The sequence below is a fragment of the Pristis pectinata genome, chromosome 42 (assembly GCF_009764475.1).
Source record: "Pristis pectinata isolate sPriPec2 chromosome 42, sPriPec2.1.pri, whole genome shotgun sequence".
Classification (NCBI taxonomy): domain Eukaryota; kingdom Metazoa; phylum Chordata; class Chondrichthyes; order Rhinopristiformes; family Pristidae; genus Pristis; species Pristis pectinata.
In genome coordinates, this window is record NC_067445.1 from 3,845,465 (window position 1) to 3,917,402 (window position 71,938).

The 71,938-nt window shown below is 50.2% G+C and overlaps 1 protein-coding gene and 1 long non-coding RNA gene across 2 annotated transcripts; both read right to left on the reverse strand.

Annotated features, from left to right (window-relative positions):
* Nucleotides 1-17,604: 17,604 nt before the first annotated feature.
* LOC127566488 (uncharacterized) lies at nucleotides 17,605-25,407 on the reverse strand. The gene is made up of 3 exons (XR_007955736.1): nucleotides 25,274-25,407; nucleotides 20,817-20,922; nucleotides 17,605-18,637 (listed from the first exon to the last, which is right to left on the reverse strand). It is a non-coding gene; the product is annotated as an uncharacterized LOC127566488 (long non-coding RNA).
* An 87-nt stretch (nucleotides 25,408-25,494) lies between these two features.
* On the reverse strand, nucleotides 25,495-58,262 carry LOC127566480 (sialoadhesin-like). The gene is made up of 8 exons (XM_052008912.1): nucleotides 58,089-58,262; nucleotides 49,502-49,629; nucleotides 42,289-42,370; nucleotides 40,177-40,530; nucleotides 33,962-34,252; nucleotides 32,151-32,411; nucleotides 29,385-29,696; nucleotides 25,495-25,571 (listed from the first exon to the last, which is right to left on the reverse strand). The coding sequence occupies exons 3-8, from the start codon at nucleotides 42,326-42,328 to the stop codon at nucleotides 25,495-25,497; spliced, it is 1,335 nt and encodes a 444-aa protein (XP_051864872.1). The 5' UTR covers nucleotides 42,329-42,370; nucleotides 49,502-49,629; nucleotides 58,089-58,262.
* Nucleotides 58,263-71,938: the final 13,676 nt, after the last annotated feature.

Genomic DNA, 71,938 nt, shown 5'->3' on the forward strand with positions numbered 1-71,938 from the left:
TTTCTAACATTGTATCATGACACCCCCCCCCCCCCCCACCAACCCGGTTCTTATATCCTCTGCCCCGGCTGATGATGCGAAGTGCCCTCTCTCCATTTATCAACACCCAATCACAATTTACCACAAACAGCCTTGGCTTTCTGGTAATAAGCCAAGAAGAGAAGCTTGGCTGATTATCCCAACGAATCAAGTTTACTGGGAAATGATGGAAGCAGGAACATGGGGTGATTCCTTGCGCACTGACCCGAGTGCCTGAGGAAATATCAGGAGCAGAAACCTGGGCAGATCTACCACAACCCTACCCCGACTTACTAGGAAACCACAAATAAGGGAAACTTACCATGAAAACACTGGTTTACTGGGCAATGATCCAACCTCGGGCTAGTTAATCTACCCTGACTTGGGTCACTGGGTGGTGCTCAGGAGCAGGGACGTGGGATATGTGTCACCGCACATTCTAACAGACTTCTGCAGGTGTACCGTTGAAAGTATCCTGACTGGTTGCATCAGGGTCTGGGACGGCAATTCCAATGCGCAGGAGCGTTAAGAAGCTGCAGAGAGTAGTAGACTCAGCCCAGTACATCACGAGCACATCCCTCCCCACCAGCGGTAGGCCACATCTCCAGAATTGCGCTGGCTCAAGAAGGCGGCGTCTATTACCAAAGATCCCCACAAATGCAAAAGTCCATGTGTGCACAGGTGCAATGAAAAACTTACTTGCAGCTGTATCACAGGCACAGAGCATCAGATACACAACATTCACAAGAAAAACATAAAGTAAACATAAACTATGCACGGTTTTTACAAGAAAGAGAACTAGAGCAAAAGAAAGTCAATTTTAGTGGGAAGTAATCGAAGTAGTCCCAGTGTTGCTAAACTGTAGTGATTAGGGTTGTGCCAGTGGGTTCAAGAACAGAATGGTTGAAGGGAAGTCGCTGTTTCTGAACCTGGTGGTGTGGGGACTTCAGGCTTCTGTACCTCCTGCCGGTTGATAGCTGCGAGAAGATGGCACGACCCGGGTGGTGGGGATCTTTGACCAATAGATGTTGCCTTCTTGAGGCAGCGCCTCCTGTAGATGCCACCGATGTCGGGGAGGGATGTGCCCGTGATGTATTGGGCTGAGTCCATGACTCTCTGCAGCTTCGTACATTCTTGCGCATTATAATTGCAGTGCCCGACCGTGATGCAACAAAACTGAGCCCTCCAAAATGCATCACGTTACATGACGTGCTATTTGCGAATTATAACTGAACAATTTTCTGTCACTTTATTTCTGTTTTCTACGCTTGATTTAATAATTCAATGTAACTTTTACCCCTGTATTAATTACCGTCCAATTTAAGTGCTCCCAATAACTTCACCTCTCTCTCTCTATTGTTTACAGACCCAGTAACCAGCTGGCTCCAGTGTTACCCGTTGATGAGCAAACCTATCTCATCAATCTGTTGATGACACAGTTTGGGTCTCTCAGTGTAGAGCAACAGCTGAGGCAAGGGGTAAATTCAGGTTGCTGAATTTGCAAGTAGGTCGTGATATTCTGCACTCTTGTGATTGGTTTCGATGAATATTGTTTAAACCCAATGATTAAATCGCGAAGGTGAAGACGATGAGATTGTATGGAATTGAAGTAAGTCACATCGCCTTTAAACTTTCCCCTTTTCCCCTTAAATCTACGTCCCCCAGTACTTGACAATCTGTCAGGATACTTTCAACAGTACATTACGTTACTAGATTAGGAGAGATAAGTACGAGAGGACATGGCTTTAAGGTGAAAGGGGAACGGTTTAGGAGAACTTCTTCACTCAGAGAGCTGTGGGAGTGTGCAATGGGCTGCCATCTGATGTGGTAAATGCGGGCTCGCTCTTAACTTTTAAGAGTAAATTGGATAGATACATGGACGAGAGAGGTCTGGAGGGTATGGGCTGGGGGCAGGTAAATGGGACTGGCGGAATAATGCTTCGGCACAGACTAGAAGGGCCGAATGGCCTGTTTTCTGTGCTGTAGTTTTCTATGGTTCTATGGTTCTACATCCGTAGAAGTTTGTTGGAGCGTTTGGCGAACCTCCTTAACCTCCTAAGAAAGTGAAGACGCTGGTGCGCCTGCCTTGTGATTGCATCTATGTGCTGGGCCCAAGATAGGTCATCCGATATGTTAACACCCAGGGATTTAAAGCTGCAGACCCTCTCCACCGCCGATCCCCCAATGTAGACTGGCGCATGTTCCTGAAGTCATCAAACAAGCATCGCAACTTTGAATAGACCGCCCGACTGCTGAAGGTTCGAGTCCCTGAGTCATTGAAATGCTCGTTCGGCGAAGTAAAACTACAGATGCCGAAAACACTCAACAAGTCAGGCAGCATCTGTGGTGGGAGAATCAGAGTTAACCGTTTAGGTCAGAAGCTCTTCTTCAGAACGAGGAAAGGAAGACAGATAAGGGGAGAGGTAATGAGGGGAGAGGGGGAAGAAGGTTGGGAGGGAGAGGACAAAGCGGAGTGTCTCTGACAGACTGGGGCCAAGGTCGTCGGGGGGTAAGGAAAGAGATGATGTTGTCGGACACGCTGCCGAGAAAGGGTTGGACCGTTTCTAGAATCTTCAGTTTGTCAGTGTTTTCCAGTTCTGTTGAGTTCACCGCCTCTTCTCTTGCAAGCAGCCCAACGCTGGAGAAAGTCTGTTACTTATTTGGACCAAACTTCCGTTGGTTTGGCCTCGTTCAACCTCACTTCTTCCTGTTTTCCTTCCTCTTTCAGGTAAACCGTTGAACTTAACTTGGTCCCACAGCCACATCTCTTCCCTTATCACCATGGCAACCGATCCGAAATATTCCATCCCTCCCCCACTCACACTGCCACCTGAAACCTGTATTCCCTCCACTGAGATTTGAAGAAGGTTATGGAGTCATAGAGCAATACAGCTCGAAAGCAGACCAGTCGGCCCAACTCGTCCGTGCCAGTCATAGTGCCCACCAACCTAGTCCCATTTGCCCGCGTTTGGCCCATGTCCCTCCAAACGTTTCCTATCTGTCTATCTGTCCAAGTGTCTTTTAAATGTTCTTAATCCACTTCCTCTGTCAGCTCGTTCCATACACCCACCACCCTCTGTGTGAAGAAGTTGTTGCTTTCAAATCTTTCCCTTGTCACCTTAAACCTATGCCCTCTAGTTTTTGGTGCCCTTTCCCTGTGGAAAACGGCTGTGTGTATTAACTTTATCTATGCCCCTCGTGATTTTATATACCCTTCTATCTCCGACATTCCAAGAAATGAAGACCTAGCCTGTCCAACTTCTCCCTAGAACTCAGTCCCTCGAGTCCTGGCAACATTCTCGTAGATCTTTGTACTCTTTCCAGTTTAACGATGTCTTTCCCGGGCGACCAAAACTGAGCACAGTGCTCCAAGTGAGGCCTCACCAACATCCTGTACAACTGCAACAGAACGTCTCAACTCCTGTACTGCTGCAAGTAGATGGGTTGGTTGCCTTCATCAGCTGTGGCGCAGAACTTAAGAGCAAAGACGCCCTTATAGAGCACTGCTGGAGAACTGTTCTGGTCACCACACTATAGGAAGGAGGTGAGTTCACTGGAGAGGGTGCAGAGGGGATTCCCCAGGACAGTGTCTGGATGGAGCGTTCCACTTACGAGGACAGACCGGAGAGGTTGGACCTGTTCTCCCTGGAGCGGAGGAGACTTGAGGGGTGGGGGGTGATGTTGGGGAAAGATAAAGGTATACAAAACGGAGACAGATTGGACTGAGAGTAAGAATCTTGCCCCCAGCGCTGGGGTGGCTCAGGTATAACGTGTTGGGTCGGAGGTTCAGAAGGCATCTGATGAAGATTTATTGCCACAGAAACATTACAACAGAGATGCGGAGAAATTTCTTTAGTTAGAGGGTCGTGGATTTATGGAATTCGTTGTCACGTACAGCTGTGGAGGGCCGATCACTGAGGGTGGTTAAGGAGGAGATAGGTATCTAATTAGTCAGGGTATCAGGGGATATGGGGAAAAGGCCGGGAATTGGGGCTAGATGGGGAAATAATGTAGCTCATGGTGAAGTGGCGGAGTAGCCTCGATGGACCGAATGGCCTACTACGGCTCCTTTGTCTTGTGACCTTGTGAGAAAAGAATCTGGAGGGGCTGGTGGAGGCAAATACTCTCACAGCCTTTAAGAAGGACCCAGTGACACGCTTGAATCGGCGTCAGAGAAGGCTAGAGGCCAAGAACTGGGATAAGTGCTGACAAGCACTATGACTTCTAAGTGGGATTAGTGCAGATGAATACAGCAGGCAGCATGGGAATAATGGGCCAAAGCGTCCTTTTGCCTGTTCTACAACTCTACCACTCTGGGAAGTCATCCCAGACCTGATAAACAAGACCATAGTAAATTTGGCCCTGCGCTTCGACATATCCACGGGTGATCCACGCAAAGCCCCAACCCTTCCGTGCCAGTATCCCGTAACCTTCAATTCCCCGATCTTTAAGATACTGGTTTTGCTTCAGAACATGTAACAGTCCAGCACAGGAACAGGCCCGTCGGCCCACGATCGGGTAGTGTAGCTGTTAGCGTAACGCTGTTACAGAGCCATCGACCCGGGTTCATTGTAGGCCGAAGGGCCTGCTCCTGTGTTATACTGGGCTGTGTTCTATGTTCCATGATGATGAGATATATCCCAGGATGTTATGGGATGAAGGGAAGGAGATTCCTGGAGCCCTGACGGATAGAATTAAATCTTCACTGGCCGCTGTTGAGGTGCCACCTGACCGGAGGACAACAAATGCAGGATGCTTATGCAAGAAACACAGCAGGAATAAACTAGAGAATTACAGTCCAGTGGGTCTAATGGCGGCGGTTGGGAAATTAGTCGAGAGACTTCTGAGGAAGAGGATTAATCTGTACTTGGATCGATCAGGATTAATCAAACACGGACTTCTGCCCAACGTGAAGAGAGACTTCCGCCTTTCTGTCTCGGCTCCCATATCTTTGGAAAGACAAACCAAGGGTAGGACTTTCACAGTGAACGGTGTGCTTCTGCAGAGTGTTGCAGAACAGAGGGACCGAGGAGTACAAACACACGGTTCCCTGAAAGCGGCCTCACAGGTAGACAGGGCGGTGAAGGAAGTGTTCGTTACGCAGGCCTTCATCAGTCAGGGAACTGAGTACAGATGTTGGGCGATTATGTTGCAGTTGTACAGGACGTTGGTGAGGTTGCACTTGGAGTGCCGTGTTCCCTCTTGGTCACCCTGTTGTAGGGAAGATGCCATTAAGCTGGAAAGAGTGCAGAGGAGATCTACGAGGATGTTACCTGGACTCGAGGGACTAACACATAGAGGGAAGTTGAGGAGGCGAGGACTTTAATTCATTGGAACTCCATAGACATCGGGATGATCTTTATGGAGGTGTATAAAACCATGAGGGGCATAGATAGCATGCACTCTTTTTCTCAGGGTTGAGGAATAAAAATCTAGAGGGCACAGGTTTAAGGTGAGAAAAGACAGGGGCAATTTTTTCACCCAGAGGGTGGAGGGTGTATGGAAGGAGCTGCCAGAGGAGGTGGGTGAGGCAGGTACATTAACAACATGTGAATGGTACTTGGACAGGTACATGGGCAGGAAAGGTTTGGAGGGATAAGGGCAAACACGGGCAACTCGGACTAGCTCAGATGGGGATTTGGATGAGAATGGCTGAGTTGGGCCGAAGGGCCAATTTCCGTGCTGTATGATTCTACGACGCTATAACCCTGATCTGCCACGACAACCCCATCTCTGGAAGAACCGAGGGATCCCACACCGGGTCCTTCACCCACCTCAAAACCAACAAAGCACCAAGTCACTCTGGATCGCCGAGGGGCAGTCGGAGATGAAGAATATTGGAGACAGCGCGGAGAGTTTGGTGCATATTGTGGAACAGGGGGATGTGGGGAGAGTGCAGGGAAGTGGTGCTGAGGTCAAAAACGAGGCAGGATGTTACTGAAGAGCAGAGCAGGAAGGTGGGTCACATGATTTCCTGCTGATTCTGTCGGGTCTTTTGCTGACTGCCAGGATTGTTGCCGAGCTGTGAGCCCGCGCCTGTGTTTTATTCTGGTCCGAACAGATCTCTCAGAAACACAGAGAGACACGGGGACACACACACACACACACACACACACACACACACACACACACACACACACACACACACACACACACACAAACACACACACAGACAGGCGCACACATGCACACACACACAGACGCATACACACACATAGACACACATGGACACAAACATGCACACACACACAGGCACACACACAGAGGTACAGGCACACACACAGGCACACACACGCAGAAACACACAGACGCACACACAGGCACATACACACAGAGACACAAACACACACACAGACGCATACACACACATAGACATACATAGACACAAACATGCACACACAGAGGCACACACACAGAGGTACAGGCACACACACAGGCACACACACGCAGACACACACAGGCACACACACAGGCACATACACACAGAGACACAAACACACACACAGACGCATACACACTCATAGACACACATAGACACAAACATGCACACACACACACAGGCACACACACAGACGTACAGGCACACAGGCGCACACACAGACACATACACAGACACACACACACACACATGCACAGACACGAACGAACACGCACACACACGCACACAACCTCATAGGTCAGGATCGAATCGAACCTGGGTCTGTCTCTGGAACTGTGAGGTTGCGTCTCTACCCGCTGCGCCACTCTGCGACTACGCCCCTCAGTCCATGGGACAGACCCTGAGTCAGAGATCGCTGTCTTACTGCACTTATCTCCCTGTCTCAATCTCCTCAGATTTAAAGTCAAAGTCGAGTTTATTGTCATATGCACAAGTACTTGTGTTCGCAGTTGCAACGAAAGACTTATTTGTAGCAGCATCACAGGCACAGAGGAACAAACAAATCATGATTCAGAAGAGAAGTATAAATTAGACATAAATTACACACAACCTTCACAAGAAAGAACACAATTCGAACAAAGAAAAGACACAGAGGAGATTCTGTAGCTGCTGGAAGCTGGGCCAACACACACAAAGTGCTAAGGAACAACGGGTCAGGCAGTATCTATGGAGGGAAATGAACAGTCGATGTTTCGGGTCGTGACCCTTCATCAGGACTGGAAAGGAAGAGGACAGAAGCCAGAATAAAAAGGTCAGGGGAGGGGGAGGAGCACCAGCCAGCAGGTGGTAGGCGAGTCCAGGTGAGAAGGGGAAAGTGGGTGGGTGGGGGATGTGAGGTGAGAAGGCGAGAGGTGAGAGGAGGAAGGGGCAAAGAGCTGAAGACGGAATCCGGTAGCAGGGGGGCAGTAGGCCGTGTAATAAAGCGAAGGAGGTGGGAAACTGGAGGGAGGTGATGGGTAGGTCGTTGGGGGCGGGAGAGGGGAAAATGAAGGGGTGAGGGGGCCACAAGAATGAGGGAAAACAAAACGCGGGACAAACAGAGGGGAGTATTTACCGGAAGTTAGAGAAATTGATGGTAATGCTAAGAAAAATGTCCATTTTAGTGCAAAACGATCAAAGTGGCCACAGTGTGATGAACTGTAGTGATTAGGGTTGTGCGAACGGTTGAAGGGAAGTCACTGTTCCTGAACCTGGTGGTGTGGGGACTTCAGGCTTCTGTACCTCCTGCCCGCTGGAAGCTGCGAGAAGACGGCACGGCCCCGGATAGTGGAGTGTTTAATGACGGATGTGACCAGAACTCGAGAGCTTGAGGTATAGGGTGAGGTTGGACAGGCTAAGAATTTATTCCCTGGAGCGTAGGAGACTGAGGAGTGACCTTATAGAGGTGTATCAAATCATGAAGGGCATAGACAAGGTTAATGCGCATAGTCTGTTTCCGAGAGAAAGGGAACCAAAAACAAGTCGCCATGGGCTTAAGGTGAGAAGGGAAAGATTTAAAGGGTACCTGAGGGGTAACTTAGAACTAGAGAACTAGAGAAAACTACAGCACAGAAAACAGGGCATTTTGCCCTTCTAGTCTGTGCCGAAACATTATTCTGCTAATCCCATTTACCTGCCCCCCAGCCCATACCCCTCCAGACCTCTGTCGTCCATGTATCTATCCAATTTACTCTTAAAAGTTAAGAGCGAGCCCGCATTTACCATATCAGATGGCAGTTCATTCCACACTCCCACCACTCTTTGAGTGAAGAAATTCCCCCTAATGTTTCCCCTAAACCTTTCCCCTTTCCCCCTAAAGCCACGTCCTCTCGTACTTATCTCTCCTAATCTAGGTGGAAAGAGCCTACTTGCATTAACTCTGTCTATGCGTCTCATCATTTTGTAAACCTCTATCACATCTCCCCTCATTCTTCTGCGCTCCAAGGAATGAAGTCCTAACATATTCAATCTTTCCCTGTAACTCAACTCCTGAAGACCCGGGATTTTCTAGTAAATCTCCTCTGCACTCTTTCAATCTTACTGACATCATTACTGTAGTTCGGCGACCAGAACTGCACATAATATTCCAAATTTGGTCTCACCAATGACTTATACAACCTCGCCAAAACATTCCAACTCCTATACTTCTTTACACAGAGGGTGGTGGGTAACTAGAACGAGCTCCCAGAGAAAGTGGGTGAGGCAGGTACATTAACAACATTTAAAATACACTTGGACAGGTACATGGATAGGTAAGATTTAGAGGGATATGGTCAGAACGTGGGCAATGTGGCTTGATAGAGGTGTACAAGAGGCATAGATCGAGTGGACAGTGAGAGACTTTTCCCCAGGGGGACAATGGCTAACACGAGGGGACATAATTTTAAGGTGATTGGAGGAAGGTATAAGGGGGATGTCAGGGGTAAGTTTTTTACACAGAGAGTGGTGGGTGTGTGGAACGCACTGCCGGCAGAGGTGGTGGGGGCAGTTACATTAGGGACATTTAAGAGACTGTTAGATAGACACATGAATGATAGAGAAATCGAGGGCTATGTGGGAGGGAAGGGTTAGATAGATGTTAGAGCAGGATAAAATGTTGGCACAACATTGTGAGCCGAAGGGCCTGTACTGTGCTGTAGTGTTCTATATGCTCTATGTTCTTAGATGGCAGTCTTGGTAGGCATGGACCAGTTGGGCCGAAGGGTCTTTCTCCGTGCTGGGTAACTCTGTGACTCTATGATTCTATGTCATGCCTCGCCACTGAGTGTCTTCCCATTCCAGGGCCTGTCGTGGGAAGGCAAACCCAATTCAAATGTGAAGCGACTCAGACCACAGGGTGAGGAGATGTCTTCGACAGTGTGCTGCAGGTGGTGCATCTGTATGCCGGGGTTTGGGGTGGAGAGATCCTGTCAGCACTTGGGACAAAGGTTGAAGCTGGGTGGAGAGGTTTGGGAAGAGGGGCGCTGCAGCTGCACACGGAGGACGGCGGGTGGAGCCGCTGCCTCAAAATTCCCGAGACCCGGGTTCGATCCCGACCACCGGCGCTGTCTGTCCGTGGGGAGTTTGTGCATTACCCCAGGGGGTTCCGGTGTCCTCCCACATTGAGCACAGAAACAGGCCCTTCGGCCCAACGTCCCTGCCGACCAATTGCCGACCCGATCTAGTCCCATTTTCCCGCGTTGGGCCCATTTCCCTCTAAATCTTTCCTACTCATGTACCTGTCCAAGTGTCTTTTAAACGCTGTAATTGTACCCGTCTCTACCACTTCCTCTGGCAGCCCGTTCCGTATACCCACTACCCCCGTATGAAAAACTTGCCCCTCAGGTCCCCTTTAAATCTTTTTCCCCTCACTTTAAATCTGTGCCCTCTAGTTGTAGACTCCCCGACCCTGGGGTGGTGGGGGGAACTACGACCATCCAGCTTATCGGTGCCCCTGGTGATGTTATAAACATCTCTGAGGACACCCCTCAGCCTCCTCCGCTCCAGTGGGAAAAAGCCCCTGCCTATCCCGTTTCCCCTCATAACAGTCCCGGCAACATCCTTGTCCATATTTTCTGCACCCTCTCGGCCTGTGGTTCCATCATTCTAGTGTTTATTTCAGTGGGACATTACCCTTTGTTCACGAATAGCCTGTCCTGGTCCAACCAGTTAGACGTCACGGCCAAGAAAGCTCACCAGTGCCTCTACTTCTTCAGCAGACTGAAAAAATTTGGCATGTTCCTCGTCTACCCCCACCCATTTTTATCGATGCGCCACGATAAGCATCCTATCTGTATGCATCACGGCAACTGCTCTGCTCGGGACCGCATAAACCGCAGAGAGTTGTAGACACAGCCCAGGGCATCACGGAAACCAGCCACCCTTCCATGGACTCTGCCTACACTACACTACCGCTGCCTCGGTAAAGCAGACGGCATAATCAAAGACCCCACCCACCCCGGACATTCTCGCTTCTCCCCTCTCCCATCAGGCAGAAGATACAAAAGCCTGAAAGCACGTACCACCAGGCTCAAGGACAGCTTCTACAATAAGATGGACTCTTGGCCTCACAATCTACCTCGTTGAGACCTTGGACCTTATTGTCCACCTGCACTGCATTTCCTCTGTAACTGTGACACTTTAACAGAAAGCATTCTGTTATTGTTTTCCCTTGTACTACATCAACGCACTGTTGTAATGAGATCTGTATGGATGGATACAACGTTTTCCACTGTACCTCGGTACATGTGATAATAATAGAACCGATTTAACAATTCACTCAAATCCTCCTGCAATAAAGACCAACAGACCATTTGCTCTCCTCCTCCCTTGCTGCACCTGTGTGTTGGCTTTCAGTGCCGGGTGTACAATGGACGCCCAGCTCCATTTGAACCTACACTCTGCTACCATTTAAAATATGCTTGGGCCTATGTGTATTTTCTTCCGAAGTGGATAACCTGACCAGTTAATACTCTAGCCAAAAAAACTCGCTGCAGGAACACGGCGGGTCAGGCAGCATCTGTTGGTGGGGTGGGGAGATGGGCAGTCGACGTCTCGGGTCGAGACCCTTCATCCGAACCTCAAGAGTAGAGGGGAGGTGGTCAGTATAAAGGGGTGAGGGGGGTAGGGGTGGGGCAGGAGCCGGCAGGTGATAGGTGGATCCAGGTGAGGAGTGGCGACAGGTCGATGGAGGAGGGGAGGGTGGGGATGGCGACATCCGGGAGGCCGGGAGGTGATAGGTGGAGGCGGGTACAATTACACTTAATAAACACTTCGACCGGTGCATGGACGGGAAAGGTTCAGAGAGATATAGGCCATACGTGGGCAGTCGAAAAATTGGGCCGAAGGGCCTGTTTCTTTGAGCATGGCCTTGATTCTAGGAATCAGATTTATTATCACTGATTTGTACGACGTGAAATTTGTTGTTTTGCGGCACAAATACAGTGCAAAGATATAAAATTGCTGTAAAATATTTTTTAAAATAAATAAATAATGCGAAAAATTAGAATAACGAGGTCGTGTTCATGGATTCGTGGACCGTTCAGATATCTGATGGTGGAGGGGAAGAAGCTGTTCCTGAATCGTTGAGTGTGGGTCTTCAGGCTCCTGTACCTCATCCCCGATTGTAGTAACGAGAAGAGGGCGTGTCCTGGGGTGGTGAGGGTCCTCAGTGACGGACGCCGCCTTCTTGAGACACCGCCTCAAGATGTCCTCGATGGCGGGGAGGGTTGAGCACGTCATGGAGCTGGCTGAGTCTGCAACCCTCCGCAGCCTCTTGCAACCCCGTGCACTGTGCATTCGATGAAACCCAGCAAGTCAGTCAGCGTCTGCGGAGTGACAAACGGTTAACATTTCAGGTCCAAGGAAGAGAACGTTCAGTGAGCAACAAGATAGGGGAAGACAAAGATAAAACATAGGAAATACCTCTGATAGAGGGAGACCAAATGTGGCACTGTGGTCGTTTGAAGCAGGTTACTGTGCAGTGTGCTGCTAACGGCGGGGCTGTGGGACATGGCCAGACTGCACTAACGGACAGAGAGATGCTGAGTCACCATCACGTAGATTACTAGCAGAAAAGCCAGTCAACTAAAATTGGGAAATTGGACACCAAGTCCCGCAGGCTGTAACACGCCCAGACACCGGAGGCGCTGCTCTTCCTCGAACTCAAATTGGCTCTCACTGTAGCACTACAGGAGGCTTCAGGAACAGAGGTCAGGATGGCAATGGGTTGCTGAATTAAAGGGGAGGTGACGGTGACTTGAGGGTCACTCCTGTGTACTCGAGTCAAGTCGAGTTTATTGTCATGTGCACAAGTATGGCGAGGTACAGTTACAATGAAAAACTTGCTTGCAAACGTATCGGGGCACATATGTTCAGACAACACACAGAACATAAATTGTACATAAATCGGTGACAAAATACAAAGGCACAATCAGAGACAAGTCCACGCAGTGCAAGAGGTGGACCGTAGTGTTCCGTTGTTGAGGGAGGGTTAGGGTTATGCAGTTCTGTTCAAGAACCGAATGGTTGAAGGGAAGTAGCTGTTCCTGAACCTGATGGTATGGGGACTTCAGGCTTCTGTACCTCCTGGCTGATGGTAGCAGCGAGAAGAGGGCACGGCCCGGATGGTGAGCATCCTCTATGACAGATGCCGCCTTCTTGAGGCATCTCCTCCTGTAGACGCTGTCAGCGATGGGGAAGGATGTGCCCCTGTCTGACCGGGGCTGCGTCCACTGCTCTCTGCAGCCTCCTGCATTCCTGTGCGTTGGAATCGCCGTACCAGATGGTGATGCAACCAGTCAGTGTACTTCCAACGGTGTATCTGTAGAAGTTTGCTGGAGTGTTGGGCGACAAGCTGAACCTCCTTAAGCTTCTAAGAAAATGAACACAGTTACTGCTCCACAACGCAGTGGCCCAGTCCACATCTCTATGGAGAGGTTGTGTCGAGCCTTGGTGAGATCACACCTGGACTGCGGTGGTGGAATTTGATCCTCTTTTCAAAAGAGGATGTGAGCTATTGTGGCAAAGACATACCATGCACGGTGGGTCAGTCATAGGAGGAAGTGTAGAGACAAACAACCCTCTGGAGTACACACGAAGCGATAACCTCACAGAAAATTACCACAATCGTAACTAGCGTAAGGGGAAGCATAACCAGGTTGTTCCTTGGCTAAAATTGGCTCTCCCCCAGTCCGCTACATCCCCTTTCTGTTGCCAGCTACGACCTCCACGGCAGCAGCTCCTGGTTCCTCGGAGTTTGATTCCGAAGTCCCTCTTTTCGCTGGACTTGGCAATTCCCGGCTTCGTTACCAGGCCTGGAGACCCCTTTCCTCTCTGGCGCGTGTCGGTATTGAATCCAGCCCTACATCTTCCCCCGAGGAAATTGTTTAACCCGTCAGAGTGGGATTCTCCCCTTTGCCCTAAACAAGGTCTACGAAAGTCCTCACCACCAAGAAAGGTCCCACCAAGAGAGAAAGGTCCCGCCCATTGAGGAAGGTTCCACCCAGAGAGAAAGGTCCTACCCATTGAGGAAGGTCTCACCCAGAGGGAATGGTCCAACCCATTGAGAAAGGTCCCACTCATTGAGAAAGGTCCCATCCATTGAAAAACGTCCAGCCCAGTGAGGAAGGTTCTACCCACTGAGGAAGGTCCCACCCAGAGAGAAAGGTCCCAGCCAGTGAGGAAGGTCTCACTCAGAGAGAAAGGTCTCACCCATTGAGAAAGGTTCCGCCTAAAAAGAAAGGTCCCACCCTATGATAAAGGTCCCACCCGGTGATGAAGGTCCCACCCAGAGAGAAAGGTCCTACGTAGTGAGGAAGGTTCCAACCATGGAGAAAGGTCCGGCCCGAGAGAATGGCTCAACGCGGAGAGAAAGGTCCCACCCGGAGAGAAAGGTCCCACCCAGTGAAGAAGGTCCCACCCAGTGAAGAAGGTCACACACAGCGAGTAAGATCCCACCCCGAAAGGTAGGTCGCACCCATTAAGAGGGGTCCCACCAAGAGAGAAAGGTCCCACCCAATGAGAAACGTCCCACCCAGAGAGAAAGATCCCGCCCATTCAGAAAGGTCCCACCCATAGAGAAAAGTCCCACCCATTGAGAAAGTTCCCAGCCAGTAGGGAAGGTCCAATCCATAGAAGAATGCCCTTTCCATTCGGAAGGGCCCCACGCCCTTGTAAGACCTCACCTACTGGGAAAAAGTTTATCCATTTGGAAAGTCTCCACCCAATGAGAAAACCCACTCCCATTGGGTTAGGCCTGACCCATTTAGAAGTGCGCGACCATTGGGAAGATCCCACCCAAACAGAGAGACCCCAATCCTTGCAAAAGGAAGGAAGATCCCAGCTCCGGACAAAAGCCCATCCATTGACAAAGACACCACCTATTTCGAAGGCTCCACCCTATCCACCCACCAATGTTGCTGTCTCCTTCAATGATCCCTGGGGCAGTACCATTCATGAATACATCCTACCCCTATTAGCCCTCTTAAAATGCAGCATCTCACACTTATTGGTAGTCTATTCTATCTGCCAATTCTCTACCCTTCTCTCCAACTGATAAATATTATTCTGTAACCTCAGATAATCAACGGCACCTTTGGGATGCTTTGATATAAACCAAAGTCGCCCTGGTCCTCAGGATTTCCTTGGATCCTACCAATCCAAGCAAGTGTTGGGAGGGCAAATGAAAGGGGAAAGTACGCAGTTAATGGCAGGATCTTTAACAGCGTTGATGTACAGAGGGATCTTGTGCCCAAGTCCATATCTCCCTGAAAGCGGCAACACAAGTAGATAGGATGGTAAAGAAGGTAAGGCATGTTTGCCTTTATTAGTTGAGGCATAGAGTACAAGACTCGGGAGGTTAAGTTGCAGCTGTATAAAACTTTGGTTAGGCTGCATTTGGAGTATTGTGTGCAGTTCTGGTCTCCCCGTTACAGGAAGGATGTGGAGGCTTTGGAGAGGGTGCAGAAGAGGTTCACCGGGATGCTGCCTGGATTAGAGGGCGTGAGCTATAAGGAGAGGTTGCACAAACTTGGGTTGTTTTCTCTGGAGTATTGGGGGCTGAGGGGAGACCTGATAGCTTATAAGATAATGAGAGTCATAGATAGAGTGGATAGTCAGTCTTTTACCCAGGTTAGAAATGTCATATATTGGAGGACATAGCTTTAAAGTAGGCGCGAAAGTTTAAAGGAGATGTGCGGGATAAGTATTTTTACACAGAGTGCGGTGGGTGCCTGGAATGTGCTGCCAGGGGTGGGGGTGGAAGCAGATACGACAGAGGGGTTTCAGATGCTGTCAGATGGACACATGAACATTCAGGGAATGGAGGGATAGGGTCCATGTGCAGGCAGAAGAGATTTAATTTAATTTGGCATCGTGTTCAGCACAGACATGGTGGCCAAAAGGCCTGCTCCCGCGCTCTACTGTTCTATGTTCTATTCATTCAAGGGTTACAGAACAGCACCTTGGACTCTCCCACAATGTGATATATGCGGGCTTTGCTCCGTGGGCCTTGCCCTGTGTTGGAGCACAATCCACTGTCAGATGGGAATCAGCTGGAGATTTTGGGCATGTGCAACTTGCCCGTGTTTCTCTGGCCGTCCGCAAACCATCTCCCACATCCACGCACCCTGCAGTCAACACGGGTCGGTCGTTATACCTCGGTAACTCCTTATTGCTGATCAGACCACTTGATTTGCCATGCACTCACCAGAGTCGACACTGATCCCTGTTGCAATTAATGAGTAACTGAAGCTACTTCTTATGCAGACTTTCCTCCATACATATAAAAAAAGTACCAAAATGACATTGGAGAAAATTACAAGCAACATTTACATCAAAATTCAAAAGCTCCCTGAAAGCGGCAACACAAATATATCGGGTGGTACGGCATGCTTGTTTTCATTAGTCCAGGTGTTGAGTTCAAAAGTCGGGAAGTCATGTTGTAGCTGTATAAAACTTTGGTCAGGCCACACTTGGAGAACTGTGTGCAGTTCTGGTCACCCCATTACAGGAAGGATGTGGAGGCTTTGGAGAGGGTGCAGAAGGGGTTCACCAGGATGCTGCCTGGATAAGAGGGCATGAGCTACAAGGAGAGGTCGGACAAACTTGGGTTGTTTTCTCTGTGGAGCGTCGGAGTCTAAGGGGAGATCTGACAGAAGGTTATAAACTTACGAGCTGTTTCTCTTATACATTGATGATTTGGATGAGGATGTAGATGGCATGATTACTAAGTTTGCATATGACCCCAAAACTGGTGCTACAGTGGACAACGAAGAAAGTTATCTTAGGTTTCAACGGGATCTAAATCAACTGAGAAAGTGGGCCAAGGTTTGGCAGACGGAGTTTAACTGGGACGTGCAAGATGTTGCATTTTGGGAAGTTAAACCAGGTCAGGACTTACATGGTGAATGATAGGGCCATGGGGAGCGCTGTAGAACAGAGAGACCTAGGGGTACAGGTAAGTTTCCCTGAAAGTGGGGACACAGGTAGACAGGGTGATGAAGAAGGGGTTCAGCCCGCTGTCCTTCATCGTTCAGGGCACTGAGTGCAATAGTGGCGACGTCATGTTACAGTTGTTCAAACTACTGGTTAGACCACACTTGGAGTACTGCGTGCAGTTGTGGTCACCACACTATAGGAAGGACAGTCATTAAGCTAGAGGGGGTGCAGAAGAGATTCATAGGGGTGTTACCTGGATTTGGAGGGATTGAGTTACCAGGATATTGGATAGGCTGGGTCTGTATTCCCTGGAGCGAAGGAGGCTGGGGGTGGGTGGGGGGGGGGGTGACATGATATAAAATTCTGAGAGGCATAGATAGGGTAGACAGTCATAATCTGTTTCCCATAGTAGGGGTGTCTAAAACTAGGGATCAGAAGTTTAAGGTGAGAGGAACGAGGTTTAAAAGAGATCTGAGAGTTCAGATTTTCACACAAGGAGTAGTTGGCACCTGGATTGAGCTTAGCACTGAACAAAGAATAACATGTGCACCTGTAGCCTTCTCTACCACTGATGTTGGTGAGGTCACACTTGGAGTATTGCGTTCAGTTTAGTCACCCTGCAAGAGGAAAGATGTCATTAAGCTGGAAAGAGTGCAGAGGAGATTTACGGGGGTGTTGCCGGAATTCGAGGGATTGATGGAGAGAGGTTGAGCCGGATGGGACTTTATTTATTGGTGCTCAGGAGACTAAAGGAGACCTTATAGAGGTGTATAAAGTCATGAGAGGCTTTATCGTAGAATCGTAGAATTATACAGGGCAATACAGGCCCTTCGGCCTACAATGTTGTTCCGACCTTTAAATCTCGCCTATCTAACCACTTCCTCTCACATATCCCTCTATTTTAAATTCCTCCATATGCTTATTCAGCAATCTCTTGAATTTGACCAATGTACCTGCCTTCAACACCACCCCAGGCATGGAATGCGCCAACCACTCTCAGGGTAAAAAACCTTCCTCTGATATCCCCCCGCCCATTACTTTAAAGCCATGTCCTCTTGTATTGAGAATTGGTGCCCTGGAAAAGAGGCACTGTCTGTCCACTCTATCTAAGTATTCCTCTTAATATTTTGTGCACCTCTATCATGTCTCCCCTCACCCTCCTTCTCTCCAAAGAGTAAAGCCCTAGCTCCCTTAGTCTCTCCTCATAAAGCATACTCTCTAAACCAGGCAGCATCCTGGTAAATCTCTTCTGCACCCTCTCCAACGCTTCCACATCATTCCTATAATGAGGAGACCAGAACTGGACACAAGTGTGGTCTAACCAGAGTTTTGTAGAGCTGCATATAGGCTCTTCTCCCCAGCGTTGGGAATAAAGAACTAGAGGGCACAGGTTTGAGGTGAGAGGCGATTTAACAGGAACCCGAAGGGCAACTTTTCCACCCAGAGGGTGGTCCGTATATGGAAAGAGCTGCCAGAGGAAGTGGTTGAGGCAGGTACATTAACGATATTTAAAATGCACTCGGGCAGGTAGGAAAGGGTTAGAGGGATATGGGCCAATAGCGAGCAAATGGGACGAGCTTAGATGGGAATCTTGGTCGACATAGACCGGCTGGGCCAAAAGGCCTGTTTCTGTTCAGCTCTATGACTCTATGCCCCTCTCCATGGGGAAAGGATTATCATTACCCACCTGATCTATCCTCTTTGTGATGTTGCATACATCTATCAGGTCACCCCCTCAGTCTCCTATGCTCCAAGGAATAAAGTCCTAGCCTGCACAACCTCCACTTCGAGTCCCAGCCACATCCTCGTAAATCTTCCTCAGCGTCCTACGCCCAAGGTAGAACAGACCCAGCCGCTCCGGTATCTCCTCGGAACTGGAACACTCCAAACCAGGCACCTGCCTGGGGAATCCTAACCCTTCCGATAGTGTGGTGACCAGAACTGTACACAGTACCGCGCTATGATCTCAGACAGACTACTACGTCGGGTAGAGACAGCTCCGAGATCCTGTGAAGAGCTCGCTGGTGGGAAACTGGTTTACGTAGCGTTGAATCGGACCCTTATCCAGGTGCGGGTGCTGATTCGCTGCAGTTTTATCCGGAGTAAATTTGAATTCCCGAGCTCTCCTCTCCTCCTCCACTCTTCCCAGCTTCTGGTCCCAGTTCTCAATCAGTCCACATTTGCGTACACATTATCCCGATCCATATTGTAATTTTCATAAATATCATGGCGCTGATTCTGGAGATGGTGTGATCGGTCTTCGGGGTCTTTCATCTTTCTATCCTGGGATATAAATAGGAATAAATAGAGCCACAACTGCTCGATTGAACCCAGTAAATTCAATACTAACCATCCCACCCACATTCCCTTCTGAATGATTCATCTATATTACAAAAACATCATTTTATAGACTTCCATCAGCTCGTACGTCAGCCTCCCATGCTCCATGGTAAACGTTAGGTCCTGGGGAATGTGGTAGAACAGATAGACCCAGGGGTACAACTACATCAAGTGGCAACACGGGTAGACAGGGCGGTGAAGAAGGCGTTCGGCACGCTGGCCTTCATGGGTCAGGGCATTGAGTGCTGGAGTCGGGACGTCCCGTTACAGCTGTACAGGAGACCGTACTTGGAGTGTTGTGTGCAGTTCAGGACGCCCAGCTATAGGAAGGACGTCACCGAGCCGGAGAGGGTGCGGGAAAGATTCACCATGATGTCACCGGGACTGGAGGGCTCGAGTTATAAGCCGAGGCTGGACAGGCTGAGACTGTTTTCCCTGGAGCGAAGGAGGCTGAGGGGTATATTCATAGAGGTTTATAAAATCCTGAGTGGCAGAAATAAGGTGAATAGCCAAAATCTTTTCCCCAGAGTCGGGGAGTACAAAACAAGAGGGCACAGGTTTGAGGGGAAAGATTTAAAAGGGACCTGAAGGGGTATCTTTTCCGCACAGAGTGTGGTGGGTGTGTGGAACGAACTGTCAGAAGAAGTGGTTGAGGCGAGTACAATAATTACATTTACAATACACTTGGACAGGTACATGGATGGAAAGGTTTAGAGGGATATGGTCCATGGGACCAGCTCAAGTAGGTAAATTACACAGCATTGTCGAGATGTACCAAAGGACCCGTTTCTGGTCTTTGTAATTCTATGACTCTATCTCTCGATCGCGGGGCCAGGTCTATGCATTAGCTTTCACTGAATTGTGAACAAGACCACCAGGTCCTTTGTAATGAGGGGTGGGGATTGCCATTTACGACCGAGATCAGGAGATCTTTCTTCGCACAGACTGCAGTGAGCCCGTGGGATCCTCGCACACAGACGGTGCTGGAGGCCAAGTACATCACATGTACTCAGGGAGGTCCATGAGGTCCTTCAGGATAAAGGGATATGAGGAAAAGGCGGGAACAGGGCCTGAAATAGATCATCGCCAATTTTTTTTCTCTATTTCAGCATTTTCCAAGCTCTCAGCGCTTTTCAAAACACAACATTTTGTCCTCTCCCTGTCAACGTCCTTTTGAGAGGGGGGTGGGTCAAACGAAAGGGAACAGTACACAGTAAATGGCAGGACGCTTAACACCACTGATGTACAGGGGAGGGGATATTGGGGTCCAAGTCCATTCCTCCCTGTAAGTGGCCACACAAGTAGATAGGGTGGTAAAGAAGGCGTACGACATGCTTGCCTTCATTGGTCACAACATTGAGGATAAGAGTCAGGAAGTCATGATGTAACTGTATAAAACGTTGGTCAGGCCACACTTGTGTTCAGTTCTGACCACCCCGTTACAGGAAGGATGTGAACGCTTTGGAGAGGGTGCAGAAGAGGTTCACCAGGATGCCGCCTGCATTAGAGAGCATGAACTATAAGGAGAGGTTGGACAAACTTGGATTGTTTTCTCTGGAGGCTGAGGCTAGATAGAAGCTTACAAAATTATGAGAGGCATAGATAGGGTAGACAGTCAGTCTGTTTCCCAGGGTACAAATGTTAAATACTAGAGGGCATGTATATAAGGTGAGAGGGGGTAAGTTTAAAGGACATGTGCGGGGCAAGTTAATTTTTTACAGAGAGAGTGGTGGGTGCCTGGAACCTGCTGCCCGGGGTGGGGGTGGAGGCAGATACGATAGAGTGGTTTAAGAGGCTCTTGGACTGACACATGAATGTTCAGAGAATGAAGGGATTGGGACCATGTGCAGGCAGAAGGGACTATCTTCATCAGGAGTCATTACTTTAATGAGTTCAGCACAACATCGTGGGCTGAAGGGCCTGTTCCTGTCCTGTATTGTTCTATGTTGAGCAATTTCCTGGAGAATTTGTTTAATTCTTAAAATTTAATGTCGTTGGATTGTAAAGTGGTTGCCGGAGCAGTCCAGAGGGTGTGGGGCTGCAATTAAACACCCTTCCTTGATTGGTCGTGTGACCAAGGAACACTCGGACGCGGACATCTCTCGGGGGCGACAACGATTACCTTGGCGCTAGCCGTCTGGGCGAGGTACACCGATTGACATTTCTTGACCTTCATGGTCTCCTTCCTCGCCCCCATCTCAGTCGTGTCCTCTGCTTCTGGTGAAGATCTGGAACAAGGTTTAAGAATTAATTCTTCTCACAGAGTCGGGCAGAGAGGCACGTACTTAGTTGATGGTCACAGTACAGTGAGTGTGCATCTGGGAAATAACACGAAAATCCCGATAATCCGCCATCCAACAATTCTAAAATCCCAGCAGTTGGACACCTTACTCGCCCGGTGATGTTCACTGTGCTCCTTCCCATCACCGGGGCCCCAATTCCCACATTCCCTTTAAACCGGAACCCCGTTTCCCGCTCCCTTTAACCCCACCGGAGCCCCGTTTCCCGCTCCCTTTAAATCCACCAGAGCCCGGTTTCCCGTTCCCGTTAAATCCACCGGAGCCCGGTTTCCCTCGCCTTTTAACCCTACCGGAGCCCCGTTTCCGATGCTCATGCGCAGGCAGAAGGGATTAGTTTAATTTAGCATCATGCTCGGCACAGAAATGATGGGCCGAAGGGCCAGGTTCCTTTCTTGTAATGGTTGCCAACTCTCCAGGAATCAGGAGAGAGCCATCATTCCTGGAGAAGGATCTTACGGGCGGCAGAAATTGATTGGTTGACAGTTTGGCTCGTCCAATGAGATTCTGGATTGGCATTGAAACGCGGGGCTTTGTGACAACTTTTTATTCCCGCCCACCCCCCACCCCCGAACTCTTCCCCTCACACTGGGGAGCCGATTACCCCACGGGTCACAGGGAGAAGGTGCAGACTCCAAACACAGACACAGACACAGACACACAGACACACACACACACACACACACACACACACACACACACACACACACACACACACACACACCACACACACACAGCAGCAGAGATGTCCGGAGATGAGAAGCAGTGACACCACCCACTGCACCACTGTGCCGTTCCGCAAGTACAGGGGTTGAGATACAAAGTAGTAAGGTACTGTCCGGCTGAACAGGACAAAAGACGACCAGAATACAGAGTGAGTCTATGGTACAGGATCGGATTTTGAATCCCACCAGGTCAGCTAGGGGGTTTAAATTCAACCACCGAAATAAATATCATCAGTCGAAAGCTGACGGTGAAATGGCAAGGTTAACCAAAAAAAATTACATCTAGATTCCAGACAGCCTGCAGGGAAGGAAAGCCGCTGTCTCAACAGGTCTGGTCAATATGCAACCCCTGACACACAACTGAAATAGCCTGAACATAGGAGAAAGGGGCAGTCAATGTCGACATATGTCCCAACGTCCACAGCTCCCTGAAAGTGGCCACAAAGGTAGATAGGGTGGTAGAGAAGGCGTACGGCATGCTTGCCTTCATCGGTCGGGGTCATCGAATATAAGAGTCTGTTGAAGCTGTATAAAACTTTGGTTGGGCCGCACTTGGAATATTGTGTGCAGTTCTGATCGCCTCGTTACAGGAAGGATGTGGAGGCTTTGGAGAGTGTGCAGAAGGGGTTCACCGGGATGCTGCCTGGAATAGAGAGCATGAGCTATAAGGAGAGGTTGGACAAACCTGGGCTGTTTTCTCGGGAGCGGCGGCGGCTGAGGGGAGACCTGATAGAAGTTTATAGAATTATGAGAGGCAGGCATAGGGTAGACAGACAGAGTCTTTCTCCCAGGGTAGGAATGTCAAGTACTAGAGGACATAGGTTTACGATGAGAGAGATAAAGAGAGGGAGATCTGCGGGGCACGTTTTTACACAGAGAGCGGTGGGTGCCTGAAATGTGCTGCCAGGGGTGGTGGCGGCGGCAGATACGATAGAGGGGTTTAAGAAACTGTTAGACAGACACATGAATGTGCGGGGAATGGAGGGAGATGGATTATGTTCAGGCAGAAGGGGCTAGTTTAATTTGGCATCATGGTCAGCAGAAGTATCGTGGGCCGAAGGGCCTGTTCTTGTGCTGTACTGTTCTGCGTTCTGTGCCCATAGCTAGTGAAATAATGTTGTAGTTGTAGAGACCTGCAGACATATAGCTCTTTAAATTTGCGCTCGGAACTGTGTGCAGGAAGTGTGTTTCAATAATCACACGACGGCTGCTCTCCATCCCCCTCCCCTGCCTTTTCCTGTCCATTTCCAGCCTCCATACCCCAACTTCCTCCCCTAATGCTCTGTAACCACGGAAGGTAAACATACCTCAATCCCTCTCTGCTGCTCAAACTCCTAGAGAGGGTACGGAAAAGATGTCGACGGGACTGGAGGGCTCGAGTTATAAGGAGAGGCCGGCCAGGCTGGGACTGTTTCCCCTGGAGCGGAGGAGGCTAAGGGGCGACCTTATGGAGGTTTATAACATCGTGAGGGGCGTAGATAAGGTGGGCGGTCACCGTCTATATCCCCCCCCCCCCCCAGGGTCGGGGAGTCTAAAACAAGAGGACACAGGTTTAAGGTGGGGGGGAGAGATATAAAGGGGCAAGTTTTTCACGCAGAGGGTGATCAGTATATCGAACAAGCTGCCAGAGGAAGTGAGTGGGGTAGGTACATTAACAACGTTTAAAAGACACTCAGACAGGTACATGGACGGGAAAAATGTAGAAGGATGTGGGCTAAATGCGGGCAAACGGGAAGAGCTCGGGTAGACAACTTGGTCGGCATAGACCAGATGGGCCGAAGGGCCTGTTTCCGTGCTGTATGGCTCTGTGAATCATTCACTCTGTTCAGCAGTGGGAGGCTGAGAGATAATCGGAGGAAGATCTTCCCCAGAAGAGGGGTTCGGAAGTTGGGACGCCCTGCCTGAGGGGGTGGTGGAGGAAGAGACTCCCACAACATCGAAGAAGTATCCGGACGGGCACTTGAAAGGGTGAGGCAGAGAGGGGGACACAACCAGTGCTGGGGGCCGGGCCTGGTGTAGATGGTTTCTGGATGGTCAGCATTGACTTGCTGGAAGGTCCTGTTTCTGCACTGTGTAGCTTTATAACGAAAGGAAAGAGTGTCTGGTTAGAAGTTCGCTCATTATTACTGGACAGTAATACAGAATAATATTGTCCAAGTCTAGACTCTTACTGTTGGGTGTGGAAGCTGTAGAGAGGGGCGTAGTCGCAGAGTGGCGCAGCGGGTAGAGACGCAACGTCACAGTTCCAGAGACAGACCCAGGTTCGATTCGATCCTGACCTATGAGGTTTTGTGTGTGTGTGTGTGTGTGTGTGTGTGTGTGTGTGTGTGTGTGTGTGTGTGTGTGTGTATCTGAGTGTCTGTCAGTGAATCTGTGTGTGTGTGTCTCTGTTCATCTGTATGTGTGCCTGTGTGTGTATCTGTACGTGTATGCCTGTGTGTCTGAGTGTGTGTGACTGTGTCTCTGTGCGTTTGTGTGTGTTTATGTGTGTGTGTGCGTTTGCGTGTGTGTCTGTGTCTGTGTCTGTGTGGAGACTCCACGCTCTCCCTGTGACCCTGCGGGTTCCCACCGTCCCAATGAACGTGCTAGGTCGGTTGTGAATCGTGAGTGAGTGGGAGGATCTGGGGGGTGGGGGTTGATGGGAGTTTCAGGTGGATAAAATGGGGTCAGTGTGGGATTGGTGTAAATGGGTGGCTAACTCTTGTCGTGGACTCGGGGGGTATGCTGTGTCTATCGGAATCTCAGGACTCCACAGATATCTGGATGCGGATTTCACTAGCATCTTGAATTTGTATCGCTAGTTCAATGCAGTAAACAGTCCTTCACGGGAAAGGCTTTTGCCCAGAAGCCCCAGTACTGACCTGTCAGCTCTCCGAAGTTGGCAGGGCCCTGGGAAATGTCGGAGAGCAGATGGGTACAGGTGGACAGGGCGGTGAAGAAGGCGTTCGGCACGCTAGCCTTCATCAGTCAGGGCACTGAGTTAGAATTTGGGAGGTTATGTTACAGTTTTACAAAACGCTGGTGAAGTCGCACATGGAGTATTGCGTTCAGTTTTGGTCACCTGCCATAGGAAAGATGTTATCAAACTGAAAAGAGTGAGGATATGATTCGAGGGACTGAGTTATGGAGAGAGGTTGGACAGGCTAGGATTTTATTCCTTAGACTGTAGGAGACTGAGTGGTGACCTTATAGAGGTGTACAAAATCATGAGGGGCGCAGACAGGGTGAATGCGCATAGTCTTTTCCCCGCAGAGTTGGGGAATCAAGAACTAGAGGGCACAGGTTTAAGGTGAGAGGAGAGAGATTTAAAAGAGGACCTGAGGGGCAACTTCTTCACCCAGAGGGTGGTCCGTATATGGAATGAGCTGCCAGAGGAAGTGGCTGAGGAAGGTACACTAACAACGTTTAAAAGACAGGCAGACACGTACATGGATAAGAAAGGGGTCTGGGCAGGCAAATGGGACGAGCTTAGATGCGCATCTTGCTCGGTGTGGCCCAATGGGCCGAAGGGCCTGTCTCCGTGCTGTGTGTCTCGCTGACTCTGTGACTCCACTGACCTCACAACACTCCCCCGCTTCTTGACGATTACACAAATGATAACGAACAAAACGATAAGGGCCAGAGCACCTACTCCCGCAACCACGGGGGTTATTTGGATCGTCCATGAGTCTTCTGGACCCGTGGGGGAACCTGGAAGTGAAGAACCGATAATTAGAGCCAGGTCCTGTATTCCACAAAGCGCCGTCCGCCGTGCCAGGATGCAGACCCACTCTCCAGATCACAGAACAACAACCTGGGGCGCACAAGTGTAGCGAGCCACCTCGGCAGCTGGCTCTTCGACTGGGGAGGAGGCACCTGCAAATGAGGCAAATCCCTCTCTGGAGACTCTTGAGAGATTCTGCAGGGGGAGGAATTCCATGGTGCATTGGATGTTGACCTTCACCTTCAGTTCTGTTGCATCTCTTTGTAACATTAACTTTAGAACATAGAACATGGAGCAGTGCGGTACAGCAACTGTCCCTTCATAGAACCATAGAACCATAGAATAATACAGCACAATACAGGCCCTTCGGCCCACAATGTTGTGCCGACCTTCAAACCACGCCAAAGACTATCTAACCCCTTCCCCCCACATACCCCTCGATTTTGAATTCCTCCATATGCTTATCTAACAATCTCTTGAAATTGACCAACGTATCAGCCTCCACCACCACCCCAGGCAGCGCATTCCATGCCCCAACCACTCTCTGGGTGAAAAACCTCCCTCTGACATCTCCCTTGAACTTCCCACCCATTACCTTAAAGCCATGCCCTCCTGCATTCAGCATTGGTGCCCTGGGAGAGAGGAGCTGGCTGTCCACTCTATCGATTCCTCTTAATATTTTGTATACCTCTGTCATGTCTCCCCTCATCCTCCTTTCCAATGAGTAAAGCCCTAGCTCGTTTAGTCTCTCCTCATAATCCATACCCTCTAATCCAGGTAGCATGCTGGTAAATCTCCTCTGCACCCTCTCCAACGCCTCCACATCCTTTCCTATAATGAGGAGACCAGAACTGAACACAGTACTCTAAGTGTGGTCTAACCAGAGTTTTGTAAAGCTGCATCATCACTTCGCGGCTCTTAAACTCGATCCCACGACTTATGAAAGCTAACATCCCGTAAGCTTTCTTAACTACCCGATCCACCTGTGAGGCAACTTTCAGTGATCTGTGGATATGAACTCCCAGATCCCTCTGCTCCTTCACACTGCCCAGAATCCTACCATTAACCTTGTACTCCGCCGAGGTTGTGCCGAACTAATTAAACGAGTAACTAAACGCCGAACTAAACTATTTCCTTCTTGCTAACACATGCTCCATATCCTTCCATTGTCTGCACATCCATGTTCCTATCTGAGAGCCTCTTAAACCTCTGCCTCCACACCAACCCCTGGCAGCACATTCCAGGCACCCACCGCTCTCCGTGCAAAGAAACCTGCCCCAAACATCTCCTTTGAACTTACCCTGCTCGCCTTGAATGCATGCCCTCCAGTATTTGACATTTCGACCCCGGGGTAAAAGATACTGGCTGTCTACTCTATCTATGCCTCATAATTTTATAAACTATCAGATTTCCCCTCAGCCTCCGACTCTCCAGAGAAAACAACCCAAGTTTATCCGACCTCTCCTTATAGCTCATACCCTCTAATCCGGGCAGCACCCTGGTGAACCTCCTCTGCACCCTCTCCAAAGACTCCACATCCTTCCTATAATGGGGCGACCAGAAATGAATGCGATACTCTGGACTTGGGCCTTGCTTGGATGGGGCATTTTAGCCAGCATGGACCAGTTGGGCCGAAGGGCCTGTTTCCATGCTGTATAAGCCGATGACTCTATGACTCTAGTGAGGCGTTTGACAGGGTCTCTCATGGGAGGTTGATCTAGGTTCAAATACATGGGATCCACGGCGACTTTGCCTTTTGTATTCAGATTGGGCTTGCCCACAGAAGACAGAGGGTAGTGGTCGAGGGGACTGATTCCAGCTGGAGGTCCGTGACTAGTGGTGTTCCTCAGGGATCCGTACTGGGACCTCTGCTGTTCGTGATGTATGTAAATTACCTGGATGAAAATGTAGATGGGTGGGTTCGTAAGTTTGCAGATGATACAAAAATCGGTGCCGTTGTAGATAGTGTAGAAGGTTTCCAAATAATACAGCGGGAAATGCATACTATGGGGCATAGATTTAAGGTGAAAGGGGAAATATTTATCAAGAACTTGAGGGACAAAAGAGTTAAGATATCTTTACCAGTCACTTGGACATCGAAACACACAGTGAAATGCATCTTTTTGCTAGAGTGTTCTGGGGGCAGCCCGCAAGTGTCGCCACGCTTCCGGCGCCAACATAGCGTGCCCCCAACTTCCTAACCCATGCGTCTTTGGAATGTGGGAGGAAACCGGAGCACCCGGAGGAAACCCACGCAAACACGGGGAGAACGTACAAACTCCTTAAAGACAGCGGCCATAATTGAACCCGGGTCGCTTGCTCTGGAAAGCGTTACGTTAATCGCTACACTACTGTGCCTGCACACAGAGGGTGGTGTACATAGGAAGAAGCTGCCAGAGGAAGTGGTTGAGGCAGATACAATAACAACTTTTAACAGATACTGGGACCGGTACATGGATAGGAAGGGATTAGAGGGATATGGGCCAAATGCAGGCAAATGGGACTAGCATAGATGGGCACCTTGGCCGGCTCGATAAATTGGGCCGAAGGGCCTGATTCCGCGCTGTGTGACTCTGTGACTCTCAGAGTTGGGCGGAGAAGTGGCAGGTGGAGTTTAATCCGGGAAAGTGTGAGGTGTCGCACTTTGGGAGGTCGAGTGTAAGGGGAAAGTCTACACTAAATGGCAAGGCTCTCAACAGCATTGAAGTACGGAGGGTTCTTGGGGTCCTTAGCGCGACACTATTACAACGCCAGCGATCCCGTCGCTGTCTGTAAGAAGTTTGTACATTCTCCCCGTGTCTGCGTGGGTTTCGTCCCGGTGCTCCGGTTTCCTCCCATATTACAAAGACATATGAGTAGGTTAATTTGGGTTTAAAACGGGCGGCGCGGACTCGTTGGGCCAGAAGGGCCTGTTACCACGCTTTAAATAAAATTTATTTTTAAAAAAAATTTAAAAATCTCCCTGTAAGTGGCAACACAAGGGTGGAAAAGAAAGCATACGGAATGCTTGCCTTCATCGGTCGGGGCGTTGAGTGTAAGAGTCAGGAAGTCACGTTGCAGCTGTGTAAAACTTTGGTGAGCCTACACTTGGAGTGTTGTGTAGAGTTCTGGTCGCCCCGTTACAGGAAGGATGTGGAGGCTTTGGAGAGGGTGCAGAAGAGGTTCACCGGGATGCTGCCTGGATTGGAGAGCATGAGCTATAAGGAGAGGTTGGACAAACTTGGGTTGTTTTCTCTGGAGCGGCGGAGGCTGAGGGGAGACCTGATAGAGGTTTATAAAATTATGAGAGGCATAGATAGGGTAGACAGACAGAATCTTATTTCCCAGGGTCGAAATGTCAAATACTAAAGGGCATGTATTTAAGGTGAGAGGGGGGAAGTTTAAAGGAGATGTGTGGGGCACGTTGTTTTACACAGAGAGCGGTGGGTGCCTGGAATGCGCTGCCAGGGATGGGGGTCGAGGCAGATACGATAGAGGTGCTTAAGATTCTGTTGGACAGACACATCGACATGCAGGGAATGGAGGGATATGGACTATGATCAGTGAGAAGGGATTTAGTTTAATTCGGCATCGTGTTCGGCACAGATATCGTGGGAGTACAGCCTGTTCCTGTGGTGTACTGTGTTCTATTTTCCAACACTGAAAGAGACCTTCCGGCCATCTAAGTCTATACTGCCCGTCAGAGTAATCCCATCAATCGTATCTCCCCATCTCCTGTGAAATCTACTGCCACCCTCTTAAACCCAGGAGGAACCCACACAGTCACAGGGAGAAGGTGCAAACTCCACACACACACACACACACACACACACACACACACACACACACACACACACACACACACACACACACACACAGAGTACCGATGGTGGGGATCGTATCCCAGTACCACTCAACCCCTGAAACCACCGCCAATCCCTCGATGTCCCAACTCTCCCATAGTGACGTGCAAGCTGAGCCCTCACCGTGTCCCTGCCCGTCGTCCGCCACGACCTCCAACTTCATCTGCGAGGGAGGCAGCCCTCTGGGGTTCGCCACTGAGCAGCTCACCGTCTCCAACGTCAGGTTGTCTCCGCGGATGGTCAGCGTGTTAGTCACCAGGATCCCAGCGCGGACACACTGCGTCAGGTAGCCCCCCTCGGTCTCCGAGTTCTGCACCGTCCGGCCCAGGAACCCCCAGCTCACGTTAACCGGGAAGCAGGATTGCACCATGCAGTGGCAGGTCACATTGGTGGGGTATCTGGTGCACTGCGAGGAGGGCAGAATGGCTGCTTCACCTGAAACATACAACATACAACATACAACAGGACAGCACGGTAACAGGCCCTTCGACCCATCAAGTCTGCTCCCCCATTCAATAGTGGCTGATATTTTTTCTGACCTCATTCTCCCGCCTTCTCCCTATAATCCTCAACCCCACCCACACCCCACACCCCGCCCCCGTCCCTTACCAATTAAAAACCTATCAATGTCTTCCTTAAATACGCCCAATGGCAGGCACGGTAGTATAGTGGTTAGCACAACGCTATTACAGCGCCAGCGACCCGAGTTCAATTCCGGCTGCTGTCTGTAAGGAGTTTGTACGTTCTCCCGTGTCTGCATGGGTTTCCTCCGGGTGCTCCGGTCTTCTCCCATGTTCCAAAGATGTACAGGTTAGGAAGTTGTGGGCATGCTATGTTGGCGCTGGAAGCGTGGCGACACTTGCGGGCTGCCGCCAGATCACTCTACGCAAAAGATGCATTTCACTGTGTGTCTCGATGTACATGTGACTAATAAAGATATCTTATCATGGGTCCGTCTAAGACCCTCTTAAATGCCTCTATCGTATCTGCCTCCACCACCACCCCTGGCAGCCCGTTCCAGGCACCCACCGCTCTCTGTGTAAAAACACCTGCCCCGCACATCTCCTTCAAACTTCACCCACCCCCCCACCCCACCCCACCCCCCCCCCCCCCACACACACACACACACCTTAAACCTATGCCCTCTAGTTCTGACATTTCCACCCTGGGAGAAAGACGCTGTCCACTCTATCAATGCCTCTCACCATTTTATAAACGTCTATCGGGTCTCCCCTCAGCCTCCACCCCTCCAGAGAGAACATCCCAAGTTCGTCCAACTTCTCCCTATAGCTCATACCCTCTAATCCAGGCAACATCCTGGTGAACCCCCTCTGCTCCTTCTCCACAGTCTCCACATCCTTCCTGTAACGGGGCGACCTATACTCCAAGTGTGGCCTCACTAAAGTATTATACTAGCTGCATCTGTCAGATATTGGGTGTCAGTGACAACAACAACAACAACAGCAACAACAACAACAACAGCAGATGCAATTTAACTCAGACAAGTGCGAGGAGTTGTATTTTGGGAAGTTAGACCAGGGCAAGACTTATACAATGAACGAAAGAGCCCTGGGGATTGTCGCATAACAGAGGGACCTTGGGGTACATGTATATGTTTTCCCTGAAAGTGGGGACACAGGTAGACAGGGTGGTGAAGAAGGCGTTCTGCACACTGGCCTTCATCGGTCAGGGCACTGAGTCCAGGAGCCGGGACGTCCCGTTACAGCTGTACAAGAGACCGCACTTGGAGTGTTTTTTTCCGTTGTGCCCAGCTATAGAAAGGATGTCACTAAGCTGGAGACGGTACAGGAAAGGTTCACCAGGACGTTGCCTGGATTGGAGGGCTCGAGTCATCAGGAGAGACTGGATAGACTGGTACTGTTTTCCTTGGAGCGAAGGAGGCTGAGGGGTGACGTGATGGCGGGATATAAAATTGTGAGAGCCGTCGATCAGGCAGGTAGCCTGAGTCTGTGGTGGCTAACGCTGGAGTGCCTAGGTTTAAATTGTTCAAGGGGACCTGAGGAGTAAATTCCTCACACAAAGTCGGTACCTGGACTGAGCTGCCAGAGGAGGTGGTGGAGGCAGGAAGAGTAACACATTTAAAAGGCTCCTGGCCAGGTACTTGTATGAGCAGGGCACAAGAGGGATACGGAATTAATGCAGGCGGGTGGGATAGGTATGGGTCGGCATAGACTATGTGGGCCAAAGGGCCTTTTTCTACACTGTGCAACCCAGGAGCGTTTGATGTCTCTGGGCCTGTATTCGATGGAGTTCAGAAGGAAGGGGCGGGGGTGGTGGTTCTGGGGATCTCATTGAAACCTGCCAGATACTATAAGGACTAGATGGACCGGACGTGGAGAACATGTTTCCATCAGAGTCCAGGATCCGTGGCCACAGCCTCAGAATAAAGGAACGTCCCTTTAGAACAGAGACGAGGAGGAATTTCTTCAGCCAGTGGGCGGTAAATCTGTGGAACTCATTGCCACAGAGGGTGGGAGAGGCCAAGTCATAGGATATATTCAAGGTAGCTTCTCGATTGGTAAGGGGGTTAAGGGTTATAGGGAGAAAGCAGGATAATGGGGTTGAAAAACATCAGCCACGATCGAATGGCGGAGCAGACTCGATGGGCCGAATGGCCTAACTCTGCTCCCGTGTCTCGTGGTGTTACGGTCTAACCTCCAGCATACACTTTAAGCCATTTCTACATCCTATCACAGACATTCCCTTTGTCCCTCGCCTTCCACACACCTCCCCCCCCCCCCCACCTCCACCCCCGCAACCTCTTGAAAATAACTTGCATCTCCCTCTTCCCCAGATCTCACGAGGGTGGGGTCAGAGACGGTTTCTCTTTCTGCCAGTTTTTCTCCCAATCACAACTGAAATACTCACGTTGATTTGGGATTCGAACGGACGGAGACCGTGAGCTTCCCACAGCATTGGTTGCCCTGCAATAGAACGAGACGGCTTCCTCCTCGGACCCACAGGCTACAGTAATGGTGTCACCGTATTGCCTCAGCTCAGTCTCTGCTCCGCCGGAGGTCTTGAACCAGGAGAAATGGGTGACGTTGGGGTTGGCTTCACTTGAACAACTCAAGGAGATCCCGTTATCCTTGTTCAAGGTCCATTGTACCACGGTCTTCTTGGGGGAATCTTCGAAACACAACATCATCGACACGTTAGTCGGCGACTGAGAAAGTTAAAACCACTGGACCTCAAAGTATTGACAGAAGATACAAAAGCCTGAAAGCACGTACCACCAGGCTCAAGGACAGCTTCTGTCCCGCTGTTATAAGACTATTTAACGGACCTCTTGGATGAGAAGGCGGACTCTTGAGCTCACAATCTACCTCGTTGTGGCCCTTGCACCTTATGGTCTGCCTGTACTGTGCTTTCTCTGTAACTGTGACACGTTATTCTGCATTCTGTTATTGCTTTACCTTTGTACTACCTTAATGCACTGATGTGATGAAATGATCTATATCGATGGCGTATAAAACAAAACACTGTACCTCGGTACATGCGACAATAATAACCCAGTTACTACCATCAGTAAGAACCTTCCCCACCCGGGACATGCCCTCTTCACATTACTACCATCGGGGAGGAGGTACAGGAGCCTGAAGACCCACACTCAACGATTTAGGAACAGCTTCTCCCCCTCCGCCAACAGATTCCTAAACGGTCCGTGAACCCGTGAACACGACCTCGTTATTCCTCGTTTGCACTATTTATGTATCTTTGTAATTTATAGTAACTGTATGTCTTTATGTCCTGCACTGTACTCCTGCCGCAAAACAACAAATCTCACGGCATATGTCAGTGATAATAAACCTGATTCTGATTGATCCATGGATTATACCAAGTGCCAGCAAGGGCAGATCATTGTAGATGGGTGCTTATGACAAGTGTGAACACAGTTAAGAACAGAGAACATACAACAGTACCGCACAAGAACAGACCCTTCGGCCCACGATGTTGTGCCGAAGTAATTAACGCCTAACAAAACTAATCCCTTCTGTCTGCACAGTGTCCACATCTCTCCGTTCTCTGCACATTCATATGCCAATCTAAGAGCTTCTTACACCCCCTCTGTCGTATCTGCCTCCACCCTCACCCCTGCCAGCACATTCCAGGCACCCACCACTCCCTGTGTAAAAATCCTGCCCCGCACATCTCCTTTGAACTTAACCCCCCTCTCGCCTTAAACCTATGCCCTCCAGTATGAGACATTTTGAGCCTGGGAAAAAGATACCGGCTGTCTATTCGATCTCTGCCTCTCGTAACTTTATGAACTAGCATCCTGGTGAACCTCCTCTGCAGTTCCTCATCCCTCCTGTCGCAACACACATACAATGCTGGAGGAACTCAGCAGGTTAGGCAGCATCTATGGAGGTAAATAAACAGTCAGCGCTTGGGGTCGAGACCCTTCATCAGGACTGATGCTTCCTGTAACGGGGGCGACCAGAAATGAACGCAGTACTCCATACGCGGCGTAACCAGAGTTTTGTAAAGCTGCATCATGACTTCCTGACTCTTGAACTCAGTCCCTCGATTAAGAGGCCAGCATCCCACACGGTTGACTGTTTCTGTGCTGGGGGTGAACAAATCTCTCCTTGTTTGGTCTTGCACTTCTTGCGATGCCTTGTTATATTAAAAAAATGATCCACAATTACAGGCAATACATTATAACGATTACTTACATGTCACGTTCAGAGTAACAGAGTTCTCCAGTCGATGACTAGTTCCAGAATAGTCCACCGTACAGCGAACGGTTCCACTGTGGTGGACGAAGGACGGAGTAAACGCCAGTACGGAGGAGATCTCCCCGCTCGAGTTCTCCGCAAACACGTTGACAGTCGAGTTGGGCAGCTCACTCCAGGTTAGAGAGGGACGGTTCTCGGGGCAGGTGTAGATGGCCTTGCAGACGATAGTCACCGGGGTACCTTCTGTTAGATTTCCCGGGAGTAAAATCTCCGGTCTGTCAGGAACCTCTGGAGGACAAAAAATCCAGAGAATCGGCGCGCAGGTCAGAGAAAGAATCTGTGGGTGTTCTGAGGAAGCATTTTTCTCCCCGAGAGGGAGAGGGGTTGAAATCAGAACCACGCTGCCTGGGGGAGGTGTTGGCGAAGGCACACTCTCACAAAACGGACGCATCCGGACTAGCACTTGGATCGCCAAGTTGCAGAAGCCAATGGACCAGGTGTAGAAGGCTCATGTGCTGCTCAGCAGGGACACAGTGGGCTGCAGGGCCTGTTTCTGTGCTGTGTAACCCGATGACTCCATGACTCTTACACAGAGCGTTAGACCCAGAGATGTGCCAGGGTTTATGGAATCACAGTGTAATACAGCACAGAAACAGTCCCTTCAACCCAACTAGTCCCTGCCGAACAAGATTCCCATCGAAGTTAGTCCCACTTGCCCGCATTTGGCTCATGTCCCTCCAAACCTTTCCTATCCATGTACCTGTCCAAGTGCCTTTTAAATATTGTTAATGTACCTGCCTCACCCACTTCCTCTGGCATGTCATTCCAGATTCGGAATAAAAATCTGGGTATAAAAGTTGCCCCTCAGGTTCCTATTAAATGTCTCCCCTCTCACCTTGAATCTGTGCCCTCTAGTTCTTGATTCCCAGCCCTGGGAATAAAGACTGAGAGAATTCACATTATCTATGCCCTTCATGATTTAATACACCTCTGTAAGTGGGCAGGTATTGTAGTGTAGCGGTTGGCGTAACGCTATTACAGCGCCAGCGACCCGGGTTCAATTCCGGCCGCTGTCTGTAAGGAGTTTGTACGTTCTCCCCGTGTCTGCGTGGGTTTCCTCCGGGTGCTCCGGTTTCCTCCCACATTCCAAAGACGTACGGGTTAGGAAGTTGTGGGCGTGCTATGTTGGCGCCGGAAGCGTGCTGACACTTGCGGGCTGCCCCCAGTACACTCCACGCAAAAGATGCATTCCACTGTGTGTTTCAATGTACATGTGACTAATAAAGATATCTTCTCTTATAAGATCACCTCTCAGCCTCCTACGCTCCAATTAATAGTCTCAACATGCTGGGCCTCTCTCCATAACTCAGTCCCTCGAGTCCTGGAAACACTCTCGTAAATCTCCTCTGCATCCTACCCAGCTTAACGGCAACTTTCCGATGATGTAGTGACCACATCTGAACACGATATTCCCAGTGCTGCCTCAGCAAGGCCTTGTACATCCGAGGGACAGGTAGTTGGGTGGCCACCAGTAAAAGCAGAGAGAGAAGTAGGTGTACCCGTGTACGACTCCCCAGTGGCCATTCCCCTCAACGCTTTGGATTCTGTTGGGGTGGAGGGAGGGTGGTGGGAGATGGTCTTTCAGAGAAGAACACCAAGAAACAAGCCAGGTCTGTGCCACAAAGACCGGCTCTAATGCACACCACAGAGAGATCTGTGGTGATAGGAGAATCAGAGTCGGAGAGACATACATCACAAGCCTTCTGATCCATGCTGACCGGCCTGAGCCTGTCCCGTTTGCCCGCGTTTGGCCCAGATCCCTCTCAACCTGCAGCCGGCATAATCAAAGACCCCACCCACCCGGGACATTCTCTCTTCTCCCCTCTTCCATCGGGCATAAGATACAGGAGCCTGAGGGCACGTACCACCAGGCTCTTGGACAGCTTCTACCCCACTGTGATAAGACTATTGAACGGTTCCCTTATAGACTCTGACCTCACGGTCTACCTTGTTGTGACCTTGCACTTTCTCTGTAGCTGTGACACTTTACTCTGTACTGTTATTGTTTTACCTGTACTACCTCAATGCACTCTGTACTAACTCAATGTAACTGCACTGTGTAATGAATTGATCTGTACGATCGGTATGTAAGACAAGTTTTTCACTGTACCTCGGTACAAGTGACAATAATAAACTAATACCAATACCAAATCGTTCCTATCCACGAACCTGTCCAAGTGTCTTTTGGACGTTGTGATTGTACCCGCCTTGACCACTTCCTCTGGCAGCAAATGGGAGCAGCTGAGATGGGAATCTTGTTCGGCACGGACCAGTTGGGTTGAAGGGCCTGTTTCCGTGCTGGGTGACACTACGATTCCAGAAAGGGGTCTTTTCAGGACGGCTCCCAGTCGCGAGTGGAGTTCTGAAGGGGTCGGTGTTGGGAACCATAACCTTTCAGACGATACAAAGATCGGTGGAGGGACAGGTAGTGTCGGGGAGACAGGGAATCTGTAGAAGGACGTGGACAGGTTGGGAGAATGGGCGAAGGAGTGCCGGATAAAATACAGCATAGGGACGTGTTCCGTTATGCACTCTGGCAGGAAGAGTAAAGTGGTCGACTCCTTTCTAAATGGGGAGAGAAGTCAGGTGTCGGACGTGCAAAGGGACTTGGGAGTCCTTGTTCGGGATTCCCTGCAGGTTAACTTGCAGGTTGAGTCGGCAGTAAGGAATGCAAATGCAATGTTAACGTTCGTTTCGAGAGGACTAGAATATAAAAGCAAGGATGTAACGTTGAGGGGAACTAAGGACCGCAGATGCTGGAATCTCGATGAAAAACACGATGATGCTGGAGTGACTCAGTAGGCCAGGTAGCGTCCGTGGAGAAAAGCAGGCGGTCTACGTTCTGGGTCAGGACACTTCCCTCAGGACTGCTGAGGCTTTGGTCAAACCGCATTTGGTATATTGTGAGCAATTCTGGGGCCCATATCTAAGGAAGGATGTGCTGGCCCTGGAGAGGGCCCAGAGGAGGTTCACCAGGAATGGAAGGCTTAATGTATATATGAGGAGCTTTTGATGTCTCTGGGCCTGTACTCGATGTTCAGAAGGATGGTAGAGTGAATCTCCCGAATACGGAAAGGTCTGGACAGAGCGGACGTGGAGAGGATGTTTCCATCAGCGGGAGAGTGTCGGAGATCCGAGGGCGCAGTTTCAGATTAAAGGGGCGTCCCTTTAGAACTGAGATGAGGAGGAACTTCTTTCGCCGGAGGGCGGTGAATCTCTGGAATCCGTTGCCACAGAGGGCGGTGGAGGCCAAGTCAGAGAGTGTATTTAAGGCAGAGATTGATAGGTTCTTGATCTAGGGCTACGGGGAGAAGGCGGGACAATAGGATTGAGAGAAAGATCAACCACGATTGAATGGCGGAGCAGACGCGATGGGCCGAATCGCCTGATTCCGCTCCTGCAACCTTATGGTCTGTAAACCAGCAACACTACAGAGGAAACTGACAGATCTTATCTTCGCTTTACCATTACTCGGCCTCCCGAGACCAAGCCTCAGCAGTTACACCTCAAACACGGCACTGCGACCTCAAGAACAACCAGTCCCACATGAAGCGAAGGCAGAACATTAACCACCAGTCTTCCTCTGCCTCGCCCATGGCCAGAAAAGATACAAATATCTCTGCCAGGGCCCCTGCAATTTATTTCCTATCTTCCCACAATGTCTTAGCATACACTTGTTCAGGCTCTGGGGATTTATCCACCTTGATGAGACTTACGACCTCCTCGGGATATGTTTCAGGACATCACGGTCCTCTTCCCTGAATCCCCCATGACCTTCTCCACGGTAAATAGAGAGGAGAAGTATTTACTTAACACCTCATCCATGTCCCGTGGCTCCACACACAGACGATCGCACTGCTCCTCAAGGGGGCCCATGCTCTCCCCAGTCCCCCGTTTGCTTTTCATATGCTTGTAGAATCTCCGAGGATTTTTCTTTAACTTCTCCGCCAAAGGTCCCTCTTTTTGCCCTCCTTGCTTCCCTAAATGTACACCCGCATCTCTTCTACTCCTGAGGGGATTCGCCTGATCCCAGCTGCCGAGACCCTTCCCCTGCCTCCTCCTTTATCCTGATCACCCAGAGTTCCCTCACCCTGCCAGCATTGCCCTGCACTCCAACCGGAACATGCCGGCCATGAACTCTCCCCCAACTCACTGTTGGAAGCCTCCCACTTGCCAGACGCTCCCTCACCAGCACACAGTCTCTCCCAATCATCCTTTGCAGGTTCCTGTGTAAAGCCTCCAGCATGAGCCTTGACCCAGCTGCAGGGCTTTAACTTGTGGGCCGGTCCTGTCCATCTTAATCGCGAATTTAAAACTAACAGAGTCGCAGAGTGCTCCGCCGCTGACATTTCAATCACTTGCCCTGCCTCATTTCACAACAGGAGGCCCAGAGTTGCCCCCTCTCTAGGACAAGCTACAGATTTATACATAACGTGGAACATTGCAGCACAGTACAGGCCCTTCGGCCCACAATGTTGTGCCAACATTTTATCCTGCTGTAAGATCTATCTAACCCTTCCCTCCCAATTAGCCCTCCATCATTCATGTGTCCATCTAAGAGTGCCTTAAATGTCCCTAATAAATTGGTGGCCACAAGAGGACACAGGTTTAAGGTGCTGGGGAGTGGGTACAGAGGAGATGTCAAGGGTAAGTTTTTTACTCAGAGAGTGGTGAGTGCGGGGAATGGGCTGCCGGAAATGGTGGTGGAGGCGACTACGATAGGGTCTTTCAAGAGACTGTTAGGTAGGTACATGGAGCTGAGCAAGATAGAGGGCTGTGGGTAAGCCTAGTAATTTCTAGGGTAGGGACATGTTCGGCACAGCTTTGTGGGCCGAAGGGCCTGAATTGTGCTTTAATTGTTCTATGTTCTATGTATCTGCCTCCACAACCTCTGCCGGCAGTGTATTCCACGCACCCACCGCTCTCTGTGTAAAAACTTACCCCTGACATCCCCCTTATACCTTCCTCCAATCACCTTCAAATTATGCCCCCTCGTGTTAGCCATTTTCGCCCTGGGAAAAAGTCTCTGACTGTCCACTCGATCTGTGCCTCTTGTACACCTCTATCAAGTCATCTCTCATCCTCCTCCTCCTCTCCAAAAAGAGCTCCAGCTCACTCAACCTATCCTCATAAGACGTGCTCTCCAATCCAGGCAGCATCCTTGTAAATCTCTTCTGCACCCTCTCTAAAGCTTCCACATCCTTCCTATAATGAGGCGACCAGAACTGAACACAATTAAAGGTGTAGCAGTCCGACCCAGATGGGACTCGGACCCACAGTCCCCAGCTCCGAAGGCTGATGCCTTGTTTGAGAAAACTTTCCAGGACACATTTGACAAATGCTCTCCCAGTCGCTTCCCTCCCACAGTGTGACTCTCCCTCAATACTGCTCCACCCACAGTGATGCCCCCTCATGCCCCTCCCACATTGTGACCCTCTCTCAGTACCGCCCCTCCCACAGTTTGACCCTCCCTCAGTACCACCCCTCCCACAGTGAGACGCTCCCTCATTGCCGCCCCTCGCTCAGTGCGACGCTCCCTCAGTACTGACCCTTCCACAGTCCGACGCTCCCTCAGTACCGCCCCCCACAGTGCGACTCTCCCTCAGTCCCGCCCCTCCCACAGTGCTGCCCCAGAGCCTGAGGGCACGTACCACCAGGCTTAAGGACAGCTTCTACCCCACTGTAATAAAACTATTGAACGGTTCCCTTATACAATGAGATGGACTCTGACCTCAAGATCTACCTTGTTGTGACCTTGCACCTTATTGCACTGCACTTTCTCTGTAGCTGTGACACTTTACTCTGTACTGTTATTGTTTTTACCTGTATTACATCAATGAACTCTGTATTAATGTAACTGCACTGTGTAATGAATTGACCTGTACGATCGGTATGCAAGACAAGGTTTTCACTGTACCTTGGTACAAGCGACAATAATAAACCAATACCAATACCAATAATCAGTGTCCAAGTGCAAAGACAAACAGACAGGATAAAAACATAAGATAAAGCTAAGGGAGATATATCTGAATGCAAAAAGCCATGGTAACAAGGTGAATGAATTAACAGCGCCGGTGTTGGTGTTGGTGTTGGTGTTGAGACGCAGCCCCGCACCAATGCTGCTTTCTATATTCCAATGAAAGGAATCTCACCTAGAACCTGGAGTTGGATGGGTGAGGTGTAGCTGTGAGTCGTGAACCCGTCCAGTTCCACGTAGAAGTAGTAAACATCGCTGTCCTCGGGTCTGACGTTATCGATCCTCAGAGAGCAGTCCTTCTTTCCCAGATTTCCAATGATTTTGGCTCTCCCCTTGAAGTTGGACATCGCGTAGTTGGGGTCTTTGGAGTAATACACGGTGTACTTCCAGTAATACCAGTACTTGAACCAGGCTCCATGGATGGCGGTGTGAGGGTGTGAAGGGAAGTCAAAGGTGCAGGGGATGACCACACAAGACCTGCTGATGGCCCGTTGGGGCAGAGCCCTCAGAGACCATTCCGACAGCACCCCTGGAATGAAAGCAGAGGTAATAGATGAGTGGGGGGGGGGGTTCGGAGCCTTCTCCCGGCAACCTTCCTAGTCTCAGCCCGTCTGCCCTTAACCTCACGATCAGATGAGCCGTCTGCCTGTTCCTACGACACCACCTTTGTAGTCTGTGAATGTTTTCAACGACTTGGCGTGGTTAGTATGTTTACGGATGATATTAAAACAGGTGGTATCGTCGACAGTGAGGGCGGTTGTCAAAAATCACAGGGGGGGGGGGGGATCTTGATCTGCTGGGTCTGTGAGCCAAGGAGTGGCAAATGGACTTTAATTCGGATCAGTGCGAGGGGTTGCATTTGGAAAGTCAAAGCAGGGTAGGACTTTCACAGTGAACGGTAGGGCTCTGGGGATTGTTGTCGAACAGAGGGACCCAGGTGTACAGGTACATGGTTCCCTGGAAGCGGCGTCACAGGTAGACAGGGCGGTGAAGGAGGCGTCTGGCGCGCTTGCCGTCATCGGTCAAGGGCACTGAGCATAGAAGTTGGGACGTTATGGTGCAGTTTTCAAGTTGTTGGTGAGGCCTCACTTGGTGTACGGTTTTGGTCGCCCTGCTATAGAAAAGAAGGAAGAGGGAAGAGCGCAGAGGAGATTTATGAGAATATTGCCGGAACTCGAGGGACTGAGTTATAAGGAGAAGATGGACAGGCTAGGACTTTATTCCTCGGAGCGTAGGAGACTAACGATCGAGGTGTATAAAATCATGAGGGGCATCGACAGGGTGAATGCGCACAGTCTTTTCCCCCAGGGTTGGGGAATCAAGAACTAGAGGGCACAGGTTTAAGGTGAGAGGGGAGCGATTTAACAGGAACCCGAGGGGCAACTTTTTCACCCAGAGGGTTGTCCGTATATGGGACGAGCTGCCAGAGGAATTGGGTGAGACGAGTACATTGCAAAGGCATCTGGAACTGGTCCGTGGATGGGAAAGGTTTCGTGGGGTATGGGGCCAAGTGCGGGCGTGCGACTCGCTGAGGAAGGCACGTTGGTCAGTGAGTTGGGTCAAAAGGCGTGTTTTCCCTGCCCTATAATTCTATAGTCACAAGAGTCATAAAGCAATAAAGCACGGATACAGGCCCTTCGGCCCAATGACTCCATGGTGCCCACACAGCTAGTCCCAATTTCCTGCATTCAGCTCATATGCCTCAAAGCCCCGCCCCTTAATATTCCTATCCAAGTGCTTCTTAAATGATACTGTTAGACCTGCCTCAACCATTTACACATTAAGCCAATCTGTAGGAAATTATTATAGGTTTTGTTAGCAGAGATGTGCAATTTCTGGATCGTGTGATTTTGTAGTGAATCACAAATAGGTCTACATGGAGATCTATTGAACTGTGTTTACTTTGTAGTAGGTAGACAAAACGAACATGATGTGTCTTGTGAGCACAATGGTGGCTACTGTATGGAAAAATGCACTTTAAGTGTGTATGAAATGCAAGGCTTATAGCTTCCAATAGTGTTAAAATATTTCCATTAAATGCCAACAAATCCTGCTGGGGCATTGCTACATTATTTATTTGCACTGGTAAACTTTTTTGGGGTAATATATTGTTGGTGATTTTATATAAAACAAGGTCAAATGGAGTCATTCCTGGAAAATAAGGGAACTTCGAGCAAACGGTGAGAGTTTGACAGGGTCCACAGTGACAGGAACTCCCTTCGTTTCTCACTGGGGGGGGGGGGGGATCGATCCCCGGGGCTGCCTGACGCAACGTATCCAATGATACCTTGGAGAAGAGACAGGAGGAAGACAGATTTCCTGATCATTGTCTGCTCCCGGGTATTCCGTCAGTCTCCCGCTCCCGGGGCCTGGAAGAGAAAGGAGTCAGTGAGGCCCTCCTTCCCAGAAGTTGGAGCTGCCATTATAACCAAAGCTCTGAGGGGATTAACTCCATTCACTCTGCCAAGACGGCCTCACTACCGAGACGTCTGCTTTCACAGCCCTGGTCAGTTCCTCAACGGGACCCCAGCCCAGCCAGCGTTGGTGGGCTAGGTTCCCGCTTCTCTGTGGGCTGGCTCCGTGACCTCCCATATCTACACAGAACATAGAACATCGAACATTACAGCACAGTACAGGCCCTTCAGCCCACGATGTTGTGCCGACATTTTATCCTGCTCTAAGAGCTATCCGACCCTTCCCTCCCACATAGCCCTCCATTTCTCTATCATTCATGTGGCTATCTAAGAGTCTCTCAAATGTATCTGGTCCCACAACCTCTGCCGGCAGTGAGTTCCACGCACCCACCACTCTCTGTGTAAAAAAACTTACCCTGACATCCCCCTTGTACCTTCCTCCAATCACCTGAAAATTATGTCCTCTCGTGTTAGCCATTGTCGCCCTGGGAAAAAGTCTCTGACTGTCCACTCGATCTATGCCTCTTGTACAACTCTTATCAAGTCACCTCTCATCCTCCTCCTCTCCAAAGAGAAAAGCCTTAGCTCACTCAGCCTATCCTCATAAGACGTGCTCTCCAATCCAGGCAACATCTTCTCACGGCCAGTGAAGGTCTGGTAAAGTGCCATCATTGTCAAAGTTCAGATTCACATTAGGTTATGTCACATACACCAGCGGACAATGAATCACACTCAGATTTATTACCACTAACAGACTACGTGAAATTTATTTGCAGCAGTACAGTGTAAACACATAAAATTACCGAAAATTAGAAACGTAAATAAAAGGGATAACGAGGCAGTCTTCATGGGTTCACGGACAGTTCAGAAATCTGACGGCGGAGGGGAAGGAGCTGTTCCTGAATCGTTGAGTGTGGGTCTTCAGGCTCCTGTATCTCGCCCCCGGTAGAAGAGGGCCTGTCCTCGATAGTGAGGGGCCTTGCTCACAGAGTAAACAGTGTGCAGGGACACAGAACAGTACAGCACAGGGACGGGCCCTGCGGCCCACAATATCCGCGCCAAACAGTATGTCAAATTAAACTAAATCCCTTCTGCCTGCACCTGAGCCGTATCCCTCCATTCCCTGCACATTCATGTGTCTTTCCAACAGCCTCTTAAACCCCTCGATCGTATCTGCCTCCAGCCCCAACCCTGGCAGCGCATTCCTGGCACCCACTATTTTTCACCCAGAGGGTGGTCCATATATGGAACAAGCTGCTGAAGGAAGTGGGTGGGGCGGGTACATCAACAACCTTTAAAAGGCGCTTGGACAGGTACATGGATAGGAAAGGTTTAGATGGATATGGGCCAAACGCGGGCAAATGGGACTGGCTTAGATGGGCATCTTGCTCGGCACAGACAAGTTGCGCCGAAGGGCCTGTTTCTGTGCTGTGTGACTCTGGGACACTATGGCCACTCTCTGTGCTACAATATTTCCTAGAATCATAGAACAGTGCAGCACAATACAGGCCCTTCGGCCTACAATGCTGTACCGACCTTTAAACCTTGCATCGCATATCTCCTTAAACTTACCCCCTCTCACCTTAAATGTGTGGCCTCTAGCATTTAACATTTCCACCCTGGGAAAAAGACTATCGACTCAATCGATGCCTCTCAGAATTTTATAAACCTCTATCAGGTCTCCCCTCATCCTCCGCCGCTCCAGAGAAAACAACCCAAGTCTGTCCGGACTCTCCTGGAGGCTCGTACTCTCCATTCCAGAGGTGGAGAGGGTGGGAGAGGACACAGGGGGAGGGGTGTGTGGGTGGTGGGAGCTGGGGTGGGTGTAGGAGCAACTGGGTAGATCAGGAGGCGGAGAAAAGTGACGGGAGGGCAGCAGGAGACCAAAGTTGGAGATCTCGATGTCCATCCCATCCAGGGTGGACATAAGGTGCTGCTCCTCTGGCTTGTGTTGGGGCTCAGTCCGGCCGAGGAGGAGGTCGAGGACAGACAGGGAGGTGTGGGAGCGGGGAGAGGAATTAAACTGGCTGGCAACCAGGAGCTTCACTCAGCCATCGCCGCGTCCCCAGATGGTGGTAATTTTCTCCACAGACGCTGCCTGACCCACTGAGTTCCTCCAGCGGTTTGTTCTTAACTCAGCACCGGGTATCCCTTCTTCACCGCCTTATCTCCCTGTACTGCCCCTTCCTCGGATCTTTACCCTTGTACACCGAGGTCCCCCTATTCCTCAATTCTCCCCACCATTCACGGTGTGTGTCCTACCCTTGTACACCGAGGTCCCTCTGTTCATCAACATTCCCCACCATTCACGGTGTGCGTCCTACCCTTGTACACTGAGGTCCCTCAGTTCATCAATACTCCCCACCATTCACGGTGTGTGCCCTACCCTTGTACACCGAGGTTCTTCTGTTCCTCAGTGCTCCCCACCATTCACAGTGTGACCTACCCTTGTACACCGAGGTCCCTCTGTTCCTCAATACTCCTCACCGTTCACGCTGTGTGTCCTGCCCTTGTACACCGAAGTCCCTCTGTTCCTCAGTACTCCCCACTATTCACGATGGTGTCCTACCCTTGTACACTGAGGTCCCTCAGTTCATCAACACTCCCCACCATTCACGGTGGTGTCCTACCCTTGTACACCGAGGTCCTTCTGTTCCTCAGTGCTCCCCACTATTCACAGTGTGTGTCCTACCCTTGTACACCGAGGTCTCTCTGTTCCTCAATACTCCCCACCGTTCACGGTGTGTGTCCGACCGTTGTACACCGAGGTCCCTCTGTTCCTCAATACTCCCCACCATTCACGGTGTATCCCTTAGCCTTGTACCCCGAGTTCCCTTTGTTCCTCACTACACCCCGCCATTCTCAGTGTGTGTCCTGCCCTTCTACACCGAGGTCGCTCTGTTCCTCAGTACCCCATGGAGTACAAGCAATAATACCACTATTCCTAAATTGAAGAAAATATAGACCCTGTCTGTTTAATCTGGTCCAAGTCACAGAAAGCGGTCACAGGGATCAGTCTGGGAAACCTGTGCTACACTACTCGATCACAGACAGACACTTGATTCACCAAGGCTATGGACCCAATGTGGAAAATGGGATTAGGATACATGGGTGTGGTGGCCTTGTGTCAGCCAGAACGAAGTCAAGTATTCTATCGGGCTCTCTCCTGGCTGGGAACGAATGTTGGGAACCACAGAACAAAGGTCCCGTCATCGATACACACCGTTTTAGGGTGAAGGGGGAAAGGTTTGGGGGGAACTTCTTCACTTAGAGAGTGGTGGGAGTGTGGAACGAGCTGCCATCTGACGTGGTGAATGCGGGCTCACTCTTAAGTTTTAAGAATAAATTGGACAGATACATGGACGGGAGAGGTCGGGAGGGTTATGGACTGGGTGCAGGTCATTGGGACTAGCCGAATAAAGTTTCAGCACAGACCAGAAGGGCGGAATGGCCTGTTTTCCGTGCTGTAGTGTTCTATGGTTCTATGGTTCTATGATACGTGGTCCATTCTAACTGTAAACATCACTGACAACTTTACACTGATCTGTTCCCCTGTAAACCATCCCACAGTGAGCTCTCCGGAGACAGGACAGGGGAATGGGAATGTTTTGGGAACTGACATCGTGTAGAAAGGACAATTTGATAACTCGTAGAATAATACAGCGCGGAAACAGGCCCTTCGGCCCAACCCGTCCATGCTGACCAAGTTGCCTTCCTGAGCTCGTCCCATTTGCCTGCGTTTGTCCCATATCCCTCTAAACCTTTCCCATCCATGTACCTGTCCCTGTGTCTTTTAAGCACTGTAACTGTACCCACCTCTACCACTTCCTCTGACAGCTCCTTCCACACACCCACCCCCCTCTGGGTGGAAAAACTTGCCCCTTTAAATCTTTCCCCTCTCACCTTAAACCTGTGCCCTCTAGTTTTAGACTGCCCGAGGGGATATAGACGGTGACCGCCCACCTTACCTACGCCCCTCGTGATGTTATAAACCTCCATCAGGTCACCGCTCAGCCTCCTCCGCTCCAGGGCAAACAGTCCCAGCCTGTCCGGCCTCTCTTTATAACTCGAGCCCTCCAGTCCCGGGAACGTCCCGGTGAATCTTTCCCGCACCCTCTCCGGCTCAGTGACATCCTCCCTGTAACACTGTAACGGGACGTCCCGACTCCTGGACTCAAGTGCCCCGACCAATGAAGGCCAGCGCGCCGAACGCCTTCTTCACCATCCTGTCTACCTGTGAATCCACTTTCAGGGAACCATGTACTTGTACCCCGAGGTCTCTCGGCCCTTCTCTCATCTGCCTGTTGAAAGCGAGTTGAGGACATCTCCTCCTCACTGACAGTCAACACAGACGCACCTCAGGGGTGCGTGCTTAGCCCACTGCTCTACTCTCTCTACTCTCACGACTGTGTGGCTGGGCACAGCTCAAACGCCATCTATATATTCGCCGATGACACCACTGTTGCTGGCAGAATCTCAGATGGCGACGAGGAGGCGTACAGGAGCGAGATAGATCGGCTGGTTGAGAGGTGTCGCAACAGCCTCGCCCTCAACGTCAGCGAGACCGAGGAACTGACTGTGGTCTTCAGGAAGGGGAAGTCGGGAGAACACACACCAGTCCTCACCGAGGGGTCAGCGGTGGAAAGGGGGAGCAGCTTCAAGTCCCTGGGCGTCAACATCTCCTGGGCCCAACACGTTGATGCAAGAAGTCACGCCAGTTGCTCTATTTCGTTAGGAGTTTGAGGAGATTCCATCCATCACAAAAGACTCTTGCAAATTTCTACACATGTGCGGTGGGAGCATTCTGACTGGTTGCATCACCGCCTGGTACAGATGCTCCAACGCGCAGGATCACAAGAGGCCGCAGAGGGTCATAGACTAAGCCAGCTCCATCACGGGCACAACCCTCCCCACCATCGAGGACATCTTCAAGAGGTGGTGCCTCAGGAAGGCGGCGTCCATCACTGAGGACCCTCACCACCCGGGACATGCCCTCTTCTCATCACTACCTTCGGGGAGGAGGTACAGGAGCCTGAAGACCCACACTCAACGTTTCAGGAACAGCTTCTTCCCCTCCGCCGTCAGATTCCTGAACGGCCCATGAACTCACGAACTCCGCCTCGTTATTCCATTTTTGCACGATTTATTTACCTTTGTAACATAGTAATTTTTGTGCTTTACATTATCCTGCTGCCACAAAACAACAAACTTCACAACATATGTCAGTGATCATAAACCTGATTCTGATTCTGGGAGGACTTCACTTTCACCGCCCTATGCTGATCCTGACGTTCCCAATCCCAATGTATCGTGACCACATCCCCAGGGATCGGTCCGACCTTCACTCCAGTGATCAGGCTAACTGGTCAAAATTTCCTTGGTTTTCTACTCTGCCTTTCCAAAGAGTGGGAACTTTTTCATATCCAGGTAATTTTCCCTCAGCACTACCCCATAGTGTGATGCTTCCTCAGTGCCGCCCCTCCCGCGGTGCGACCCTCCCTCAAGCACAGCCCCTCAAGCACCGCCCCTCCCGCAGTATGACCCTCCCTCAGTCCCGCCCTTCCCACAGTGTGACCTGCCCTCAGTACCGCCCCTCCCGCAGTGCGACGCTCCCTCAGTAACGCCCCTCCCACAGTGCGACGCTCCCTCAGTACCGCGCCTCGCACAGTGCGATGCTCCCTCACCGCCACCCCTCCCGCCGTGCGACGCTCCCTCAGTAACGCCCTTCCCACAGTGCGACGCTCTCTCACCGCCGCCCCTCCCGCCGTGCGACGCTTCCTCAGTACCGCCCCTCCTGCAGTGCGACCTTCCCTTCACACGTTGACAGTTCTGAATCCTGCACAACTCCCGGTCAACATGAGGGAAGTTGAAATCACCGAGAATGACACTGTGATTACTGTTCCAGCTCCCCGCCTTCCCCCTGCATAACTTGTTCCTCTAATTCCCACTAGGAGGCCACAATACAATTCCCCCAAAGTGATCGCCTCCTTCGTATTTCTGAGCGCCACCAATACACCCTCATTGGAAAGTCTCTCTAAGTGTTGTTCTCCCTGGTCAAAGGTATTGTTGCAGCTATATAGGTCCCTGGTCAGACCCCACTTGGAGTACTGTGCTCAGTTCTGGTCGCCTCACTACAGGAAGGATGTGGAAGCCATAGAGAGTGTGCAGAGGAGATTTACAAGGATGCTGCCTGGAATGCGGAGCATGCCTTATGAAAGCAGGTTCAGGGAACTCGGCCTTTTCTCCTTGGAGCGACGGAGGATGAGGGGGGACCTGATAGAGGTGTATAAGATGATGAGAGGCATTGATCGGGTGCATAGTCAGAGGCTTTTCACCAGGGCTGAAACGGTGCCCACAAGAGGACATAGGTTTAAGGTGCTGGGGAGTGGGTACAGAGGAGATGTCAGGAGTAAGTTTTTTACTCAGAGAGTGGTGAGTGCGGGGAATGGGCTGCCGGCAACGGTGGTGGAGGCGGATACGATAGGGTCTTTTAAGAGACTGTTAGATAAATACATGTAGCTGAGTAAAATAGAGGGCTGTGGGTAAGCCTAGTAATTTCTAGGTAGGGACATGTTCGGCACAGCTTTGTGGGCCGAAGGGCCTGAATTGTGCTGTAGGTTTTCTATGTTTCTATGTTTCTAAGAAATATAACTCCCCCTCCTCTCTTTCCTCCTGTCACATCTCAGCCCCAGAACACTTGAGTCCTGTCCCTCGCTCAGCCGTGTTTCACCTCCCAGTCCCACGTAGCTCTGCCTGCCCTGAGTTCCTCTGCCTTGCCTCTCAGGTTTCTTGCATTAACCCTGCTTTCAGTCCCTCCGTTCTGCCCTGTCTTCGCTCTCTGTGACAAGTCCTGAGCCCCTCCACTGCCACCGGACGCTCTCTCAGCCCCCACACCCTGATCTTCGACCCGGAGTGTGCGTCAGGATCTCCCTACTCCGTCGAAACACATCTCACACTCAAGCTGTGAGCCCAGATTTCACCAGATGGAAGGGTATACCCAGGAAGGTGTCAGCCTTTTGGAACCGTTGTTACAATGTCACAGCCCCAGCAGAGGACCACGGACGCTCTGGTCGGGGATTTACTCACCCGGTGCCGATGACTCTGCTTCTCTGCAGGTCTTGTGTTGCCCTGCGTCTCAGTGAGAAAGTGTCGGAGCAAGATGCAGGAAGTGGGAGCCTGGAACTGCCCACACCAGACGCAGGGACTTTTCAAAGCTGCAGGAGGAGGGAAAGATCATTTCTCAGTATAGAACCGCACTGCTCGGGAGGAAAGAATGTGGCTGCCCTTCCCACGGTGCGGCGCCCCCTCAGCACCGCCCCGCCCCACAGTGTGACCCTCCCTCAATACCAACCCTCCCACTGTGTGACCTTCCCTCAGTAACACCCCCCACCGCGCAGGCCTCCCTCGATACAGGTGGATAGAGTAATGAATTAGGCTTTGGGAAGGCTTCTCTTCACGGGCCGGTGCACAGAGTCTAGGAGTTGGGACGTCACCTTCCAGCCGTTAGTGAGACCACAGCCGAGTATTGTGTGCATTTCTGGTCACCACAGGACAGGGAAGACCGTGGTATCAATAAGGGGGTGTAGAAGAGATTCACCAGGATGTTGCCTGGAGCGGAGGTCTGTCCCCTGGAGGAGGGATTAGAGTCATCCAGCCCAACTCCTCCATGCTGACCGGATTGTATAGGCTGGAAGGGGTGAGCTGAGGAGAGGTTTTATAAAGTGAGGGGCTTAGATCGGTTGGATAGTGAGAGTTTTTTTCCCAGCGCTGGGGACTCTAGCACGGGTTTAAGGTGAGAGGGGAGAGATTTAAAGGGGCAACTTCTTCACATATGGAACAAGCAGCCATAGGAAACAGTTGAGGAAGAGGTACAATAGCAATTTTTAAAAGACACTTGGACAGGTACGTGAATCGGATGGAGCGCTACGGGCCACACACAGGCGGGTGGCATTAGTGTAGGTGGGGGGGGGGGGGTGACAATCACCATGGACGACGTGGGCTGCAAGAGCATTCTTCTGCCCTATACATTTCTATGGAGACAGTAGGAGGGGTCTGAGGAAGACTTTTACACCCCAGTGTGTGTGTGTGTCCGGGGGGGGGGGGGGGTTGGGGCGAGGTTGTAATCTGGAACACTGCCTGAGGCGGGGGGAGGGATGGAGGCCGAGACTGGCAGGCACGGTAGTGTAGCGGTTAACATAACGCTATGACAGCGCCAGCGACCCGGGTTCAATTCTGGCCGCTGTCTGTAAAGAGTTTGTGCGTTCTCCCCGTGTCTGCGTGGGTTTCCTCCGGGTGCTCCGGTTTCCTCCCACATTCCAAAGACGGACGGGTTAGGAAGTTGTGGGCATGCTATGTTAGCGCCGGAAGCGTGGCGACACTTGCAGGCTGCCACCACCCCCACACCCCCCCCCCCCCCCCCCCGCCCCTAGAACACTCTATGGAAAAGATGCATTTCACTGTGTGTTTCGATGTACATGTGACTAATAAAGAAATCTTATCTTAACGGTGAAGGAGTATCCGGTTGGGCACTTCAATCGTCAAGGCAAACAAGAGGATGTACAGTGTGCATCGTCGGGGGAATCCCCGGGATCCCTGAAAGTAGCCAGATCAGTAGACGGGATTTGAAAGAAGGCGTACGGCAGGCTTGCCTTCACCGGTCGGGGCACTGAGTATAAAAGTCGGGAAGTGATGCGGCATCTGTACGAGACTTTGGTTCGGCTGCACTGAGAGCATTGAGTGCAGTTGATCTACCCCACCACCGATGCACTGTAGCAGCAGGATGTACTGCGGCAACTCCCCAACCCGCGGGGTCGGTGAATCAGCCGCTATGAATTGTCCCTTAATGTGCTGGTGAGGGGGTAGGATCTGGGGTGGGAGGGGGAGAATCAATTGGGATTAAACGTGCACTTGGTGGCTGGGGCGGTCTCGATGGGCTGAATGGCCTCCCTGACACTATCACTGCGACCTTGAGATCAACGTGTTGCGGAAACAGCGAAGGAAGGGGCTGCCTGGGATCTTGTTCTGCTCGCTGAGGAAGGGTTAATTATCAAAGATATTGCGAAGGGGTCTTTGGGGAAGAGTGATCATAATATGACAGAATTTGACACTGAGTTTCAAGATGCTGTCGCTAAGTGCAAGATAAGGTCTAAGACCTAAACAAAAGCTGCAAGAGTGTTGGCTGTGACTGATGGGTAGAACAAGGTGAAAGGAACGGGAGTGGACAGGCAATGGTTAACATTTCATGAAATTATGCAAAGAAAATATTTATTTAAGGCACAAAACCACAAGAGGAAACATGATTCGTCTGTGACTTAAAAATGAAATTTAAGAAGTATCATTCTGAAGAGATCTTTAAAGTTACGAGAAATGGCATTTGCCCTAAGGATTGGGAACATTATGGAACTGAGTCACAGAGTCACACAGCACGGAAACAGGCCCTTCGGCCCAACTGGTCCATGCCGACCAAGATTCCCATCGAACCGATTCAACCCAGCGAGTCTGCTCCGCCATTGAATCGCGGCGGGGTTTCCCCAACCCCACTCTCCCGCCTTCTCCCCGTAACCCGTAATCCCCTTCCCAATCAAGAACCTACCAATCTCTGCCTTAAATACGCCGAGTGATTTAGCCTCCACCGCCCTCTGTGACAACGAATTCCACAGATTCACCGCCCTCCAGCTGAAGAAATTCGTCCTCATCTCGGTTCTAAAGGGATGTCCCTTTATTCTGAGGCTGTGCCCTCAGATCCTGGACTCTCCCATTGATGGAAACATGTCCGCTGTATCCAGGCCTTTCAGTATCCCGTAAGTTTCAATGAGATACCCCTCTCATCCTCCTGAACACCATCGATCACAGACCCAGAGCCATCAAACGCTCCGCGTACGTTAACCCTTTCCTTTCTGGAATGTTATTTCAGGATTCAGAAACAACGTGACCTGATCAATGGAATCGGCTGAGTGTAATTCTGTCCTCAGTACTTGGGGTGTTCGCTGGAAGGGGATATTTTCCTTGGCTTGCTAATCTTGAGTGTCAAGCCCGTCTCCCGTACGTCAGAGTTGTACAGCAGGGACGCTAGCCCTTCGGCCCACCCTATCCATGCTGACCGAGATACCCACCTGAGCTAGGCCCATTTGCCCACGTTTGGCCTATATCCGTCTAAACCTTTCCCATGTAATGTCCCTGTCCTTGGCACCTTATGAACATTATAACTCTACCCACCACTACCACTTCCTCTGGCAGCTCGTTCCATACACCTACGTGGAGAAAGTTGCCCCTCAGGTCCCCGTTAAATCTTCCACCTCTCACAAACTTGTGCCTTCTAGTTTTAGACTCCCTGACACTGCGGGGGAAAGACTGTGGCCACCCACCAAGACTATTGAACGGTTCCCTTATACAATTAGATGGACTCTTGACCTCACGATCTACCTTGTTATGACCTTATTGTCTGCCTGCACTGCACTTACCTGTAGCTGTGACACTTTACTCTGCATTCTGTTGTTGTTTTTACCCTGTACTACCTCAATGCACTATGTAATGAATTGATCTGTACGAACAGCATGCAAGAACTGTACCTGGGTACAAGTGACAATAATAAACCAATACCAATACAAATCGACGCCCCTCATGATGTATAAACCTCCATAAGGTCACCCCTCAACCTCCTCTGCTCCAGAGAAAACAGTTCCAGCCTGTCCAGACGCTTCTGAAAACTTGAGCCCTCCAGTCCCGGGAACGTCCTGGTGAACCTTTCCCTTACCCTCTCTAGCTCAATGACGTCCCACCTATAGCTGGGCGACCAAAACTGCACACAATACTGCAAGTGCGGCCTCACCAACGTCCAGTACAGCGGTACCGGGACATCCCAACTCCCGTACAGGTCTGTGCTTCACCGAAAGCATCGACAGAGGTTTGGAGCTCAGCCTCTGAGCAGGCAGAACTGAAAGCACCTTTTGTAAACTTCGGCTCAGCCACTTGCCTTTTATAATTCAACATGGGATGAACTTTGGGTCTGCACTTTATGAACAGTGAATGTGCGTCAGTCCTCAGTGATTTGACATTTTGAAAGACTTGACCCAATCCCTCAACCCAGTGAGGTGGACATCCTTACATACTGGCAATCACAAGGAAGGCACACCAATGGCTCTACTTCATTAAGAACTTGAAGAGGCCAAAGACCCTTACAAATTTCTACAGACGGACGGTGGAGAGCATTCTGACTGGCTGCACCACCGCCTGGTACGGAGGCTCCAACGCGCAGGAGGCTGCAGAGGGTTGTAGACTCAGCCAGCTCCATCACGGGCACAAGCCTCCCCGCCATCGAGGACATCTTCAAGAGGCGGTGCCTCAAGGCGGCATCCATCACTTGAGGACCCTCACCACCGGGACATCTCGCTACTACCATCAGGGAGGAGGTACAGGAGCACTCAACGATTCAGGAACAGCTTGTTCCCCTCCGCCATCAGATTCCTGAACGGTCCATGAACCCATGAACACTACCTAACATGACCACTAACATGAACGTTACTCCTTTTTTTTGCACTATCTATTTTTGTAATTTATAGTAAATTTATGTCTTTGCACTGTACTGTTCCTGCAAAACAACACATTTCACATCATCTAAGTCAGTGACAAGAAATCTGCTTCTGACAATCTCATTCCGCTTTGACAATATACAGATCGGTCTACAGGCTGCAAAGTTACCAGCAATAGATTAGTCACAGAGTCACACAGCACAGAAACAGGCCCTTCGGCCCCACTGGTCCATGCCGACCAAGATTCCCATCTAAACTCGTCCCATTTGCACGCGTTTGGCCCATATCGCTCTAAACCTTTCCTATCCATGTACCTGCCTCACCCACTTCTTCTGGGCAGCTCGTTTCATGTACGGACCACCCTCTGGGTGAAAAAGTTGCCCCTCAGGTTCCTGTTAAATCTTTCCCCTTCTCGCCTTAAATCTGTGCCCTCTCGTTCCTGATTCCCCAACCCTGGGGGGAAACGTCTGTGCGCATCAATTGTCATTAATTAAAATGCAATGAAGAGGAATTTTATATGTTGAGACAACTGGTGCCGATACCAGTGAAACTTATAGAACGTAGAAGAGTCCAGCGTAAGAACAGGCCCTTCAGCCCACTGTATCTGTGCCAACCATGTGATCCAAGTTACTGCAGACGTCACTGCTTCAGTTACTCACAGAAACTGTCCCTGAAAGGGGAAGGACATAGAAGGGCACTTTATACTGTTCTTCTAAGCTACTTCTGAAATCGCTCACTCAAAGGAAACAGCAGCCTGGTGACCTTGATTGATGGTCCTGCCCCATGACTATATTTTCCCCAGTTCCCCATCAACTTCCGTTCTTCGATCTTTCAGAATTGACACGTTGGCACTCTTTTACACTCAGCAACTTTTATCGATGCACCACAGAAAGTATCCTATCCGAATGCATCACGGCTCGGTACGGCAACTGCTCTGCCCGGGACCGCAAGAAACTGCAGAGAGTCGTGGACGCACCCCAGCACATCACGGAAACCAGCCTGCCCTCCATGGACTCGTCTATGCCTCTCTCTGCCTTGGTGAAGCAGCCAGCGTAATCAAATACCCCACCCACCTGGGTCATTCTCTCTTCTCCCATCAGGCAGAAGATACAGGAGCCTGAGGTCACATACCACCAGGCTCAAGGACAGCTTCTACTCCATTGTGATAAGACTATTGAACGGTTCCCTTATACGATGAGATGGACTCCTGACCTCACAATCTACCTTGTTATGACTTTGCACCTTATTGTCTACCTGCACTGCACTTCCCTGTAGCTGGGACACCTTACTCTGTAGTCTGTTATTGTTTTCACCCTGTACTGCATCAATACACTGTGTAATGAATTGATCTGTACGAACGGTATGCAAGACAAGTTTTTCACTGTACCTCGGTACAAGTGACAATAATAAACCAATTCCAATACCAATTAATCTTATGTCGACCCTAACTATATCCAGTGATCTGGTCTCCACCACCCTGGGGGCAGAGATTTCCAGAGATTCCCCGCCCTCTTGAGGGAAGACACTACAATGCACCACAGTTCTAAATGTCCTTATTTTGTAGCTGGGCCTCCTTGTTCCTGACTGTCCCACTCGCGGGAACATCCCAACACCTCGAAGGTCCACCGATGGTCTCGCCTGCCTGAAATTTTAAAGGCACTGCCTCCCCTCTCTCTTGGACTTCAATGGGAAGTGATATCTCACAGGCAGGTCTATTCTCACTTCATCTACAGTTCTACAAAGCGGCGAAGAGCTATACACGGAAACAGGCCCTGCGGCCCAACTCGTCCATTCCAGCCTAGTTGCCTACCCGAGCTAGTCCCATTTGCCCACGTTTGTCCCACTTCCCTCTCAACCTTTCCCATCCACCGACCTGTCCAAGAGTCTTTTAAACGTTGTACTTGTCCCGCCCACCCCCCAACTGCTTCCTCTGGCAGCTCGTCCCACACAGCCACCACCCTCTGTGTGAAAAACATACCCCTCAGGTCCCCTTTAAATCTTTCCCCTCTCACCCTCAACTTTTCGACTCCCCGACCCGGGGTGGGGGGAGAAGACGGTGACCGCCCACCTTATCTACGCCGCTCGTGATGTTATAAACCTCCATAAGGTCACCCCTCAGCCTCCTCCGCTCCAGGGAAAACAGTCCCAGCCTGTCCGGCGTCTCTTTATAACTCGAGACCTCCAATCCAGGAACATCCTGGTGAATCTTTCCCACACCCTATCCAGCTTAGTGACGCTGGAACTGCGCACAACACTCCTAGTGCGGTCTCCTAAAGAACCATAGAACCATACAGCACAAAACAGGCCCTTCGGCCCACCATGTTGTGCCGCCCATCAAAGCACCCTCACACTATCTAACCCTTTCCTCCCGCATATCCCTCTATCTCACATTACTCCATGTGCTTATCCAACAAACTCTTGAACCTGTCCAATGTATCTGCCTCCACCACCATATATATTTTATATACCTCTATCATGTCTCCTCTCATCCTCCTGCTTTCCAGTGAATAAAGCCCTAGCACCTTAAGCCTCTCCTCATATTCCATACGCTCTAATCCAGGCAGCATCCTGGTAAATCTCCTCTGCACCCTGTCCAACGCCTCCACATCCTTCCTATAATGCGGCGACCAGAACTGAACACAGTACTCTAAGTGTGGTCTAACTAGAGTTTTGTAAAGCTGCATCATCACTTCGAGGATCTTAAACTCAATCCCACGATTTATGAAAGCTACCATCCCATAGGCCTTCTTAACTGCTCTATCCACCTGTGAGGCAACTTTCAGTGAACTGTGAATATGAACCCCCAGATCCCTCCGCTCCTCTACACTGCCAAGTACTTTGCCACTTACCCTGTACTCTGGCCTGGAGTTTGTCCTTCCAAATTGTACCACCTCACACTTCTCTGGATTGAACTCCATCTGCCACTTGTCAGCCCAGCTCTGCATCCTATCAATATCCCTCTGTAAGCTCCGACAGCCCTCCACACTATCCACAATGCCACAGATCTTTGTGTCGTCTGCACACTTGCTAACTCACCCGTCCATCCTCTTATCTAAGTCGTTAATAAATATCACAAAAAGTAGAGGTCCCAGAACCGATCCCTGCGGGACACCACTAGTCACTGCCCTCCAATCCGAGGACAATCCTTCCACCACAACCCTCTGCTTTCTACAGGCAAGCCAATTCCTAATCCACACGGCCAAGCTTCCCTCGATCCCTTGGCCTCTGACCTTCTGAAGAAGCCTACCATGAGGAACCTTATCAAATGCCTTACTAAAATCCATGTAGACCACATCCACTACACTACCCTGATCAATCTTCCTGGTCATCTCCTCAAAGAACTCTATCAGGCTTGTGAGGCAAGATCTTCCCTTCACAAAGCCATGCTGGCTGTCCCTAATCAGTCCACGATTCTCCAGGTGTTCATAGATCCTATCGCTTAGAATCCTTTCTAACAGCTTACCCACCACAGACGTGAGACTCACCAGTCTGTAATTCCCTGGACTATCCCTACTACCTTTTTTGAACAAGGAGACAACATTCGCCACCCTCCAATCCTCCGGCACCATCCCCGTGGACAACGAGGACTCAAAGATCCTTACCAGCTGTTCAACAATCTCCTCCTTGGCCTCTCGAAGCAGCCTGGGGAAAATCCCGTCAGGTCCCGGAGATTTATCTGTCTTGATATTATTTAACAACTTCAACACATCCTCTCTCTTGATATCTACAACCTCGAGAACATTACCCTTACCAGCACTCCCTTCCGCGTCATCAAGACCCCTCTCCTTGGTGAATACTGAAGAGAAGTATTCATTGAGAACTTCTCCCACTTCCGCTGTAACGGGACGTCCCGGCTCCTGAACTCAGTGCCCCGTCCGATGAAGGCCAGCGTGTTTCATTACTCCTTGTGCGTGGAATACATCTTCCATTCATTGTGTTGCAAAGTCACAAATCAAATCGCGTTGTGAACAATAACTCCTTAGCTACCAAACATTAACTTTGAGATCAGCACAGGAGAATGTTTAACAACACAATGTTGGATTCACTCGGGAAGTCGAGCGCCCTGGGGAAAGAGATGCGTTAACCTTTGAGTTCGAACACCCGATACTTTACAACTGGGGGAGAAAATAACTGGATTGACATACCGTAAGTAAGTGGGGGAACATCGGCGGATTGGATCAAATGGTTGGACAGGACTCCAGCAGCGACTAGATGGTAAACAAACTGAAGCGGGAGATCACAGTCCGCAGGCGTTGGCTAAATGACAGAAAGATTTCAGAGTGATGCGGTCCAATCTGACTTCATCGAAGTGATAGCAGCGGAACCGTCCACCTACCTGTGGTTTATACACCACCACCCCCACACCACTCAAAGCCCCCCTTTTCAACTCTGGAACCAATTGAAATCTGCTGATTTCTCCGAATCTGCACCGGAAAGAGGAAATTAGGACATTTCCAAAATTAGTAACTCAAAATGCTGGAGGAACTCAGCGGATCAGGCAACATCTGTGGAAGGAAATGCAGAGTTTGGCTCCAGACCCTTCATCAGGACTGCAAACAATGCGAAGAACAAAAGCTCATCAGTAATTTAAGACCATTGAAACTGGCGATTGAGTGTGAGATGTTCTAATTCTAACTGCACGGGGGTGGGGAGAGGGTATGTCTCTTGAAACCTGATTACGAGAGGCACAGACAGAGTAGACCGCCGGTATCTTTTTCCCCCCACGGTCGAGATGTCTAATACCAGAGGGCATGCATTTAAGGTGGGGGGGGGATAAGTTCAAAGGAGATGTGCGGGTCAAGTTTTTTTTTACACAGAGAGAGGTGGATGCCTGGAATATGCTGCCAGGGGTGGGGGTGGAGGCAGATACGATAGAGGGGTTTAGGAGGCTCTCAGATAGGCCCATGGATGTGCAGAGAACGGAGAAATGTGGACACTGTGTAGGCGGAAGGGATTCGTTTAGTCAGGCGTTTATAGAACATAGAACATTACAGCACAGTACAGGTCCTTCAGCCCACAATGTTGTGCCGACAATTTACCCTGCTCTAAGATCTATCTAACCCTTCCCTCCCACACATAGCCATCCATTTCTCTATCAGTCATGTGTCTATCTAAGAGTCTCTGAAATGTCCCCAATGTAACTGCCCCCACCACCTCTGCAGGCAGTGCCTTCCACGCACCCACCACTCTCTGTGTAAAAAACCTACCCCTGACATCCCCCTTATACCTTCCTCCAATCTATTGCTGACAATTAATTACTAGTTTCATTAGTTCGGCGCAACATCGTGGGCTGAAGGGCCTGTTCCTGTGCTGTACTGTTTGATGTTCGATGTTCTACGTTACACCCAGGATGAGATCAGAGGAGGTATGATGTGGCCATCTCCTGTATTAACGCATAGTTAAGGACAAATCCCTGCCACTTCCCACAGAATTTAAGATATTTAGTTGTGGGGGAGAGACAGACAGAAAGCTCACTCCAACACAGAGACCAAATCAGGCAGAGACGCAAAGACATATGGAGAGTGACCTCACGGGATGACACAGTGGCACAGTGAGTAGAGCAGCCACCTCCCAGCTCCGGAGACCTAGGTTCGATCCTGACCTCCGGCGCTGTTTGTGTGTGCGAAGACTCTCCTCTCACCTCTCAACAAAGCGGACGGATGGGAGGTTAATCGGCCGCTGAAATCTGGTTGGAGATGTTATCTCAATTTAGTCAGACGGAGCAAGTTCCAGGGCACTGAGTCCAGAATCTTCCGGGGGCGGTGCGGTTCCTGGGCCCAGCACATGGATGTAATCACAAAGGAGGCACCTCGACTTTCTTCGGAATGAGATCTGAGGAGAGCTAAAGAGATTTAAGGATCTAAGGATAGAAGGAGATTCGGAATATCACCAAACCTTCCAGCAAACTTCTACAGATGCAGGGAGGTCAAATGGTAGGAGAAAGTACACAGATAATGGTAGGCCCCTTCATAGCATTGACGTACAGAGCAATCTTAGGGTCCAGGTCCACAGTTCACTGAAAGTGGCTACGCAGGTGGATAAGGTGGTAAGGAAGGCGTGTGGTGTCCTTGCTGTCATTGGTAGGGGTGTTGAGTACAAGAGTACAAGAAGATACAGGAGCCTGAGGGCGCGCACCACCAGGCTCAAGGACAGCTTCTACCCCACTGTTATAAGACTATTGAACGGTTCCCTTATACGATGAGATGGACTCTGACCTCACGATCTACTTTGTTGTGACCTTGCACCTTATTGCACTGCACTTTCTCTGTAGCTGTGACACTTTACTCTGTACTGTTATTGTTTTTACCTGTACTACATCAATGCACTCTGTACTAACTCAATGTAACTGCACTGTGTAATGAATTGACCTGTACGATGGGTTTGCAAGACAAGTTTTTCACTGGACCTCGGTACAAGTGACAATAATAAACCAACAGCAAGAGTAAGGAAGTCATGCTGCGGCTGTATAAAACTTTAGTCAGACCGCACTTTTGTGTGTTTCTTTGTATTGCGTGCAGTTCTGGTCGCCCCGTTACAGGAAGGGTGTGGGTACTGTGGAAAAGGTGCAGAAGACATTTACCGTGATGCTGCCTGAATTAGAGGGTATGAACTTTAAGGAGAGGTTGGATAAACTTGGGTTGTTTTCTCTGGAGCGGCAGAGGCTGAGTGGAGACCTGATAGAGGTTTTTAAAATTACGAGAGGCACAGACAGGACAGGCAGTCAGAATCTGTTCCCCAGGGTAGAAATTTCAAACGCCAGAGGACATGCTTTTAAGACTAGAGGGGGAAAGTTTAAAGGCGACGTGAGGGGCGAGCTTTTTACTCAGAGTGTGGTAGGTGCCTGGAATGGGTTACCAGGGGTAGTAGTGGAAGGGGGCATTTTAGTGGAGCTTAAGAGGCTTTCAGATCGACACATTAATATGAAGGGAATGGAGGGATGGGGTGATACACAGGAGGAGGACATCTAGTATAAATCTCAATCAAGATCGGCACAATACTGTGGGCCGAATGGCCTGTCCCATGCTGTAAGCACTGTTGTCCTGACTGGGTGCATCACGGCCTGGTACGGAATTTCCAACGGACAGGAACGCAAGAGGCTGCCGAGAGCAGCGGACATAGCCCCAGTCCGTCACGGTCACGTCCCTCCCCACCACTGACAGCATCTACAGGAGATGCTGCCTCAAGAAGGCGGCATCTGCCATCGAGGATCCCTCCCCCCACCCCACCCACAACCACCGTCCGGGCCGTACCCTCTTCTCGGTGCTACCATCGGGCAGGAGGTACAGAAGCCTGAAGTCCCCACACCACCAGGTTCAGGAACAGCGACTTCCCTTCAACCATTCGGTCCTTGAACCGACCGGCATATCCCTCACCCTACCTCAGCAACACTACGGACCACCTCTTGCACTGTCCGTTGGGTTGAGGGGCCTGTTTCCGTGTTGCATCGCTCTGTGACTCTAGTGGGGTTCAAGTCCATGGCTCATTGAAAGTAGCTACACAGGTAGACAGGGTGGTTAAGATGCTTGCTGTCATTAATCGAGGTATTGAGTGCAGGAGCCAAGAAGTTATGATGCATCTCTATCGAACTCTGGTTAGGCATCACTTAGAGTATTTCATGCAATTCTGGTCACCTCACCATAGGGAAGGATGTCGAGGCTTCAGAGAGGGTGCAGAGGAGGTTTACTAGGATGCTGCCTGGATTAAGAGGGCATGTGCTATCAGGAGAGGCTTGACAGACTTGGGCTCTTCTCTCTGGAGCGGCGGAGGCTGAGGGGGGATCTGTTGGAGGTGTCTAAAATTATGAGGGGCAGAGATAGGGTGGACAAGCAACACCTTTTCCCCATTATTGAGCGATCCAATACCAGAGGGCATGCGTTGAAGGTTCAGAACAGACTCAGAGAGTGGTCGTTGCCTGATAGGGTGGAGGAGGCAAATTTATTGGGGGCATTTGGATGGGCACATAACGAAGAGGAAAATGCGGGGGTATGGGCATTCTGTAGGTAGGAGGGATTAGCTACTGTCGGCACAACATTGTAGGCCGAAGGGGCTGTCCTGTGCTGTTCTATGTTCGATATCCTTTCTATGTTCTATGTTCGATAGGCTTCCTTCTGTTGTCGCGTCATTGGAGCCTTCGTTACCTTGGGAGACACATCAGTAGCAGGAGGCTGGGTTACCTCGGAGCAAGGGACAGAGCAACAGCGGCCGGCAGATGACAGGCGGAGGGGCGAGGAGGGGCGACTTGTCGGTGGAGGGTAGGGTGGGGACAGAGGCAGAGGCTGGGGGGGGGGAGGAGAGGAGGAGGTGACACAGGGCTGCAGGTGGTGGGATCTGATGCCAGAGGGTGCATGCAGCCAAATGAGGTGGAGGGGGCAGACCGGAGCAGTTAGGGGTAGGGGGAGAGCAGGAGGGGCATGAGGGTGATGGGCAGGTGAAGTGTGTGTGGGGGGGGGTGAGCAGGGCGGGAGCCAGTGGGAGGGGCGGGCGGGTGATGGGCAGATGAAGTGTGTGGGGGGAGCAGGGTGTGGGGGTGACCCAGTGGGAGGGGCGGGCGGGTGATGGGCAGATGGTGGGTTTGAGGGGGGGGGAGAGGGGTGGGGGTCCCGGGGGAGGGGCGTGCGGGTGATGGGCAGATGGTGGGTTTGAGGGGGGAGAGAGAGGGGGGTGGGGGTCCCAGGGGGAGGGGCGTGCGGGTGATGGGCAGATGGTGGGTGTGAGGGGGAGAGAGAGGGGGGTGGGGGTGACCCAGTGGGAGGGGCGTGCGGTGATGGGCAGATGGACTGTGTGTGGTGGGGGGAGCGTGGGGGGAGTTACCTAGTGGGAGGGGTGTGCGGGTCATGGGCAGGTGGTGGGTGTGGGGAGGGGGGTGGGGGGACTTATTGGGCAGAACGTTCAGGAGATGGGGGAGCGGGGTGTGGGGGTGACCCAGTGGGAGGGGCGTGTGGGTGATCGGCAGATGGACTGGGTGTGGGGGAAAGAGTGGGGGTGGGGGTGACCCAGTGGGAGGGGCGTGTGGGTGATGGGCTGATGGACTGGGTGTGGGGGTGGGAGCGGGGAGGTGGGGGGGACCCAGTGAGAGGGGCTTGCGGGTGATGGGCAGTTGGGGTAGGTGTGGGGGTGAGAGCGGGGGTGGGGGTGACCAGGTGGGAGCGGCGTGTGGATGATGGTCAGATGGTGGGTTTGAGCGGGGAGAGAGAGGGGGGTGGGGGTCTCAGGTGGAGGGGCGTGCGGGTGATGGGCAGGTGGACTGGGTGTGGGGGTCAGAGCGGGGTGGTGGGGGTGACCCAATGGGAGGGGCGTGTGGGTGATGGGCTGATGGATTGGGTGTGGGGGGGGGGGGATCGCGGCGGGGTGACCTGGTCTGAGGGGCGTGCGGGTGATGGGAAGATGGTGGGGTTGAGGTGGGAGAGAGAGGCCGGTGGGGGTCCCAGAGGGAGGGGCGTGCGGGGGATGGGCAGATGGTGGGTTTGAGGGGGAGAGAGAGGGCGGTGGGGGTCCCAGTGGGAGGGGCGTGCGGGGGATGGGCAGATGGTGGGTTTGAGGGGGGAGAGAGAGGGCGGTGGGGGTCCCAGAGGGAGGGGCGTGCGGGGGATGGGCAGGTGGACTAGCTGTGGGGTGGAGCGGGGAGGTAGTTACCTTGTGGGAGGGTCGTCCGGGTGATCGGCAGATGGACTGGGTGTGGGGGAAAGAGTGGGGGTGGGGGTGACCCAGTGGGAGGGGCGTGTGGGTGATGGGCTGATGGACTGGGTGTGGGGGTGGGAGCGGGGAGGTGGGGGGGGACCCAGTGAGAGGGGCGTGCGGGTGATGGGCAGTTGGGGTATGTGTGGGGGTGAGAGCGGTGGTGGGGGGGACCAGGTGGGAGCGGCGTGCGGATGATGGTCAGATGCTGGGTTTGAGGGGGAAGAGAGAGGGGGGTGGGGGTCCCAGGTGAAGGGGCGTGCGGGGGAGGGGCAGTTGGACTGTGTGTGGGGGAGGGCCGGGGGGTGACACAGTGGGATGGGCGGGTGGGTGATGGGCAGTTACAGTGGGTGTGGGGGAGAGAGCCGGGGGTGGGGGTGACCCAGTGGGAGGGGCGTGTGGGTGATGGGCTGGTGGACTGGGTGGGGGGGGGAGAGAGTGGGGGTTTGGTGGACCCATTGGGAGGGGCGTGTGGGTGATGGGCAGGTGGACTGGGTGGGGGGTGGAAGACGACGGGAGGCGGGGTGGGTGTGGGAGGGGTGGAGTGAGAAATGGGACAATAAAGTGGGAGCAGGAGAATATGGTGTCCACACCGTCAGGTTGTAGACCGCCCAGGGGGGAGAACATGAGGTGCCCCGTTCCTTCGGAGTCACCGAGCCACTCAGCACAGGCCCTTCGGCCCGAATGCTCCGTGCCGTCCCAGGTGCCCATCCCGGTGAAACCCATCTCCAATTTATCTGCCTCCAAACCTTCCCTGTCCCAATGGCGTTGAAACCTTGTATCCGTACCCACCTCAACCCTTCCCTCTGGCAGCTCCCTCCACACACCCACCACCCTCACACGCGTGAAGCAGTTGTCCCTCCGCACAGTAGTGTAGCAATTAGCGTAATGCTATTGTAGCGCCAGCGACCGAGGATCAATTCCGGCCGCTGTCTGCGAGGAGCTTGCACGTCCTCCCCGTGTCTGCGTGGGTTTCCTCCGGGTGCTCCGGTTTCCTCCCACATTCCAGAGGCGTACGGGTTAGGAAGTCGTGGGCATGCTATGTTGGTGCCGGAAGCGTGGCGACACTTGCCGGCTGCCCCGCAGTACACTCCACGCAAAAGATGCATTTCACTGTGTGTTTCACTGAAGCATTGGCTGGTTGGCAGGTAGCAAAGGGTGGGAATAAAAAAGTCCTCTTCTGGTTGGCTACCGATTACTAGTGAGGCCTCATTTGGAATACTGTGCGCAGTTTTGGGCCCCATATCTTAGGAAGGATGTGGTGATGTTGGAGAGGTTTCAGAGGAGATTTACGAGGATGATTCCCGGAACGAAAGGGCTGACGTACGACGTGCGTTTGTCCGCTCTTGGACTGTACTCACTGCAGTATAGAAGAATGAGAGGGGATCTCACAGAAACATTTCAAATGTTGAAAGGACTGGACAGAGTAGATGTGACCAAACTGTTTCCCCTGGTGGGTGAATCTAGGACTAGAGGGCACAGTCTTAGAATTAGAGGGTACCAGTTTAAAACAGAGATGAGGAGAAATTTCTTTAGCCAGAGGGTAGTGAATCTGTGGAATCCTTTGCCACGTATAGCTGTGGAGGCCCAGTCATTGGGGGCATTTAAGGAGGAGATAGATAGGTATCTAATTAGTCAGGGTATCAAGGGATATGGGGATAAGGCCGGAAATTGGGGCTAGACAGGAATAGTTTTTAGTTTAGCTCATAGAGCAGACTCGATGGGCCGAATGGCCTACTTCTGCTCCTTTTGTCTTGTGATCTTGTGATGTGACTAATAAGGGTATCTTATCTTTTAAATCTTTCCCCTCTCACCCGAAACCTATGCCCCCTGAAGGCGTCCCGTCCTGAAACGTTGGCCGCCTGCTTTTCTCCACGGATGCTGCCTGGCCTGCTGAGTTCCTCCAGCATCATCGTGTTTTCCATCCAGATTCCCACATCTTCAGTCCTTTGTTTCTCCCTCCCCTGAACCTGTGCCCACATTCACCCCTTCTGCACGATTTTACACTCCTCCCTAAGCTCACCTCTCGATGTTATGGACAGAGGGATATTCCTTCCTGGATACCAGAGAGGGGACCCTTAGGATCTGGAACAAGCAGCGTTCCAAACCATGACTGTACAGTGAATAACTAACACATTGGGGGGAGGTGGGGGGGGGGTCAGTAAATGTTTCAATCAGCACGTCAGTGAACAACGCAGAAAGTCCGATGACAAAATCGCCTGTTCCTCTGTGGTGCTGATCTCCCTCGGCCCAGAATAGCAGGGGGGAAGCAACTGCTGTGTCTCAGACGCATGGCTGATTTCTCTCCTGTAGCCCTCACACGTTGGAACCACATCGGTGAAACCACAGCGAGCTAAACATAGGGCTCACTGACAGCCTGTTACCACTGCAAGCGCAGCACCGGTGACCTTTTGCAGTTAGAGCAGAGTTAAAAGAAAAGCAATGTAGCTCAGTGTTTATTTTAAGAATTTCTGCACTGCCCTGTGCCGTCAGTGTCTATCCTGTAGAATTAGAAAGTCAGACGGCACAGAAATAGGCCCTTCGGCCCAACTGGTCCACGCTGACCGAGATTCCCAGCTAAGCTCATCCCATTTAGCCCAGAGCCCTCTAAACCTCTGTACTTACCTCGATGGCTTTTAAACGTTGCTAATGTGCCCGCCTCAAACACTATTTCTGGCAGCTCGTTCCAAATACGCACCATCCTCTGCATGAGGAAGCTGCCCCTAATATGCCTTTTGAATCTCTCGCCTCTGATCTTCAACCTGTGACCTCTTGTTTTTAGCTCCCCCTCCCTGCGAAAAAGAGTGCGTGATCTTACACACCTCGATCAGGTCACCCCTCAATCTCCTGCGTTCCAGGGAATTAAATCCTAAACTATGCAACCTCTCCTTGTGACTCAGGCCCCACAAGTCCGGGCAACATCCTGGTAAATCATTTCTGCACTCATTCTAGTTTAGTAACATTGGTGAAGAAGGCAGACGGTCCTTCATCGTTCGGGGCATTGAATTTAGGAGCCGAGAGGTATTGTTGCAGCTATATAGGTCCCTGGTCAGACCCCACTTGGAGTACTGTGCTCAGTTCTGGTCGCCTCACTACAGGAAGGATGTGGAAGCCACAGAAAGGGTGCAGAGGAGATTTACAAGGATGCTGCCTGGAATGCGGAGCATGCCTTATGAAAGCAGATTGAGGGAACTCGGCCTTTTCTCCTTGGAGCGACGGAGGATGAGGGGGGACCTGATAGAGGTGTATAAGATGATGAGAGGCATTGATTGGGTGGATAGTCAGAGGCTTTTCCCCAGGGCTGAAATGGTGGCCACAAGAGGACACAGGTTTAAGGTGCTGGGGAGTAGGTATAGAGGAGATGTAAGGGGTAAGTTTTTCACTCAGAGAGTGGCGAGTGCAGGGAATGGGCTGCCGGCAACGGTGGTGGAGGCGGATACGATAGGGTCTTCGAAGAGACTTTTGGATAGATGCACGGAGCTGAGAAAAATAAGAGGGCTATGGGTAAGCCTAGTAATTTCTAGGGTAGGGACATGTTCGGCACAGCTTTGTGGGCCGAAGGGCCTGAATTGTGCTGTAGGTTTTCTATGTTTCTATGTTTTGTTACGGACTCAGTGAAAGTCCCTTTAAGATAGAGAGTGTGTGTGTATGTGTGTGTGGGGCGTGCTTACGTCAATAGAAGATAAAGGATGTAATGACGTTGTTGAAGAAGTCAGAAGGAGAGAGAGAGAAGGGAGAGAGACACCAGCCTGCTTGTTTTCTCTATCGATGGATGAGAAACAATAACTGTGTTTGCCACTGAAATCCATGTATGGAAGTTGGAAGTAATCCGGTGGAGTTCACTTTGTTGCTGACCTGTAGAGGGAAACAGGTATTTGTGTGTGGACGACCACGGTTCGGATGCTTTTCGGGGTGAGGAAGTCACTACCGAGTAAACACTGAAGTGTCGTTTGGGTTCCATCGTGGAACATTTGGATTTCGTATGTACTCTCTCTATGTTTTTCTACATCTACATCTTATCTTCAGACAACGGTGGTTGTTGAAGAAGCCCTTGCTCATGTTTCACCTTATGGCTTGCTGAACTGAACTTTAAGAACCATTCCGGAACTGGGAGTTTTGGACTTTGTCACACACACACACGAAGAGTTTAGTTTTGGGGTTAACGTTCGAGGTTTAACATTCTTGAATTCTAACATACTAACATTTTTTTTTACTTTTATTTTACGTATTATCATAAGTAGTGATTAATAAAATAGTTTTTAACACTAAATCATGCTCAGTGTGTTTCTTTTGTTGCTGGTTTGTGACAAAATTGGGGGCTCGTCCGGGATAGTTCCCAAGGTTAACGAGATTCGTCCGGGATCCAATCCAAAGATTAACGAGTGTCGTCTGGGATCGTTCCCCAGATTGACAAGATTTGTTCGGGATTCAATCCAAAGATTTTTGAGGGAGGTCTGATAAATTCTTTTTAATTGGCTTGTGTGTGTGGAAACCAGCAACAATGGATATTAAGGCATTTTTGGAGTCACCAACCCAAAAGGGATTGGAGGTGGCGAAAAAGGATGATTTGATAAAGATTGCTACAAGGCTAAACCTTACAGAAGTAAAGCAGTCTATGAGAAAGGCAGATATTCAGAGACTGATAGCTGGCCATTATGTGGAAAAGAAGGTGTTTGAGAAGGAAGTGTTAAAACAGTTTCCTGGCAGTGAAATAGCAATTTCTGAGGCACAGGTGCAGCTGGCAAAGATAGAGGCTGAACGAGAGCAAACCCAGTTAAAGATAGAGGCTGAACGAGAACAAAAGAAATTAGAAGCTGAACGAGAGCAAAAGAGATTAGAGGCCGAACAAGAGCAAACCCAGTTAAAGATAGAGGCTGAACGAGAGCAAAAGAGATTAGAGGCCGAACAAGAGGAAAAGAGATTAGAGGCTGAACAAAAGAAATTAGAGACTGAACAAGAGATAACTCGGATGAAGTTAGAGGCTGAACGGGAACGGGAACTAATTCGGTTAAAGTTTGAGGCAGAGGAGAAGGAGAAACAGAGGCAGCATGAGTTACAAATGAAGCGTAGGAGTTCGGAATCTGATTCTGAAGATGGTTTTTCAGCCAGCAGGGAGGTTCGATTAGTCCCTCCGTTTGAAGAAGATCAGGTTGATCAGTATTTCCAACATTTTGAAAAGGTTGCTGTGAGTTCAAACTGGCCAAGGAAAGGATGGGCTCTTATGGTACAGAGTGTGATTAAAGGTAAAGCTCAAAAAGCTTATTCTGCTTTGTCTGCTGAGGATGCAGCTGATTATACCAAGGTAAAACAAGCTATTTTGAAGGCCTATGAATTGGTCCCTGAGGCTTATAGACAAAAATTCAGAGATTTGAGGAAATCTGCAGATCAGACTTATATGGAATTTGCCAATGGAAAGAGAATATGTTTTGAACGATGGTACATGGCTAAAAATGTAGATGGGGATTATGATAAATTGACAGAATTGATACTAGTGGAAGACTTTAAAAGATGTGTTCCAGCTGAATTAACAACATATTTAAATGAAAAGGCAGTGGAAACTTTACAAGAAACTGCTAGGTTGGCAGATGATTATGCTTTAACCCATAAATCCAAATGGGGACAACCTAAAACCTTTCAAAAGAGTTGCAAAGACAATCCAGGTAAACCAGAGATTAAATTGGGAGGTAATCAAAAAAGGAAAAGATGAAAAGAAGCCAGGGCTGGAGAAACCTGTTGAGCGTACTTGTTATTACTGTAAGAAACCTGGCCATGTGATAGCTAATTGTGCCCTTTTGAAGAAAAGGAAGGAAGCTGGGCCCAATGCTTGCTTTCAGGCAATTAAAAATCAAAAAGGTTCAGGAGATGCTGTTAAAGATCAGTCCTTGCAAGAGGGAAAAGCGGAAAAGTTGGAGGAGGTGAGAAAAGAATTCCGTTCGTATGTATCAGAGGGTTTTGTTTCACTGAATGATGAGTCACCCCAGGTGCCAGTGAAAATTCTTAGAGATACTGGGGCTAGTCAATCTCTCTTGCTGGACAGTGTTTTAAATTTTGGTGAAGAAAGTGACACTGGTGAAGTAAATCTAGTGCGAGGCGTTACAGGTGAGACCATGTCTGTCCCTTTTCACAGGGTGATTTTAAAGTCAAAGTTCGTAGAAGGACCAGTCGAGATAGGGATAAGACCTAGTTTGCCAGTGGAAGGAGTTTCTTTATTATTGGGAAATGACCTTGCAGATGGAGAAATTGTTCCTGTGGTACGGTTAACGACCAAACCAAGGATTGATGAGTCTGAGAATGATCCAGATGTTTACCCATCATGTGCGGTGACTCAAGCTAGAGCTAGAGAATTAGCCAAGACAGACAGTCCGGTGCAGTCTGATGTAGCTCCTTGTGACAGTCCGAAACAGGAAGAAAATTATGATGCCTTATCTGAGACTTTTCTGTCTTCACTGGAGGATCAACATCCTTATAGTGAGCCTGCATTTAAAGATTTGTCTTTGTCGAGGAAGGATTTTATGGTGGAACAGACAAAGGACCCTGAGTTGACAGAATTGAAAGAAAAAGCTCTCTCATGTGAGGAGATTGAGAAAAGTGCCAATTGGATACTATGTCAAAAATGGAGTGTTAATGAGGAAATGGAGACCTCCCCATGTCCAAAAAATTTAACACTTGGTTGGAAAGAGTCTGCCAGCTAGCGAGAGAGAATTTGAAAACAAGCCAGATAAGAATGAAGACATATTTTGATAGACGTGCTCAGCCTAGGACATTCGCAGTGGGGCAAAAGGTGTTGGTATTTTTCCCTAGCCAAAGTAATCCATTGCAATCTCGTTTTTCTGGACCCTATGCTATTGAATCTCGAGTGACTGATTTAATATATATAATCAAAACACCAGATAGACGCAAGAAAACACAACTCTGTCATGTAAACATGCTAAAACCTTATTATGAGAGGGATTCAGTGGTGGCCTTGGTGGATGGTGTAAAGGTTGTTTCTAGAATGCCTGATGTTGATGTTGAGGAAGGCCAATTTAGACCAAATATTGTTCCATCGAAACTAAAAAACCAAAATATCCTGGAGAACCTTGAAACGAAGTTGGACCATTTACAAGTTTCACAAAAACAACAGATGAGAGAATTAATTTCAAAATTTAAAAATCTGTTCCCAGATGTTCCAAACAGAACATCGATAATTACCCATGATGTTGATGTTGGGGATGCAAAACCAATCAAACAACACCCATATCGAATGAATGTGGAAAAAAGTAAACTTGTTGATCAGGAAATAAAATACATGTTGGAAAATGATATTATTAGACATTCTACTTCAAATTGGAGTTCGCCCTGTGTTATTGTACCTAAACCTGATGGAACTGTTAGATTTTGCACAGATTACAGGAAAGTGAATGCTGTAACGAGGTCAGATGCTTACCCTATTCCTAGGGTGGATGATTGCATAGACAGAGTGGGAAAGGCAAAATTTCTTACAAAGATTGACCTATTAAAAGGGTACTGGTTTGTTCCATTAACAGATAGAGGAAGGGAAATTTCAGCCTTTGTAACCCCTTCTGGATTGTATGAATACAATGTTTTACCATTTGGAATGAAAAATGCTCCGGCAACATTTCAAAGAATGATTAATTCAGTGATTCATGGGTTAAAACATACAGATGCCTACATTGACGACTTAGTGACTGGGAATGATACTTGGGAAGATCACATCTCTGCGTTAGAAAGGTTGTTTGAAAGACTTTCCAAGGCTAACCTTACAGTTAACTTGGCTAAAAGTGAATTTGGCCATGCCACTGTGACATATCTTGGGTATGTTGTAGGTCAAGGCAAGCAAGCTCCTGTTCAGGCAAAAGTTCAAGCAATATCTGAGTTCCCTATTCCCACAGGTACGAGGACTGTTAAAAGATTTTTGGGAATGGTTGGATATTATCGAAAATTTTGTAAAAATTTTGCTGATATTGCTCTTCCCCTAACTAATCTTCTGAAGAAGGGAGTAAAGTTTGTTTGGACAGATTCTTGTCAAGAAGCATTTGAGAAGCTGAAAGCCATTTTATGCTACCATCCTGTGCTCAAAACACCTGACTTTGAAAAGCCATTTTCATTAGCAGTAGATGCCAGTGATGAAGCTGCAGGAGCTGTGTTGTTGCAGAAGGGTGACCTTGATGATATTGACCATCCTGTAGCTTACTTTTCAAAGAAATTTAATGAGCATCAAAAGAATTATTCCACCATAGAGAAAGAATTACTGTCGCTTGTTTTAGCCTTGCAACATTTCAGTGTATATGTTTGCACCGCTCAGAAACCATTGACTGTA

Bases quoted from the DNA above. Each gene is read 5' to 3' on its own strand.
- LOC127566480 (XM_052008912.1), bottom strand. From the start codon at position 42,328: ATGATCAGGAAATCTGTCTTCCTCCTGTCTCTTCTCCAAG. The intron at 32,412-33,961 runs GTAAGTAATCGT...TGTGTTTCGAAG, and splicing joins TGTTACTCTGAACGTGACAT to ATTCCCCCAAGAAGACCGTG. The intron at 29,697-32,150 runs GTGAGTATTTCA...TGTATGTTTCAG, and splicing joins CGTTCGAATCCCAAATCAAC to GTGAAGCAGCCATTCTGCCC.